The sequence below is a fragment of the Phalacrocorax carbo genome, chromosome Z, assembly GCF_963921805.1.
Source record: "Phalacrocorax carbo chromosome Z, bPhaCar2.1, whole genome shotgun sequence".
Taxonomy (NCBI): domain Eukaryota; kingdom Metazoa; phylum Chordata; class Aves; order Suliformes; family Phalacrocoracidae; genus Phalacrocorax; species Phalacrocorax carbo.
In genome coordinates this window covers 57405266-57477354 of record NC_087548.1, presented here as the reverse complement: position 1 = coordinate 57477354, position 72089 = coordinate 57405266, and the positions used below count along the sequence as shown (strand labels likewise).

The window sequence follows — 72089 nt, the reverse complement described above, 5'->3', positions numbered from 1 at the left end:
AGAGTTTTATGGAACTAGAAGTTGCACTAAGATGAGGACAATAGCAGTTGTGTTTAAAGCCTATTTTAAGTCCTTTTAAAAATCTAGCCCCGAAAAGCGACACAAGTATGTGAGGTAAGAAATAATCCTAAAAGAACATGGTATGATTTGACAAAGAGAAAATCATTTGCGCAGCAGTATAGTGAAAGAGAGTAGGTAATACTAAATATCATTCAAATAAATATGAAAAACCTCTTAATCTTTCGATTTCCTTTTTATGAAGTCTTTCAAAGTGTGTTTTAAGGAAGCAAAATCCTTGCATTCTTTCTAGCAGACTGTCTTTTTCTTTCTACCAAAGAATAAAATGACCACCTTCTCATTATCAGCATGCGAGTCCTGTCTGAAATCTGTTAGGAAAGCTTGGTGTCAGCAATGATGCACCTTGAAAAATCTCCCTACATTAAGTATGTGATCTTACGGGAACTAATGAGACAGAAAATGACTACTCTATGCCTCTTCTAAGAATTCACAGAATACATTGTCTACAGGAATCCTTACCTGATTTGTTTTCCTCTTGGACACTGAACACGTTGCATTTCATGTAACAAAATTTAACCAGTGGTGCTGATCTTTCCTTTAGGGTTCTTTTTGATATTTTCATTTTTCTTCTTCCATTTTTTCTTCCATAGGGTTCCACTCTTCCACTAAATCTTCCACCTTTGCACTTCCCCAGCCTCCTTTGTCTCTGAATTCTACCTCCACAGGTGCTGAAGGATCTGAGAACTTTGCTTTTCTTTACCCAGGCTGACTTCCTGTCTCCTGCCCTCATAATTTTACTCTGTAGCCAAAAAAAGGAGGAAATTAAAGTGCCAGCTGCAGTTATGCTTCATGTACCAGGCAAAAAAAAAAAAAAAAAAAAGGGTAATAGTCTTACAGAAATTATTTCAAGGCTTCCACCTAGATTCAGGCAAAACTCTGTCTCCTACTTACTCAAGAAACAGTCTAACCATGTTTCCTATGGAAACAGAGGCCTAAATTAAGGAGGTTCAAAACTAGGCATGAATCATACGATTACAGTGATTAGTGTAGTCCATTTGGGGTAGAGGATGAAAGAAGGTTCTATTTACAAATAATAAACATTTCAGTTCACATTTTTATTACACTATGGAGTCTATCAATTCAGAGGAATTAACAGAGATTTAACATCTTGCCTTTACATGGTTTCTCATGTGCAACACTGAGTATTACATGGTAGTTTTACAGCCTGCAAAATACCTAAGTTTTCCAGCATTTACTCATGTATATCCTATTTAGATGTTAGCAAAGGATCATGGAAGGCAGTCAAGAATTGATAGGCTAAAAGATAATGGTGATGAAGGAGTAAAAGGAGCTGAAGACCAGCTAAATGTTGACAAGTGAGGGGAAAAGAAAGAAGCATAAATACCAGTTTAGAAATGGATTAACACTGAACGTCAGTGCCAATTAAAAAAAACATTTAGCCTTCTGTAAGTTGCAAGTTCAAAACAATAATGAAACTCAAAATGACGACTGAAAAATGCAATGTGCAATCAGTGATGTTGATATGTTAATTTCATTTTGGTTGTCTTGACACTTCCCAGCTTGCAGAAGAGGAGCCTGAGGGTTGCCCTTGTTCAGTCTGCCCTTTCCTCAAGAGGGGCAGTGGAGGGGGGAGGTGCTGATCCCCTCTCTCTGGTGACCAGTGACAGGACAAAAGGAAATGGAACGAAGCTGCATCAGGGAAAGTTCAGATTGGACATTAGGAAAAGGTTCTTCACTGAGAGGGTGGTCGGTGGTCAGGAGCCTGGAACAAGCTCCACAGGGGTGTGATCATGGCACCAGGCCTGTCAGAGTTCAAGGAGCATCTGCACGATGCTTTTAGTCATGTGTCTTAGTTTTAGGTAGTCCTGTGAGGAGCAGGGAGTTGGACTCGATGATCCTTATGGGTCCCTTCCAGTGTGAGATATTCTAGGATTCTATGATTAATCAGATTTTAATTCTTATCTTTTTGGTGGTTTAGTTGTATTTCTCTTTCCAACTTTTAAAGATGCAAACAAATCAAAGTTTAGTCATTTGAGGACTACAGCGTAACACAGAAGTAGTTATCACCTGCATATCACAATGGTATATTTAGAAATTATATTCTGGTGTGAAATATAACCAAGCACATTATAATGATTGCTAACTTCCTGCATTACAACAATATACTAACTTACACACTATGCAAGAATGCCAGTGTACACTAGTTGTATACAGCACTAGCTGTGCTCATGTTATGATTTTATTTATTAATTATTATTGTGCTCAGTGAATTCCTCTCATTGCCTTTGGTTGCACGGACACCACAACAGCACTGCTTTTATAAAAGCAGTTCACACAAGAAGAGGAATAATAGGAGATTAGGTATACAAACAAACTGACAGCACCTGCAGAAGAAATGGAAGGTATTAATCCTGACTGAAAAAAAGGTACTGGTCACTTGGGGTCTCCCAATTGTAAAAGAAAGACTTTGGTGAAGAAACAGATAGTTCTCAAAGACCTACCTTTTCAGAGCAAACATAAAATGAAGTAAGTTCTTAACAATGAATGTAGATGAGAAGGAAACAGGAAACTAAAAACAATAGCACCTTATTAAAAGATTTTTAAATAGGAGTGCTCTGTTGGAATCTAACTGTAATGACGCGGTCATTCAGATTTGGACACTGCCGAGAAGAAAAGGACTTTGAAAATATGTATTCCATAACTGTGGCTGTAAAACCTTTTTTTTTAAGAGTTGCAGGGCATCAGATGCTGAAATCATGCATGTAAATTTCTTTCCTTATGTACTTACAACAATAAGGCTACAGAAGGCCTAGCCTCATCATGACCCCAATTTAAACTTGATTCTAAGTTTCCTAGCCTCATCTAGGATGTCAGCAAGATTAATTTCATTTTCTTTGCATCCATTTTTAATATAAATGCATTTTTTCTACTTTAACATGAATGAATGACAAAGTACCTGCAACATTATTTCCATTAGTTCAGTTTACTATCACAGTGGAAACAAAATGAATCAGTACAGCTTATTCCAGTCTTTAAAAATACTGATGATATTTATAAATAAAAAGCATTATCATATAATAAAGAATTACAACATAAAAAGTGTTTTCTAAAGCAGCAGACAGTGAAAAATATTTGACTTCAAGGCCATGTTTCTCACACACGTACTGTTGAATTTAACATGTGTTTTTCAAGTTGTTTCACAAGCACAATAATCACCTTGTTGGATGTCCTGTTTTTCAGATGCAATCTGGATGAATAAATAGGTTGATTAAAGTTCCACTGTTGCAACATGTAGAAAGGTTTAACAGCCTGAAAAAGAACACTTAAACCAGAGCGAGACCCCTGCAGTACATATAGTCAGTCGCTTGGAACTCTATTATGGCAAGATTCGGTCATGTCTACCCATCAGTTGGAGAAAGGCCATCACAAAATGTTAGGTTTTAGTACTAACAATCCACTTAAAACTAAGCCCATTATTGACAATTATCTACTAATTTATGTAAAGATTCCAGGTCAAACTCCAAACTGTATTATCTCGTGCAAATTCACAGATCTACATCCATGTCTTCAAAGTGTTTCTTCACCCTCCACTTTCCATTTCAAAACTGTAAGATGAGCTACAGGAACTTCCATGCTGAAATTACTATAAAACTGAAGAATTAATAATATGGAAGATAAATGCATATCCATACTAGTGCAGATAACTTCAGGGAAGAATTGTGAATAGAATTGTTTTGCTAAAAAATTAAATATTTAAATATGTTCATTCACTTAAGTTGTTCAATGTATGCTACAGTCTACTTTGACCTAAGTCTCTATCTCAGAATCCACCATGAGAGATATGCAGTATATTGCCTATTCTCATTTTTCATATGCCACAAAAATAGAATTAAACTGTCCGTCTGCTGAAAAAATGCCAAATTAGGTTTCTTCAGAGATAATTGCCTACCGAACCAATCTCAAAAAACACATCATTCTATTCTACATGTCCCAGTGGGGTTCACACACTTCCTTTTCACCTTCTTTACCTTTATCTGTCTTCTTCTGTCGAAAATTTATTATAGTGATTATATAGAGATATTCCTTAGTGTTTTGAGGGAAACACCTTTGCATACTGTACTTTATCCCATAGTACACTTAACTATTTTTCCTTGGTGTAACACTTACTGTGGAGTAGGGTGCTTGCTTTGAAAAAATAATATCGACACAGACATACGATTCATGTGTCAAGTTAAAAGGATTACATTCATAGACGGACAAAGGATAAAACTGGAGAAAATGACTTCAGGAGAACATGAGTACCAGGGCAGTTTATTTTGCTGTAAAAGTCAGGATGATAGTGTTTAAATAGTTTGTTTGAAAGCATGGTCACTCTGTAAGTTGAAAAACTGCCACTTACAACCTTCATGATGAAAAGCCATTGATATTCTGTGAGAAGAGCTGGATTTCTGAAAAGAATTATGTATTTCATAACTCATAGCCAGGACAGTTTGACTGAGTCTGCTTAAATGAAGGTATCTGAGATAACGTAATAAACAGGATACAGTTCTGCGCATTCTGCACATTGTGGCAGAGTTGTGGCTTTTGGTGTTTCTATTTAGATGCATTAATCTTTCCCTTTATAGGTCAGTTATAAATCACTCCTGCCAGCAGGCACACTACATAAAATAGGATTCAAGTGAATATTTACAGGGCATTTAAGGGGATCTTTAACTTGTTCTCCCCAGGATTCCTCATCATTAGACACTAATAAAATTCAGGATGTAATTCTTGCTAGGATTTTAAAAGAACAGAAGACTCATAATAAATAAAAGCAAACAGCACCATTTTCAGCAGTATTTAAGTTTTCAATAAATGGCACTTGTTATCCTTTAGTTGCCCAAATGCAAACTTAAAAAAAAAAGAAAACCCTGGCTTGTTTGAGGAAAGAGGAAACAAAGAACCATTATATATTTTCCAGTAATTGGTAATACATAAATAATTTGTAGAACAATATTGGCTATATTTTAAAATAAATACTTTCTTTATAATATGAAAGTATTTCTTCAGGGGAAGAGAAGTCAAGTCATACTTTACCGGTCCAAAGAACATCTCACAAATGCCAAAGTTCTCAAAAATTAAAATATATAGTGCATTTGAAGTTTTATCATATATTTTATATTTATAAATATATATAAGGCATGGAGTAGTTTTGTTACCTTTTTAATCATAATTCTAAAATCACTACACTTAAAATACACTATTTTAATACATCACTTAATAAAAATAGCATTACCTCTCAGACAAGGGTAACTTCAGCTGTTCTCAACTGAGAACAATAAGAAAATTTTGTGCATAAAATGTATCTCACCTAAATGTAATGAAAATTAATTTTTTATCTTCTCATCCTTCATACATGAAATATATTTGAAAGACTTGTTCTGGGTATTCACTCATTCACCATTCTGTAGCAAATTCTGGAGCGAATTTGGAGAACTCATCCTCCTGGTCTATTAGTTGCTGCATCGGATTTGATTTCCTCCTCGACAGCTTGAAAAAAGTCCTTTCTTTCACTTGAATACTTATTTCCTGCCACTTTCAGCCAAAGTTAACAACAACATTGTTTTGGGGCGCTAATGTCAAGTCAGAGCAACCTGTCAGAGACTCCATTTATAAACAAACCTGAAACCAGAATTGACACTCTGTTTAAAAACTGAGGCTCCAAACAAAAGAAAAAGGAGCTATTGAGAGTATCTGGGGCTCATCGAAGGGTTTGGTGCTTTCGTTCTTCCCTCCAGGTTCCAGTGAACCGCTTGAAATGGGGAGCCCCGGGCTTGACGCTTGGTGCTGCCACCCTGTGGCCGAGAAAACAACTGAAGACGTTCCCTATATTACACATAAGAATAACAGGAAATCAAGGATTTTTTAAATTTTTTTTTAATAGAGAATTAAATTATGTTTAATTAAAGGAAAGGAAGGAAAGGACTTAGGCAAGGAAACCTTGGATACCAAATAATAAACATAAATCGCTAAACATTGAAGTGACTCAAACTAAGTATTAGCAAACATGCATTGTAATTCTCCCACAAACTTTGATCTGCCAAGTGGAGCACTGTATACACATCCCTTTTTAGGGATTCAACTTCCTTTCGGAAGGATTAAGTCACCGGTGACATTATTTCTTGGCTATCCATTGCTTCCTGTTGCTGCTGTGGCCTGAAAGAGACAAGCAGCACTGAAATTCATGGGGTTTGGTTATCCCTTGTGTGGACGAGGGATCCAAACTCTTTTCAGGTCTTCTGACTGCGGGAAGTCAAATACTGCCTCTTGCTTTGCTGCAAGCACTTTTCACTTGCAGCTGTTCTGATGGCCTCCCTGAAGCATCATGTCTATCCAGATTTAACCCAGCATGACAAATGAGTATTACACTGAGACATGCAAATGGTTATCTGGTGCATTAATTTCTCCTCCTCTTTCCCTCAAACATCAGTAGCTATGTCTAGGACTGATATGTTGGAGCAATCTCTCCCTGGTCAGCAGTTGGTCCCCTAATTTGTCTTTTAGTCCAGTCCAATGATTGCACAATTGTGGGTAGGCTCTGCAGTGTCCTCTGGAATCCACCATCCCTAGACTTCCTGTTAGTTAGGTGTTTAGGCATTAACAGTAAAGTAGTTCCTAATTCAGAACCGAAATGACCCTTTCTTATTCTTATATTTCATTATTTATCTAAATATAACTACACTGGTTAGACATACAACAGAACCTATTTTAGTACGGGAAGACCAAGCCCAGCCATCTAATTTGTGTTACACGATAAGATGAGGCATACCTTTCCCTCGTTCAGAAAAGACACCTAACTTAAAAACTGACCCTTAAATAAAGTTGTTACATCTTTTTAGTAGTCCTTCATAAGAAAAATGAAAGGAAAGCTTCTGCTCTCACTTTTTTTTGAGTGAAAGATCAGAAGTGGTTAGGCTAGCAAAGAGTTTGTGATTTGCCCTATCTGATGCAAAGTTTGTAACAGTCAGTAGTGGATGCTGCATCTCAAAGCCATAAAATGAAGACACTGCTGCTTCTTGTCTATTATCCCTTGTCTGCTTCACCTGCTCAGTTTCTAAGCTCTTGGTCTGTTATTTATGCTGAACCATTTTTATTGAACCATACACAGTAAATCCTTGATTCTACCTAGGACACCTTTATCTTTCTTGTTAGAAACATCTTATAGGTAAAGAATAAAAACAAATATAAGTGGGTGGGAAGAAAAGAAACCAGCTACCTACAAAACAGAGCACATAGCTGTACCACAGCAAGCCAGACTGCTGACATGCGTCTATGACAAACTGGAACACACATATCCTCAGAGAATTTAAATTTTACTCCTGCCAGATAAATGGTTTCTTCAGCTTTTCAGTCTGCCAAGCACTAAGTTACTACCCAGTCATCCTCAAGCAATAACTATTGAATTCTAGATAATTCATGCAGTTCACAGATCCAGCTTTGTAACAAGGTATTCAATGCAAATCAATTCAGAATTAGTTTCTCTTAGAGAATGAAGTAAATTGAAACCTGCGGAAAGAACACTCCAAAGACTGGTATTTCTTCTCAACACGTCACCTCATATCCCCTACCCTCAAAAAAATTCCCCTTCCTTTAGAGAATCTTTAATAAAATACTCCCTTCCAAAACAATAAAATTTAACAGTTCCCAAGTTTGCCCTCCCTTTTTCTCCTAATTACTAGCCCAGTTCTCCAAATACAAGTAACTTTTCTTCAGTCATAGCAGAAGGAAGTTGCTACCTTGTGCACATGCACTGCAATACAGTCCTGAATTACAAAATCAGAAACTATTTTTCCCAAAGGACTCTGCTTCATTCAGCATACCAGATGGAGTACACTTGAGGAATGAACCAGTGATACGTGGTGATTAAAGATCTATGCACTTTATTACAAGGTTAAAAGAAAAAGAAAGGGAAACAAAATTGAACAATACAGAAACAGATTGTACTCCAGGCTCCGAGTTTCCAGGTGACGCTAAAAAAATCTTTTAACTCAAAATTTGTCCAGCTTGTAATTTGTTATGAATTTCTCATTTCCTGATTGATCAAATAAAGATTCTGGCTTTGATCTGTAAAAGTTCTTACACCACAACAATGAATAAAACAACACATACTTAGAACACGTGAAATGCTTTAACAACCTGAAAAATAATTTCCAGCTGTTTTAACTTAAGCAAACTTTCTAAAATTTGTAACACTTTAGTCTCTCACAGTCTCAGTACCCTATCTGCAAAATGGGAATAAGGACTTCTGGTGTTTCTGTGAAAAACAATTTGGTTTTATTCATTTGAAGGTCTAAGCTACTATTGGCATGGCGGTCTTGGAAGAAAGCCAAGAGGAAAGTAATCATTGTTTACAGAGAAAAACATTTGCATTCAGGAATAAGGCCTAAAGCATGCAAATGTGTGAGGAAAACAGTACATTGAAAATTTATTTATCAAATTAGTTTCTTCACCCTGCATTAACTAAGGAAAGTCCTGTGGAAAAACTGTGATATATTCAGTTATAATGATAATATCATTATGTTTATACACATGCAAATTAAATTAAGGTTGCACAAAACAACTGTATGATACTTTCCAATATTTAAGCACTTGATATTTTATTATAAGTGCCACTTTTTCTAACTTCTTTGTATGCAATGTGGACACACACATACACAAGCAGTGAGAGAAGGTAACAAGAGTCAGAGAACTGCTATTTGAAATGCTGTCTAAACAAATATTGACGATCAGTTCTCAGCTAAGAGATTAACTATGTTATTGAAAAGGTTTTAAGATTAAAAAAAATAAAGAAAAAGGTGTGTAAAACCAGGCCATTGTAACTCTAAGCAAATGTAAAACAGCAAAAAAAGGGAAAACAAACTTCTGATCATGAAAAAGGCCAAAAAATCCCCTTCTGGTTACTAACATTATGGAACGGATGTATCGAATGCATGTAAATATTTGTGAAGCTAATGAATTTATTTTTGAAGATATCAAGGAATTTGATTGCCTAGTGAAACCTTATTAAACTTTTACTTTAATACAAAACAAAGATTAATGTTTAACACAGCATGTAGTTGAATTTTCAATATTGCATACTGCCACTAAATATGTAATTGTAATTTTTAAGTTGAATGAGTGCTCCTCTTCTTGGTACACTGAAGCACCTAACCTGCTGAGTATCTGTTGTTGAACACATGTGATGAAAGTGGTTCACAAGTTCTTTGTATGAAAGTGGTTTGCAAGTTCTTCGTATGTTGCAAGTGATCATTTAAATACATCTGCTTCAGAGTGAGCCAAAACTTTATGGTCTGCAAATTTTGCTTAGTACTACTAAGTAACACAATTGATGGACAGGAACAGGTATTTCGTCTGCCTGCATGCTTCCACAAGGAATTACTTCCCAGTAGCCTGGTAGAGTTACCTGATTTTTCCAGACAAACTGGAATTCCATTACTATAATTTACAGTGCCTCAGGATCTCAGCAGGGACATTAGCACTGGTCAAATCCAGTTGACCTCTGTGGGAATTAAGCATATCATTAAGTGCTTTGAAAAGTTTGGGGGTTTTTTTGCTTTAAATAAGTATTAATATTAATGCATAGTAAGAATATTGCAAGGCAGAGCTAGGTGTGAGTAGTGTAGTTATTCAGGAGTTAAATGTAAAGAAACTTTGCTTGTAAAGAAACTGTCTCTCATCTTATTACACTATGTTGAGAATGTAGAAGAATCTGTCTCAATTAGAGCTCCTTAAGAGGGAATTAAGTACATTGTAATTAGATATAAAATCATCATGCCTAGATTGCTCCTTCACATCAAATCTAGATTTGAAATGAGAATGTTATCATCTGCTTCCTGTTTGAGCTTAGGTCTACGTCAAATGAGCTTGGTTGCCCATATGCATTCACCTCCAGAAATATTTCTGTCACAAATATAAGACAATGACTTAAACAACTGTCCTGTTTGCACATGCCTGAGTGACTACATCTAGGTCAGTCTGCCACGTTATTCCCACAGGTTTATTTAGGCTACACAGCTTCACCTATATGCATGTAACATTCCCACATGATATCCCACAAGATACCAATAGATTGCAAGGCACACTTAGGCTAATAAACCACAAAGGGACAGCTACATCAAGATTTAAGACACGAAGAAGGCATGATCTAAGGCAAAACTTACAAGATTTGCTCTAAATTTGGCAAGTCTGTTCTGGAACTCTTCTCACTACCAACTCACCACCTCTCTCATCTATCATGTAGGGCTTTTTAAGCTCTGTCTACCATTTACTTTCAATGTCCACACAAACCTTATTGAGCCAGTATGGTGCACCAACCTATGATCTACCAGGCAGAGGTTGAGAAGACAGAGCTTCTACCAGGTAGAACTTCAAGAGACATCTAGTCAAGCACAAGAGAGGCAACTACTGAACATGCAACAATTGTGTCAGAAAAAAAGAGTAAGTTGTTGTCCAAGTAATTTTGGGTTGTTAATTGGCAGTTTTGGAGCCTACATCTACCATTGTTAAAAAAATACGGGTATATAGGCTGATCCCCTCAACTTCTGTACCCATAAATTTCTGGGTGCAACATTACATTCCTGAGCCAGTTGTTGGAGCTGGTGCTATGTTCTAATTCAGCAACCTGCGTTTTCGGGGCTTTTGTTGCAATCCAGATGCAGGCAACACTAACCTTCAAGGGCTGAGCGTCACAGCAGTTCAGTACTGCACAGTGAACATCATTATACTCAAGGTCTGTGGCACCGCCTGAAATATTTAGTGTAAGGGCCACAGACAGAATTCAGGACACATATCAGCTCCAACACTGCCAGCCCATAGATGAGAAATCCAGTGACTAACACAGGAAGCCTACTGTCACAATCAGAAGAATACAGTGAAATGACAGCAGCGTCTCAGATTCATGCATACTTGCATTAAACCTCCTGGCTGTAAACAACACTGATCAGTATTAGAACTCCAGTAGCTGTCTCTAGTGATAAGCTAGGGCCTGTTTCAAACATGGGACAAAAACTACAATATTGTCAGCAGCACTGCCTTACCCCTGTTGCTCTAGTGTCTAACATTTTTCTACACAATTATCAATGCCATTGGAAATTCAGTGGGTCCTTAACTTCTGCCAGGTGACCAGGAACTAGGCCTTCAGGCATCTCCTTACACACTGGCTTTACTTTCTGCACTGGCAGGATTATCACAATCTGCTGCACATGAGGAATTGGCAAACCCATCCAACCTGGTGGCTTGCAGGTTCATACACTGTTTCTGGACATTGACCCTCCTCAGGAGGGCATCTCACATGAAGGATATATCTCCTTGCCAGAACTTATTACACAATAAAAAAGGGTGGGTTTGTTGAAAGAGGGAGGAAGGCAGAGGAGGAGGGAGGGAGGGAGGGAGAGAGAGGGAAGGCAAGACATGAAATTGTTCGTAGTCCAGCAAAATGCAATCACTTTCTTCATATATCCAGTATGTCCTAATGCCACCTGTGAATGATACCTGTGCAAGGATGTTCACATTTCCCTTCCTTTCTTGGCTCCTCGAAGGCAGGACCCTCCATACCATTTCATATTTTTCCAAGTGATCTGGACACAGCCTCTCTCCCTTGAGAAGCTAACAGCAGGATGAACCACATAGAGGGTAGCATATACATGTCACAGAAATAGAGAAAATTAGGGCCTTCCCAAGACAGAAAACCTCTATGTTGTAATGTGCAACTCTTTTGTTGCTTTGTCAAGTCCAAGAAGTGTAGATAAATTTGTAATAAAAGATGAAGAAATGTTGGTAGTACTGCCTCAGTGTTCCACTGGTAGCTGTTTATCCAGTGAAGGGGAATTCCCTCTTACATTACTAGGATTGGCTCACGGAGATTGCGTGTCACTGCATGACTAGAGGGGTCCACTTGCGGGTTGCACCGGCCAAGTGACCTGGAGAAAACAGCCACAAAGATTCGCAAACCAAATGTGTTTCTTGAGTGCTTGGCTGATAAGGAAGAGAAAGCCTGGCTGATTACAGAACAGCCTGGGAGCTGCTACTGAAGAGAAGTCCATGCTGGCTGGTGACAGGCCACCAGCTAGCTCACTTAAGGAGCTAGTAGTACAGTGTTAGGGAGTATATTTTGGGAAGAATATTTCACTACTATTTGGCAGCAATGCCAACAAGGTGGGCATCTGGCTCTGGCTGGTAATGTCAGTGGACAGATACTCTGCCAGTGTTGATAGGATACCTGCAGCCATGCAACTGTGCCAGATGTATCAATGACATTATCCAGAAGTATCCTTGGGATAAAAGCTTGTGAGCCCTTCTGGTTTTGTCATTGCTGGTAACAGAATACCACTTCTCCCTTTAAGAAGATATAGGCTGAACGTTGGCCTTCCTTCTGTATTTCAGCACTTTCTGCATTAGGCAAGAGAAAGTGCCATCTTCTTCCCACAACCACCAATGCTTGTGAAAGTCTTGCTGTAGTCAGAAGCTCATTTTGTAAACTCCAAGCTGGCACAAGTAATCAGAAAATATGATTTTGCCATGTCAGTAAAGTGCTTATAGCATACATATTTCATCTCTATGACCTCTTCCTGAGATCAAATAACACCTTAGGCACGAGATTCCTGACTGCTAGCTAGGGAGAAGAAAGACATACGTATAACTTGGAGTCCTTGCATATGTTGCAGATTTTTTGAAGGAGATGTTGTATTTCAGTGCATGGTCACAAAGTCCCTGACAAGTCTGCCATGCAGATTTCTAGAATATGTGTCAACAACATACAGTTTTGAAGGGTGTAAAGGACATTATTGGCACACGAAACAGTGGTCAAAATACGTCAGTCTATTGTCAACCTGAAATGGTCTTGTTGGTCAAGGGCTAAGCATGCATGATGCATGTGCTCTCTTCCTTCCACTGTTAAGAGCTGCAGCTTTACTCTGAAGCACAGACAGTTTATACTGCTTTCTCTACACACAAGACTCTAGTCCACTGTCAGTCCAACACTTTAAATTAAAAATATTATCCAAACCAAATATTCAAATTAAATCCTGAAATATCAAACTACTATCACCTTCCCATTTAACTAGAAACTGATTTTAAGAAGCTGTGGATTTAACTTTGTGAAATAAAACACATTCACAGTAGCCTTCTCGTGCTTTTGCTCACTGGAGAATGGCATGTATGCTATCCAAAACTGAACTTGTGTTTGTTGTGAGAAAAGAAACAAAATGACACTCCTAAAAGTTTCAACACAATTTTGCTCTAGAATTTAATGTTCAAGACAAGTCTGACACTCTGGCATAAGTAGCGTTGAGCACAGTTACTTTGCTGTGGAGACCATTAACACCGCTTGCACTCAAAAGCAAAACTGAGGTGACAAAACAGTGAAAACTGCAACATTACCCAGCTAGGTGGCCTGAATCTTCAATCCTATAATTTCCTTTTGCTGGAAGAACTGTTTGGTTAAAGTCCTAGATTATGAATCAGAGAGGAAAAAAATCCCAAACCAAACCTTTGTGACTTGCATTTTTTAATCAGAATTTTGCCCTTTTGTGAATTTAGAAAGAAGACAAAACTGAACCCAACATGGGAATTTTTATTTTAATTTAAAATTTGACATGCTTTGAACAATTTTGTTTGTGGTTTGATTTATGGTATCTAGCCATGCAAATGGGCAGAACAGTATCTACGGTGTTATAAATTGAGGAAAATATTTCAATTTCATAGGTACTGAAGACAGATTTATATGCACCAAGGACAACATAGTTCATATTCAAATAGCAAAATAAAGAACAACTCATTTTATAATTATGAAGTTTTACATATATCCTACTTTAGCTTTCTTTTTCTTGAAACTTACATCAACACTAGTGAATTTAAGGGTTTTTCTTAAGGACAGCTAGAGTTGCTAAGGCAATCAATTAAAATCTTAATCACTCTCTGATATCTATATCCAGAAGAATATAAACATTTTAGTTACATCAATATTGCACACTGGAGCTCAGAAATTTCTTTATTATGTTAGTAGAGACCACGTAACATTGGAGCCAGAAATACCACAGTTGCTCAGGCAAGTAATCCCTACTGTCATAGCACCTCTGTGAAAACGAATGCTGTCATGTCCTAGCTTGGATTGAACAAAACTCTAGAATCTCCATCCTGCTTGCAGATGTAAGGCAGATACATAGTTATTCATATTTAATTTAGAACCCTATTTTCTGCACGTTTACTTTCTAGTATTAAATGTTTCCAATGCTGCTACATAGTCCAAGGCTCTAAATCAATAAAAGTTATTTAGAGCACTAAAATTGAAAATGTGATAACTTCTTCCATTTTGTATGGGTAGGAGGGGAAGGAAAAATGTTTTTATTTCTTATATTTGTAAAATTCAGAAAATTAATTGAATGCAAATCACTGAAGTTACACATAAGCCTCCAATCACTCAGCTAACAGCTAGGGGACTGCAGACTATCCCCTTCCATCTCATACGGGGGAAAACTGTGCCTGGGGGAAACACCAACCATTATTTTGACAGCTGTGAATATTAGCAGAAAACCTCAAACATCCAAGCTGCACTCAGGTAAGATGCATAATTGATTAAGGCCAAGTGTTGCTTCAGCAGGAAAAAGCAGTTGTAACCACTACTGTGTGCGAACAAAATCTACATGGCATAAAACAGCACTTCACAAATACCTGATCCAACCAAATAAGCAGACTTGGATAAGAAATAGATACGTTAAGTAGGCCAGATAGAGACCAAGCTGATGCAGATAAGCTCCTTTCAGAATTCAAGTTGACTTATTCCTGGTTTGTTTTCTTTGCAGAGTCCAGCATTGCCATATACTCAGATAAAACACGCATATAGAAGTTTTAAGATTATATATAATTTAGCATGCTTAAGTACACTTTAATTAAAAACTTTCACTGCAACACTACTGGAGTAGATTGAAAGACTTTTACATTGTGCTAACAACCACACAGACAGACTAGTGTGTAGACAGTTGATTCCGCATTAGACCTTTTAATAAATAAAAAAAAAGCAGAGAACTTTTCATGTATAAGGGTAGGTGGACTATGCAGACCGATGTTGCACACATTCTTTCTGTTGCTGCCGTCTCATAAACAGCATCCACTGTCTTCTCTTTCGGAAACTGCAGTTCATGGAGCGTGTGAACCAGCTCTACACCAAAGAGCGTGTGAACTAGCTCTACACCAAAGAAGTACTAGGAAAGAAATTGAGGGTGCTTTGTTTAGACAAGACTGAGGGGAATACAATGATCTTGAACTATATGGCAGATCTGCAACAGAACAAAGATCTTTCTAACATTCACTGTAGCTTGTGTATTAGGCTTAATTGCTAAAAAGGAGATTTAGATTACACATCAGGAAAAACAAAATTAAAAACCAATCTACTAGAAAGGATTGTTAAGCCTTCAACCAGATTTCTCAACTTACCTAAACAATCTTCATACCTGGAAGTGCAAGACTAACTTTCAGAAACATTGCAACAATGTCGGGTATATTTGTTCCTGCTTTGATCAGTAGGTTGAATGTGTATCTTCACAAAAGTATGTTCTCTGTGTTTAGAAAGATGAGGGACCTTTGGACTCTATCAGAACACAGAATAAGAACCAGAAGATAGAAATCCACCTAGCCATGCATCTTTTCCTGGACACTGGCCAAAGCAAGTTCAAGAGAATAAGATCAGTGTAAACATATTACACTTCGCCTGCTGAACCTCCAGGTTTTAAACTACTCATGGCATATAGGCTTCTGAATGAAGTAATTTCTTGCAGAAGTCTGTGTTAGTCTAAAAAACCTAAAACTACGAGTTTCATAAAGATTCCTCATAACTACCATTTACCTTACTTACAAGCTTTTTTTTTCTGAAGTGTTTTTTTTTAAGAAGCAGCTGTGGAAGGAATAAAGAGTTTGTTCGTTAGAAATGAGAAATTCTTCGTACAATGCATGATCCAGCTGGAGAACTGTTGAACTGACATTGACTTTTCTTTAAAACATGAACAATGAAAAGCTTGGGTGAGAATGTGCATTGTTTCATCTTCTGTCTTTATGGATTAGGTTTTCTGAAGCTGTAATGAATGAATCTTTGTTTCTATTAAACAGAATAGAGGCTTAGGGAAGAAGATCAATAAACAAAGTGTTCTTTTGGAATAACAGTTGAAAAAGATTTCTGACATTACCTTTGGTTTTGACCTCAGACTATGCCCTTGCCATATACAGAATCATAGAACATCTCAAGTTAGAAGGGGCCCATAAGGACCATCAAGTCTAACTCCCTGCTCCCCACAGGACTACCTAAAACTAAATCATATCACTGTAAGAGCATCGTCCAAACACTCCTTGAACTCTGACAGGCTTGGTGCTGGGCAACTTCCCTGGAAAGCCTGTTCCAGTGACCGACCACCCTCTCAGTGAAGAACCTTTTCCTAATGTCCACTCTGAATTTCCTCTGATGCAACTTCATTCCATTTTCTCTTGTCCTGTTGCTGGTCACCAGAGAGGAGATCAGTACCTCCCCCTCCACAGCCCCCCTTGAGGAAAGTATAGATAGGTTGTGATCAGGGAACCCCTCAGGCTTCTCTTCTCCAAGCTGAAAAAACACAAGTGACCTCAGCTGCTCCTTGTAAGTCTTACCCTTGAGGCCTTTCACCATCTTGGTTGCCTTCCTCTGGACACACTCATAATAGTTTGATGTCCTTCTTATACTGAGGTGCCCAAAACCACACACAGTATCTGACGTGCGGCCACACAGCGTAGTGTAGAGTGGGACAATCACCTCCCTCTCCTGGCTAGCTATGCTGTGCTTGATGTACCCCAGGACATGGTTGGTCCTTTTGGCTGCCAGGGCACCTGCTGACTCACATTCAACTTGCCATTAATCCAAACCCCAAGATGTCTTTCCACATGGCTGCTCTCCAGCCTCTCCTCCTCCAGCTTGTATGATAATCAGGATTACCCCATCCCAGGCGGAGAGCCTGGCACTTGCTATTGTTAAATTTCATACAGTTGGTGCTTGCCCAGCTCTCTAGTCTATCCTGATCTGTCTGGAAGGGTGCTCTAGTCTTGACGGAGCCTGCGGCTCTTCCTTTGCCTATTATCAGCAAACTTACTTAATGTACATTTCATTCCTGCACCCATATCATTATAAAACATTATAAATATTGCACATTGTGCAAAGCATATTGTCATAAGCATCCAAAAAGCTTATGCCAAAAGTATAAGCCTTTTGGCTCATGCTCTTCCAACAGAAGAAAGCAGGAAATCACATTCAAAAGATTTCATTATTTAAGAACGTCATTCATCTCTCTTAATAAAATCTTGAACTTATCCATACACCCTGATAATAACTTTAAGAAATCTGTGCTGCGTTTGGCCAGGATAGAGTTAATTTTCTTCATACTAGCTAGTATGGGGCTACGTTTTGGATTTATACGCGAAACAGTGTTGATAATATAGAGAGGTTTTCATTACTGCTGAGCAGTGCCTACATAGAGTCAAGGTCTATTCTGTTCCTCACCCCACGAGCAAGTGGCTCAAGGTGCTCAAGAATTTGGGAGGGGACACAGCTGGAACAGCTGACCCCAACTGACCATCGGGATATTCCATACTATATGATGTCATGCTCAGCATATTAAGTTTGGGAAACATGGGGAGGATGTTCAGAGTTATGGCAATGGCTTCCCAAAAACCGTTACACATGATGGAGCCCTGCTTTCCTGTAGATGGCTGAACAGCTGCCTGCCATTGGGAACTAGAGAATGAATTCCTTGATTTGCTTTACCTATTAAACTGTATTTATCTCAACTGTGAGTTTTCTCACTTTTACTCTTGCAATTCTCTCCCCCATCCCACTGGGTGAGAGTGAGAAAGCAGCCATGTGGTGCTTCATTACTGGCTGGGTTAAACCACAACATCTCATTTTACTGTGTCATAAAATAAGAATGCTTCAAGATGCAAGCTCAACAGAGTGCAAGCCACTTTGAATATATGAACAACTGTGGACAGAGAAAAATCACACAAAAATCTCACAGGACAGCACTCAAGAGAGATCTGGGTCAATTCTGCAGGGGCTGAATAGTTAACAACTTGGAACACCACCATCAGCAGTACCATGAGACAAGAAGTTTGTAGCAAGCAGCAGTCTATCCTAAAACTGGGAAGCAGGCCAGCCACAGGTGGTCTTTTGAGAGCTGGGTCCTCAGGTGCCTTAGATGTTAGAGTTCTTTCCTGGCTCTTACCGGTCAACAAGAAAAATAAAAATGCTGTCTGCCTCTTCTGTCTCATGGATTTCTAATGCTCAGACCCATTCATAGTATCTGGGGGTGTATACTCCATTATCCTATCAATGCACTGATCAGGAACCACATATTCTTCTACATGCTATGTCTTAAACTCCACTAAAGAAGGAAAGAGTTACAAAGCCCTAACAATAGCCATATCATGATAGCTTTAGTACTGTAAAATTTGTAAAGGTATCTTTTAACAACCTTTTTTCCCTTTAAGTCTTCCAAGCTTTTTTTCCACATTCCATTTCTATCTCCAGAAATTCAAGTTATTGAAGAAATCTAGCCTCTTCCAGCTTATTTCCCATTAGACTTGGGCTATCTCATACCTTTAAGGAGCTTTACTTCAGTAGATCAGTTCCATTTCTTTACTGGCTTATTAACATCTTGACCTAAATGGGAATAAAACTTTCTACATATGGCTACTCAGTTACATATTTCATGATTAATTGTCTTCATCTTTTTAACCTTGTCTTTTACATCAAATTGTAAAGTGATAGGTAGACTTGATGTAAACTTTAGTTCCATTTATACACAGTCAGTTACTGGCCTCTGGGGTGGCATACTATTCCCCAAATTTTTGAAAGAATGGTAGGCTACCGCAAGAATAGCTTTTCAGCCACAGCTGCAAATATTACTGATAATGTCACACATATGTGCAGATTTCCAGCTGTGAAGACAGAGACACAACACAGGTGTTTTTGACAAATTTTGCATCTGCAAAAGCAATGTGAGCCAGTTCAGCTACTGAAATTAGATACGGTCTGGAAAAGGTCGAGAAAGTTCACACCATGGGCCACACAGTATCTGGCATACCAGAAAACAAAATTGTCACAACTTATTACCAGTTGTATGACTGCTTTATAGACACTTATCCTGTAGAATAGATTCTCAAGATTTTGGAGGCATGACTCCAGGAAGGCCACATAATTTTTTGAAAATTTCTAGTTTTCCACCCCCACCTGTAGAAATAACCTCAAAGGCAAATAAGGTATTCCTATTTTGTCAAACACCAAGAGGGGACTGAAGAAGCAGGAAAGATAATCCCTCCTTCCCCACAGCCATAACACAGGAACTTTCAGGAAACACAGCCAGTCCCACCAATACTGCTGTAGGACTTTTATGCCTTGATACTAGATATATACAGAATTAGCAATAAATTTACACAGTAATTTTAATGAACTCAAATTTGAACATTTTGTCTGCATTATCAAGCTTCCTGTGGAAACCACAACACATTTTTAAAAAATTGGTCTTCCAGGTCTTAAAGCTGCTTCTATTAATTTTTGTGGCACTACCTAAAAATATAACTGCTGGATGCCAACTACATTCATGTGACTATCACCGCACATTTCATAGTAACAGCCACTTCTGATGTCACTTTTTCGTTTTAGAGTTACAGCAAATTTAGTATTTTAACTAGATTGTTTAAAGAATACAGAAGTAAACAAGGCTTCCCAAATGCTTATCTCTACTTCACCCTAGGTCTGAACACTGACACCACATGGACTACAGCAGCAGCACCCTAAAGTTGGTGAGCAACATTGTTCAAACAAGTTGAAGATGGACCTCTTGAAAAATTGGCTCAGCAGTTGTAATCAGCAGTCTTAACAGCAAAAAGATGTTGCAGTACTGTGTTTTACAAGATCATATTAATATCCTTAAAATATATAAAGTGTTAAGCATCAGACTAAATGCTAGGAAGACTATAAACCGTTTTTATTTGGTCACTAAATTTTACATAAAATGTGTTAATTCAGTTTAAAAAAAGTCAACACAAAATTCAGTAGTTTGGCTTTTTATTTGTAAAGGATAAAGCATCTCCTCAACTAAAACCAAGTTCTAACAATTCTGAGGGGTCCACAAAGGCTACGTTTACTTACAATTTAATATCAGCAAAAAGATCTGTTAACATTCCAGATTACTGTAGAAAAAGTGTATACCACACTTTTGGCATACAAGATTTGTAACAAGCAAAAAATACCTTGGTTTAAAAGTAATCTCCCTTCCAAATAGGTTTTCATGTTAGTGCACTCTATCTCCGTAGGCTTTACATTTAGAATCCTCTATATACAAAAAGGTACAACAAATTGGTACAGTATTTATTGCAACAAATTAAGGATACCATAATATACACAAATTGTATTAGTCCCCCCAACTTGCATACCCTCTTGCTTCTTATTCCTCCCATGAAGCAGTCTCCTTCTCTGGTTCTAAGATTAAGTTCTTTCACTGAAAGGCACGTACTTCTCTACAACAGAAGAAACAGATGCATTAATCTTAAATGCCCTGTTTCAAGGGGAACTTTAGCCTACATTTTTGAAGGCCAAACGTTACAAAAACCCCACAGAGATATAACATTTTATTATTAAATTTGCCTGTAAAAATTCGTAGTTACCATATTACTGCGAAGCAAAGTGCCACAAAACTCCATCCATTTAAACCTCCCAAATAGAGAGACAGATGACTTACAAAGTAACCCTGGGTTTTTACCATGTTGGATATATATGTAAACTTCCAAGGCCTCTGAATTCCTAGTCAAACTCTGGTAACTCTTGTTAGCATTCCATAACTGGAAAGCTATAAAAAAAGAGAGTAAGTGCTTTTCCTTGTGCCTTGCAGTGCAGCAAGTAGCATGTGTGCAAAGTGATTTAATAAGGATCGTAAACTATTACACCTTTGTACACCTTTGGTACACCTTTGAAAAACAAAGATGTGGTATTAGCATACTGTACCTCAGCTGAAATGTAGGCAAAGTTGCATGGTGAGAAACCAAAGGTTAGAACTTCAAACTTTGACATGTACTAGTATGCTACTGAACAAAATGGCTAAAACATCACATTCATGTCAGATGCCCCACAATGAAGAGGCACAGAGTCTAGTCCCATGGGTGATGACAACAGTGGGAGTACACTTAAATTGCACCTACGTTACAACAGAGGACACCATGGACTTTTTTCATATAGCTCTGAAAGAAAACAGCAACAACGCTTGAAGTAATAACCATATCAGCACACCAGTATACTAACACTGCTATGCTGATTTTAGGAAAGCAGCCAGTTTCTCTGCCTAGCCTTGGAAAAAGTCAAGTAGACTTACCAGCTACCCTAAACAAGACAATAGGGATTTCTAACATATGCATACTGTGCTGTAGAGTATGCACCTTAAGATAAGCTCAATTGTTTAGGTAAAGAAAAATGAAAGCTGAGTGGATACTACCGCAGACTATTAACAAGTCATATAGAAAAAAAAGGAAAAAACTATTTTGTATACAGAACAATACTTATATAATCTGTTGTCCATAACAAGTGTATAGGAACCTACCAGAACATGTAGACTAAAATTTCCTGTAACAGCCTTTAGTTTTTTAGTGCCTTCCATTATGAGTTACGAGGATAAGAAACCTACGAACTGAATAAGCTGACTGTTGACTTGTAGTTAAGCGAACTGCAACTGTGAGTTACTTAAAGGACTAAATTCAAAACCCATTAAAAGCCCTTTGATCCATAATTAGTTGCTTGAAGCCTGACTGCATATTTACGCTACCTTAAAAACCAAACTAACCATACCTCTGAATTACTGCAAATGTCAGGACAAAGTGTAATGACATCTCACGAGAATATCTGAGTATCATTATCAAGTTGTCCTCAGTGACTCTTTGATTACTTATGCATTTTGTACTCCCTTTGATCATTCTTCGTTAAGCAGTGATATGAAGACTGATTACTAAGCTTCAATGCAGATTCAAAAGACTTAGCTGAGACAAGGGGAAAGAAGTCAACTGAAAAAAGCATATTCCCAATTATAGAGTTTTTTTTTTAAAAAAGGTACTCTACATTAGTTTTCAAACTTCCCTCCCAGCAATGTCACTGCTTTGCAAAGTTTGGACAGCATTTTATCAATCTGTTCTGTAACTATGTATGAAGCTCAGCACTGTTTTCCTCCTATATACAAACACAAAAACAAGATAAAAAGTAACTTTTAAAATTTTGAGAACTTCTCCCCCCAGAGAACACAGCAAGCTTTCAATAAACATAAATGGAGTATATTCATATTATTGACTAAGCATAACTGAAGTCCTTGTTTTCTCAAGATTCTAGTATCAAAATCATTCTTTTGACAATTTAAGCACTTACTTTCTGAGCTATCTTGACACAACAGTAATATCTTCTTCCTTTATTATCTATAGTTATTACCTTCTGAAGGTATTACTTCTGATCTGCTTACTTTTCCTCAGCAAGTTAACAGAAACATGTTGAAATTAGGTTTGGTTAGATCAGTCGGTTAGTCCAATACAACTACTTTTCTTCCAGTTTGACTGAGAGGTTGATATTTTCATCTCTTCCGTGAGCAAACATCAAATTTGAGGTCATTTTGCAGCCCTAAAGGGCAGAAATAAAGGTACACCTACACCACAAGTTACATCAGTCTATGTATTTACTCCACACGATGGCATGTTCAAACATTACATGTGACTTCTCTCTCGACTTTTTCTGGGCTCTTTAGACTTGGATCAAAACATCGCATATTGCTTTACCAGCTGAACCTAATGCTTTTAAAAATCAAATACTACTTATCCTGCAGAAGTTATTTCATCAACAAGATACCACAGTGTGTGTGGAACTGTATCTATTAAAATAAATACTTGATTTATCTTGCAATAGCTATGCCATCAGCTAAATGAAACACTACTGAAGTATTCAAACTGTTTGTACCATATGTCATCCAAAGGACTGTTTCTAAAATGGTCTGTATCAGTAATCTACTTTCAGATACTTCCAAATTGCCTGGTATAGATGAACAAAATGATTTTTTCTGCAGTACTTCAAGAGGGGCTGAGTATCTGAAAATTAGGACAGAGTTTTTTTGGTGTGGTTTTTTGTTTTGGCCTTCTTTTTTCTAACTACATCACTAATAATGTGAATTTTTTTGTGTTTAGCACAGTTTAGGGCAAGTGCAGTTCAAAGGCTGCTGTCTATAGTTATAAAGAATTTGCTTTAATGCAAGTTAATTTCTTAATCATAAACCAAATTAATTTCCATCACAGAACTACAGAAAGTGTAGTGGCAAACACATTAATTTGGGACATAATTTGACAAAATCCACATTGGGACCAGAGGTAGGGCAATCACTTCATTAAGTATGAGTTTCCAAGATAAATTTTGAAGGGGAATGAATAGATTATGCTCTACCTGATTGAATAACCATGATAGAAATATATAGGATCCTTGGAACAGCCCTGTTTAGATTTTAGAAGTTCTCACGTTTGTCTCTTTAGATTGATAGGCAGTTAACAAGCATATATATAACCCAGCATCACCCTAGCATGTTTGTATGGCAAAAAGGGGAGGTAAAATAAAAATAAGGACATTAGTCTAAAACATACTTTTCTTACTTTTTTTCATTTTTGTTTTGTCCTTAAACATCCTGTCAGGGACAATAATCAAATATCCAAGAACAAAATAACAGATATAAACCAGATAAGAGTAGTATCTATCTGCTTTACATACTTTGGTTACTCCATAAGCGGCTACAAGACTATGATTGCAAAATGGATTTCTAACAATTTAAAATGACTGTGCGTATTAGATACTCCTACAACAAAATAGTAGAATGGAATTTTTTTCTCCCTCATTGAATGACATTGATGTGTTCAGAAATGTACAGGGGGGGAAAAAATCAGAAGTCAGTCCTCTGGAAACCTTTGATATTATTTTAGTGAACTTCCCCTCTCAGGTTTTCATTGCTTCTATTTTAAGGTACACTAAGAAGTTTAAAGAAACAGACACAATCACTTTGACACTTTGGGGTGGTTTTGTAGCTTCAGACTTCAAGAATACAATATTGTTAATCTTAATAAACAGTAATCTTCAAATTAGGAATTTTAGATCTATCTGTAGAATGTGAATTAAGTCTAGACAGCAACCTACTAAGGTGAAAGAGTAGGGTTAAAAGATGTATGCTGCCATTTCAGTGTCTGGAAAGCTTAACATAATCCCCCCAAAATTTCCAAAATAGGTAAATTGGAAGTTATAATAAGCAGTTGAAAAATTCAGAACACCTACTTACATGCATAAGACATTTTTCAATAATACTTATTAACACAGCCTTCTCTGCACTAGAAGACACAGTGCACCTATTTAATATGTTAATGGTATAGTCCCTTTAGATAAAATAGTGCTCAAAGCATTATCAGCTCCTTGAAGCTTAACAACAAATACAGCCATGGTAAATCTCCAAATAAGCATATAAGAGTATGAAGTAAGCTCTATAACACGAATACAACAATAGTGTTTTTAATTGTATAATACTGTTTGTTAATGATGACTAGCCACATTATCATGATACTCCTGTAAATAAACATTTATGGGGAAGTATCATGTTAACCGGTCATCAAATACCTCGAAGTCTAATAAGCATGCTGAGTTACAAGAGAACTTAAGACTAGGAAAGACATCAAGGGAATTCCTGGATATAATATGACAATTACCTTGTGCATAATAGACCTAATTTATACCAGAGCAAGTAGTAACATGGGTAACCATAAGTGCCACAAGACTCTCTAATACAGAGGAGCAGTAAGTGGAGATATTCCAACTAGCTTTTTCTAATGTATGGGGGAGAGAAAAGGGAAAGAGTGACTTTAACTTATGAAAAAAATTTAATCTGAAAGATTCCTCCTAAGAGACAAAGTTAGAAAATATTTAACCTTCCACTTCAAGTTCCCAAACTACACTCAAAGCTGTTTCCTAATAAACAGCAGAACATCTGACTTACTACTCCAATACTTTTAATTCAAGACATCATGTACTTGCATTTGTTGAATTGTTTTGCTTGAGACTTTAATTCAGTTTCACATTAGTGTCGAATCAATTACTTGCTGTGACTGCCAGAATTCATTATTTAATCTCTTCCGATACTTGACAGTAGGCCTCACCATGACAATTCTATTCATTTTTTTTTTACTGTCTTTGCATGTGCAGTGTGATGGCATTAATAGGGAACTGGGGTTTTTTTTAGGTTTGAAGTGCATAAGTTTAAATTTGAATTGACCATAATGTTTAAGTGTAAGGACAATAAGGAAATACAACAAAATTTTCATGTATCTACATAGTTTCAGAGAGCGACTTAAGAATATGAATCTTTCTGTGCAGCAGTACCAACTAACTGCTGACTACTTTAGCAACAAGAAAGCAGAATGAAGCTGCTGGAAACAGGACTCATAGGAGAGAACATACAGGAAAAATTGAGAAGCCTCCAAAAGAAAATAAAATAAAATAAGAGAAAGGTAAAAGCTAGCTGTTGACTTTAACATAAGCTTCAATAATGACACTGTATTTGTAACAAAAATATCCTACCTTCCTCTCCATTTCTCTGGAACTCACATGCTGAAGACAAACGGTGTTTATCTTCTTGCCCACTAAATTCTTGCCCATTTAAAATTCAAGTGATCTTGACATCCCTTCTCCAACTACATGCATATGAAACACAGTAGTGAGCTTTCTCAGTGAAACTGCTTATCACCCATACTCCTTCACTTCTATTTCTAGAAGTACATTCAGCTTCTATATACAAACCTTCGAGGATGATTGGCATCAAACAGTGTTGTATCATCATCATCATCGTCTTGCTCTAATGGAGTCAGCTCCATGTTTTCTATGTTTGTATCCAAAACTCCGTATCTTCGGGTTTTTCTGTTTCGCCTTCTGAGCCTGAAATGTATTTTAAAACATTTAAGTTCCATAAATTTTTCTCTACTTTCTATTCCAACAATGTAAGAGAGCTACCCCTTAAAATACAGCTATATTGATACTTATAATAACTTTTTTAAATTTAGTATATGTAAAATGTACACACTTAGCTCTGTGAAATTCAGGGGTCAGACAATTCTCAGTGTCAAGAGTTTACATGAAATGTAAACTCAAGAATGTCACCTGTAGTTTTGCACAGAATTACGGTAGTGAATACAAAAAGTCTATACAGGCTAAATGCAAGAGCCAGGTAAAAATACATGCAAAAGCATACTTCCTGCAGATCGTACAATGAGAAAAAAAATGTCTTGCAATATACTCTCTATGTGTTTTAAATGTCCAGCAGATTAGAGAGAAATTCAACAAAATTATAGCAGAGATGTAAGACAAGTCATTTGTGTCATTGAAACTTTTTATTATCATTTGTGAAGACACTTATAGCTATCAAATTAAAAACGTTGTTTATAATTACAGTTTGGAATAAGAAAGAATTTGTAGAGTCAACGTCTTGTATGCTTCACAAAATGTGGAAGGAAGAGGCAGTGATTCTTATTTCAGGATTAAGGCACAGTGCTTATCACAGATGAACACACTGTTTGCATCTGCTTTTCTCATTTCCTGTGGCCTTTCTGCATGGGCCTGTGTTCCACATAAGCCCCATGTACATAGAACTGTTCTGGTTGGTTTTGCAGAGCTACTTCTATATGCCTCGAATATGCTTTACTCAAGTCTTTGAGGATCAGGAACTCAGATCACTAGCCACTCAGCAAACACTATGCAAACAAATCTGTTTACAAAATGCTGACAGAGTCACTTTCTGCTACTGTATACTAGCTAACAGCAGTGACATGAAAGCTATTGGACTTAAAAAAGCCCCTGCTTTCTAGATTTAGTGCTAAACTCAAAGGTGATACTAGCTCTTCCTTTTAGAAACTCCAGAATTTACAAACCCGAGCTAGGTGCCTAAGAAAGTTGTTTACAACATTCAGAAACTTCAATACTGGATATTTCAGAGCTTATAATAAAAAAAGATTACGTATAATATACACTGCTACTATAGTGTGTACTAACATACTATGTACAGTATACTATAATTGTACTGAGCGTAATCACCTCTGCCCCACACAGAAGCACCACTTTAACCACCTTGTATGATATATCAAATACAATATTGAGACCATCAGCTTCAGATTCTGTCCTGAATAGATTCTTAAGGAATTTTCTTTTATGCAACTTGGAAAAGCATTCACCTTTTCACACCAGGGCAACTTTGAAAGAACACACAGCAGCATCCAGTCTTGGTTTATACTATACTCCAGTGAATTAGACCTCCATTTGGAATTGCGAAGCAAATGTAACCTTGTTAGGATGGGAAGGGTATAAAATACATACCTTTCTTCAAAGTGCTCCAACTTCTGATGTTATAAAAAGAAATTATCAGCTTGATCATTTCCTCCACCCTCAACTATGATTTGAAATAGCAGCAACTGTTGTGCCAGGGATTTAAGTGCTTTCATACAACTTAAAGTACCTAACTCTATTGTATAACGCTAAGGCTAGTAACAAAGACGCAAATTTCACCTTTCGGTTCAAGACAAAGTTCCTCCCATTTTCTTCCTTCATTTCATTTGGCCTTTAGTCCTCAAGATAGAAAGAGGTTGTATACTCCAAAGCACCAAGCAGAAGAAAACTAAAACTTTAAGACGGAAGTGTGATTAAAAATATGGTTGTTTCATACATATTGTGTTGTTTTGTTTTCACTGAAGTCACTAAGCAACTAGCACTAAGACAAGGACTCCTGGGTGTTCTAACAGACTAGAAATTATTTTGAACACAAATAAAGTAGGAAATGAAGGAGAGGCAGTTCATGCTATTTGTATAGTCAATACTTCTGTCAATCTCACTACACCCTTTACATTTTTTATTCAATGGGGTAAAAAGGAAAGTGTCGCTACTGTGAGTCGAGAATAACCTAGAACAGCAAATGTCCAGATTGCATGTAATGCAAAAAAAATTAAAAAATCTTACCATAATGCTGGCACAAATTTATAGATTTAAATGAATGCTGTTGAAAAAGGGATGAAAGAATTACTTGTGATGTGAGAACTTTCTCTATATGCAGATTAGTCAAAAGACTAAAGCTAAAAGGATACTGGATAGGCTTACACAGCATACATGTATGGACATAACTATAACACTAGACCAGTGTCATTAGTGTTAACAAAAACTAGCTCAAAACCTTTTACCCTGTGACTCTTAGGAAGAAAACCTAGGACAAAATCCCAATTTCATTAAAGTCAGTAGCACTTTCTATGCCTCTTATGAGCTTAACATAATAATAATTATTATGGGATTAAATTTTCATCTTTGTAATTACTACAGATACCTTGGGGTCTAATAAGATAAAGTTATGAAAACAGATTTAGAAGGATATAAAAAGTTAATATTATATTTCACATGTTCAGACCCAATCCTCCCTCAAATACAGCTAGCAGCAGCAGAGGAATCCACATGCAAATATGAATATTATCTGTCTAACATCATAGATGGCATAGATAATAGACCGTTAAACCAAGAGGATAGCGAAGTAAGAGAAACCTAAGAAAAATTAGTGTAAAAAAACCAAAGACAATATGCTAAGAAAATGAGAACTGAAGCAAAACAACAGGTCAAGTTTAAAGAACATCCAGTGACTAGAGAGGCATAAAACTGCAAGGGACCTGGGAGGGTGGGAAGAGTTAGAAAACCCCACAGAGTAAGGTAAAAAACCAGTCACTACATGACATTTGACCTCCTTTGGCGGGGCATATAATTCCAAAACTGACTGCTGACAGAAATCTCAGAATCTGAGTCAACTCATGCAGTTAAATGTTTAGCTTAGATACCAGAACTTCCTTGTACAAAAAGGTACTCTCAATTACATATCCATAAGTTCTTTGAATGCTCATCTAGTATATCAAATACAAACCTCTTCTGAACACATCTGCACCAAAGAATGGCAGAATAATCACTTAAAAGCAAAAAGCAACAGAGCAACGTATATCTACATGAAATATTTTTCATTTTTACACAAAGTTTTGACCACTCATTGATTTAGTTTTGTGTATCAACACATTGGTAAGGTTTATCTTAAGAAACTGTGGTATTTTCAGTGTCAAATACTACTTAGAAGAGGCAAACTTCCTTCAAGCTACAAGACATTTCAAACACAATTCTTACCTGAATCTGATACCAAGTAAAAGGGTTACAGCAATACTTGCCCTTAATTCTAACCAGAAAATTAATTTAGCATAATAATTGTGTAAATTTTTTTTTTCCAAGGACCTTTCCATATATTTTCTATGTAGACCATAATGTTGTAGGATTTGTAGGATATGGGCTGCTTATAAGCTGATACAACTTAAACAGTCTCCAAGTAACAGTTCACCTTCTTTTAGGAAAATCCTAAACAAAGGAAATGTAAACGTAGCCTGAAACAACCTACTCTGTCCTTGACTGCACCAGAAAGAAAAAAAACACTGCATGCTTTGGAGAAAAACCTAGCCAAACAAAAAGAAAGTCGATTTTTGGTTTTCTGCTCAAATGAGATGGCTTTTCAATGCTAATAATCACACAGAGAAGCTAGCTCTATTCATCAAGTCTGTAAATGCTTTCTCAGAATTTCAAGACTTCCTCATTCTACTGTCATATGACTCCACTCCACGCAAATTCAAGAAACTTAAATTAAATTTAAAAGACTGTGATAAAACCATATTGTTTTAGTGCCATGAGTGAAGTCCCACTCTAGGAGCATTATCAGCAATATCTTTCAAGAAAAGATGACTGACGAATACAACGGCACTGGTGTAACAGAATTATTTAGATTAATAAAAGTTTGACCAGGACTTATATATATACAATTTCTATAATGATTAAAAATGTCATATATGGCATATTCATTACAAACTGCAAGCTTACCATAAATATCTCTAAATGCCAAAAAGAAACGTTAGCGCAAAATGATGTTTTCCTGTAGTCTTTTCTACCTACGTAAGAGGAGAACAAGCAAGCTATATCACACTATCCTAATTTGTCTAGGTGTAAAGTACTACCCTTGCTGCAAGCCACAAACACTTTAAACAAGATTAGTTCAATAAAGTAGCAAATGCTAATCACTGTCTTTTTCGGTAAAGTGTCTTTCTACTAGAAAAACTTACTTTTTACTGTTAGTAAGCTCTACAATAAACCAACCTACTCAACTCATCACCCTTCAGCTTCACAATATTTTAGAGGATTCTTAGTAGTATGTGCCAAGGAAATTGCAGTTCTCCCATCACCTCAACCTACAGATAAGTCTTATTTATGGGCCAGTATATGCCTTCTCAAATGTGAAACATGGATTTCTTGCTCAATAGTTCCAAAGACAGACTACTTTGAAATCGGTGGATAAGTTATGGCAAGTATAGTTCAACAAAAGTATCATGGAAGAGTTCAATAACTGTCTGTGTGACAGAACTAAGTTCTATCCACCCCAGAATTGACCCAGTGCTGGGAAAGTTCCAATCTAAAGTTTTCTCATACCTTCTGCTACAATATATGGGCTAGTTAATTCACATTCTCCCTTAAAACATATTTTTAACTAAAAATGAGCTATGTTTGTTACAAAAGTATTCTTACGAAGCTTTTACTTGAAGCTAACTGAGCTTTTCTTCTGTGAAAGGCATGCATGAACTTCAGATTTCACACGTGTGAAGAACATTCAGTAATCACCATTCAAAAGGCTTATAAATAACTTCCTAGAATTTTATTTTAAATTAAAATCATAATATACAATTCGTACTGAAACATAGTTTTGATACCTTACTTAGCACGCCAAATTATGTAGCACACTTTTCTCTAAAAAGAGGAAAAGCTATTTCACCTCATCTGCTACACCCGTTTTCTCATCACCTCAGAAAGACTGACGATCTAAGGGCATGCATTTCTAAGGCATGCATACATAAATATGAAGTTAGACCTTTGCCTGCAACAGGCTTTAAGTTAAAAAAACCATAACTCTCCACAGTTATACAGAGAAAAACCAAATAGATTTATGAATTGTAACCTTAGACTTTCTACGCATCATGAAGGGCAATCACACATGAGAATTTATGTAAGTATCAAAACTAAGACAGAAAAAAGGCAATAAAACTACACCGGTAGACTGAAGAAGGCATTGCTGGATCTCAGTTTTCTTACTCCTAGCTCTGATGGATCTGCTGTATGATCTTGGTGCTATATACTTTGTTCTCTGCAAATCTTCTGTTACAAAAGCATTTTCATATATACCTCAATAAAAACCCATAAAATCCCAAAACTTCTATTGCAGTTGGCAGAATTAGCTATTGCAGCAAAACAAGCTTTTGTAAGCAAGACCTCCACTCCAACGGACTAGAAAAGACTAAGACTTCACTACAATAAAAACTCTTTTCACCAACGTGATTGGAGAAAACCAAAAACCAGTAATAGCAGCAACAGAAAAAAACCCAAAACCTTTCTTACTGTGAGAGTAGTAAAACACAGGAACATGTTGCCCAGAGAGGCTGTGGAATCTGCATCATCAGAGATACTCAAAACTCAACTGGAAAATTGCTGAGCAACCTCTTGTAGGTGACCCTGCTGCGAGCAGGAAATTGGACTAGACAATCTCCAGAGCTACCTGCCAGCCTCTGCCACTCTGATTGTCCATTTCAGTTATCACAACTATCAACAATCCCTCCCAAACTAAGCTTCTTGGTGTACTAGAAGAGCAGCTGCACACAGCCCAACCTTTATAATAAGTAGGTTCAAACAAGTTCCCATACACAGCTATTAATTAAGAAATTAAGATTATTTTTTCCTGACAGAGAAATGTTATCATTAGCAGTATCACTCAAGAAGGTCAATGTGAGATTGCTGCAGTTTACATAACCATTCCCAACCAAAATTCATCTCCTATGTGGACAAAAGATAAATGTTAGCCTCATTAGCAAAGTTATATCAGCTTGCATGAGATTTTCTTGAAAATGTGTTTTCAGGGCACTGTCTTCAAAGAAAGTCATATCGTGCTGAAAACAAAAACTTCATAATTTTATCAGAATGTGTAAAATTTATAGAGGAAGAGATTGCTACTCTCCTGAATCAGGCAAAGCTTTGGCTACATGTATCTCAAGAATGAGTTACTAGATTTTCCAGGTGAAGTCTTTACCAGATCTTGAAATATGTTTTTATTTTAAAATTGCAGATCTTTCCTGTGAATAAATGAAGTTGAAGGGTGTGCATATATTAAGCAGGAATAAAACAGAATATTTCAATTGGGAGGGACGTACAATGATCATCTGGTCCAACTACCTGTCCCCTTCAGGGCTAGCCAAAAGTTAAAGTTAAAGCATGCTATTAAGTCCAAATCCTCTTAAACACCAGCAGGCTTAGGGCATTGACCACTTCTCTAGGAAGCCTTTCCAGTGTCGGTAAAGAAATGTTTCCCAAAGTCATGCCTAAACTTCCCCTGTCACAGCTTGGAGCCATTCCTAGGAATCCTGTCACTGGATCCCTGGGGAGAAGAGACCAGTGCCTCCCTCTCCTCCTCAGGAAGCTATAGAGAGCAATGAAGTCACCCCTTAGTCTCTTTTTCTCCAAACCCAGAGTCCTTCACCACTCCTCACAGGACATGCCTTCCAGCCCTTCCACCAGCTGCGTTGCCCTCCTCTGGATGCATTCAAGGACCTGAACATCGTTTATAAATAATGGGGCCCAGAACTGCACACAACACTCAAGGTGAGGCCGCACCAATGCTAAATATAGCAGGATAATCACCTCTTTTGACTGGCTGGCTGTGCCTGTGTTTGATGCTCCCCACGATGCAGTTTGCCCCTCTCGGCTGCCAGGGCACACTGTTGACTCATGTTGAGCCTGCTGTCAAATAGCACCTACAGGTTGACAGGGCTGCTCTCCAGTCACTTCTCTTTCAAGTTATACTTGTTTCTGGCATTACTCTATCCTAAGGTGCGGAATCCAGCTTTTGCACTTGTTAAATTTCATCCCATTAATCCTTTCCCAATGCTCCAATCTCTCTAGATCCCTCTGCAAGGCTCCTTGCCCCTCAACAGCACCTCCCAGTTTGGTATCATCATCAAACTTACTAATGGTGCATTCAAGTCCTGCATCCAGATCATTGATAACTATATTGAACACGACTGGCCCTAGAATTGAGCCCTAACGAACACCGCTGGTGACTGGTCACCAGACCAGAACTCCAAATCCAACAGGCTTCTGTTAGGACCAACTGGAACACTGAGAAGTTCTCTTGCCAATTTTCACTTACTGAAACAATTACGCCAATTCCTTTAAGACATGGTATCATCAAGATACACATTCTAATGAGAGTAAGATTGAAGGCTGCTCAAAAGTGACCTGTAAGAGCGATGGAACAATTAGGATACTTTGGTTTACTTGGACTGCATGTCTTCGTAAGTGCCCCACACAGACCACTGTCTTTCAACCACCTTTCTGGAATAAATGGTGAAGATACTGGACACACTAACACCAGCAGATTTAACTACAATGAAAAGTACATAAAGAACCCACTGAATAATGAATGTGCTTTATGCTTAATCACACATTTGGGCCTTGCCCAGAAGAGTTCACAGTTTAAGCTTGAGAGAGAGTAAGTAAAACTGCATGGACAAGAGACAGTGGCAAACACTGTAATTAACTAAAAAAGCACACATAGTTATGCAGTCAATAGTTTCTGTGAGAAACTGGTAGTGCAACATTTTTAAGGGCCCTTTTCTTAAGAAAGCATGAAATAGAGAAGCTTCCTGAAAAACAAAGCACAAAAGAAATATGTTTAGACAGACAAATTTGGTAGTTCAGCAAGGCAGAAGTTTGAAAATGGGACAAAAATAACCCACAGAATGCACAAAATTAAATTCAGGTGGACCGATGGATGTCAGTAGCGACAAGTCCACTTGAAGAGAGCAGGAGGGGGCCAGGAACGGCCGGACACCGATGAGCCGCATCACTGCTGCGAGCGGGGCCCGCCCGAGCGCCTTCCCCGCGGCCGCGGCGGGGCGGGCGGCACCAGGCGCTTCCCAGAGGCCTCAGCTAGCGGCGCCCTCCGCAAGCAGCCGAGGCGGGCCCAGGCGGGCGCCGAAGAGAGCCCGGCAGCCAACGCCAGCAGCCAGGCCCGGCGCAGCGCTGGCGGGAGTCGGGCCGGCCCCGGCCCCTCGGCGGCCGCGCTGCCGCTCCACGGCAGCCTAGAGGCGGCGGCAGCGCCTCCCCCGCCCGCCCCCGCTGCAGCGCTCTCGCCGCCGCGGCCCCCGCCCTCACCGCACGGTCCGGATCACGAAGTAGACGATGAGGGCGGCGCTGGCCAGCACCAGCACGGACAGGGCGCGCTGGGTCATGGGCTGGCCCTGCTCGGGCGGCGCCGACACCTCGGCCAGGCGGCTGCTGCTTCGCGTGACGCCGCCGCTGGCCACCTCCGTGGGGCGCGGGGAGGCGGTGGCGGCTCTCCGGGCAGGAAGAGTCGCCGCCGTTGCCTCCCCGCAACGGGCAGCCAACAGCAGCCCCGCCAGGAGCCAGGGCAGCAGCGGCGGCGGCCACATAGCGCCCTCTCCTCCTGCCCGGGTCTGGACCCGGCCCCCGCAGCCGCCCGGCGCGGCCCAAGTGCGGCCGGGCCCTGCCGCCGTGTGGCCGCCGGAAGCGGAAGCGCTCATCGCCCGGCGTTGCCATGGAAGCGCCGGCGAGCAGCGCGCCCCACTCCCGGCTGCGGTCACGTGGTGCGGGGCGGGGTGGCGGTTGCCCAGGCGCGGCGCCGCGGCAGGCAGCTCGCTCTCCTCCCGCCGCCCCGCTGGGCGCCCGCCGGCGGCTGCAGCTGATGCGCGTGTGGCTGAGCCCCCAGCTGCCGGGCCGCGCGGCGCGGGTGGCTGGGCCGCTGGGTGGGTGGTTCGCGCGCGGGGGCGGGGCTGGCTGGCTGGCTGGGTGGGGCGCGCGTGGGGGCGGGGCTGCAGGCGGTGGCACGCGCTGCTGCCTGCTGTACCTTCGGCCTGCCGGGCGGCGCGCGGGCGGTCGGAGCGCGGGGTCGCTGTTGTCGGTCAAGCTCGTGAGGGACGTTGGCTGCCTCGGTTGTGAGGGCCAGGCGACAGGAGTCTGGTGGTGAGGCACCAGATCTGCGATCTGCTGCTCGGCTTTTCCTGCATTAAGCCTTTACGTGAAATGGTTAAGAAAAGGCAAGGAAAAGGAGGCTTTGGAAAATACTAGGGCCTGAACACTTCGACTGCAGTTTTTCCTTCAGTGGAGTTCAAATAGCGGAAAGATCGGGAAAGCGGTTGTGTCTCAGCAGACCACAAAGACAGGCAGTGGAGCAGTCGGTACGCTACGAAGCTGGCGGACGTTCCTGAACCAGGGAGACAGGACCCTGACTTAGGGCAATGCTTTGTACAGGGTGACTCTGCCATGATGTTTATTGTGCTAACGTCACGTGTGCCTTAAGTAAATGCCGTTCCGGTAGGGTAATCCTTTAATCATTAGAGTCCATTATCAGATTATTTTCTTTGGCGTCTTTTCTGTGAACAGTAAACTACAGCAAGGCTCTCAGGAGTCAGATGGGCACATAGAAGAGGGAATCCATGCCGCCAGTGAGCTCTTGTTCATTTGTCGCAGTGTAGGAGGAAATGGATTTATTTGCCAGAGTACCAAAGAAGCCTTGTACGGTAATATTTCTGCAGTTGAAGTAACATGGGTAACAACCAGATTTTGTACATGAGCAGACTTATTTTGATATCCCAGAGGCCTAAAACTTTTCGGTTCGTCACTTGTATTGGGTCATGTAAAATCACATATAGATAATTTCAACAGTGATTAGTTAATAAACTATTAACAAGTTTAGCTGTTAACTGGAAAAACAAGTTCAAGGTCTTGTGTTGCACAACAGTGAGGCAGAATTTGGAAAGGGTGAAACTGATTTAAGTAATATGTGTGCCATTTAACTGCTATCTGCATGCCTTCCCCTTGAAAAATCATGGTCCTTTTCATGGGAATACTGTTTCAGATGCTTTGAACAACAATTTTTGGTGAAACTGCTGAAGGGAGCATGTGAGTAAACTTTCTTGATAGCTTTTTCCACGCTTCATAATTTTGATAGAGTTTGACTGATTCGGGTCCCCCCATCAGACTTCTTCCCCATGAATTCCTCTGCGGTGTATTTCTTCCTGACAAGTCCAAGCAACTGCCTTCCAGCACAGTGGCATATGACTGAGGAAAGTGTTATATTCAAAAGTCAAGGAGGAATAATTTTTAGAATGTCAGTCATTGATGTTAAACTGTCCCAAGGAAATGTCAATGATGCATGGACTGTGTAAGATGTAACAGTGCTGGGATACTCGCTCAGGGGAATACGGCAGCATATTGCATGGCAAACTCTATGTCACATGCAAAGTGTGAGAGGAAAAAAAGTGATTGTCTTGGTCAGTGAAGGCTATGGCATGACTTAATATTCTGATTTTTCAATGTCCATATTTGCAAAACTACCCTCCTTAAAACTGAGGGTTCTAGCGCTGTACGGTCAGGGACAGTTGTTTTTTGAAGTTTTTTTTTTTTTTTCAAAAATGAAAAGCTAGTGCTCTTATTTCAGCAAGGTAAGATAGCCTTTGAATTTTCAGAATAGAAAACAAAAGTACAGCAATTTGTATTCTTTATTCTGAAACAAAAACAATCATTGAAGCCTTTGTAAGTATCTGTTGTTTTGTTTTTCATTGAAATGCATAAATGTGTTGAGTATTCAAGTCAGGTATAAGTAGACTCCAAGTTTGTATGCAAAAATTTGGTTTGAGAGAGCTGTAAGATAATTCTTTGATGAAATGAGATGTAACTTTGAATCTGCATGTGGAAATTGATTTGGCAGTCATATTCAAATTTCTTAAGTGTACCTGTCTGTTAGTAATTGTTGTCTAAGTTATTGCTTGGAGTGAAAGACAGGAAAGAGAATTAAAACCAAATTATGACATTCTGCTATCATCCTGATATACAGCAATTTTTGAAAGACGTGTCTTAGGGTCGTATTCCCCATTCTGTGTATAAACTGTGGAACTTTTGTCACTTATGAAAGACATAAAGAACTTTCATATCTTACACTCAAAAGGTGAAAGAACTTAAGTGCCAGTGAAAGACTGGTAAATTGTCCATTAAAATTAATGGAGCTTACTTGACCTTTACCTTTGAGAAAAACAAAATTGGGCAATTTTTTTGAGTTCCTTAAAATAGGCCTTGTAGATGAATTGAAAGAGCAGAGAAATTACTTTGCAAGATCATGTGAGTGTCAAGGATATCTGGGAAGGGACCTTTTCATCAGGGAGTGAAATGGTAATTCAGAGAAAGGCACTTAGGAGCTCTGTATGCTCTTTCTTTCTCTCATTTTCCTAGTTCAACTAAAATAGTATTGTGTGTTTCCTGATACCTGTAGCGACAAAAGGCAGTACAGAACACATCTATTTCCTTTTCCATCAGCTCTATTGGTCTGTTGATGTCATCCTTTATGAAGCCCTTGTTGAATGAGTTTCAGGTGGTACTGAGAAATGAAGAAACCAAAAGTGATTATGCTTCTCTGCTCTGATAGGGGGCTACCCAGCTGCAAGCTGTCCTCTGCCCCTATAAGTCATATTAAGCTCTTAAAGCCTAGATAGCACTATGCAATTCTACAGGTCTCCAAACCACATTCTAATTATTATTATTTATGCTATCTGAGGACATTATTGCCCAAATATATCTATACTTACCCTTGCACAGATCAGAAAACTTTTTGAGTAATCAACTAAGAAAAACCGGGAGGTTAATCTGTCCCTTTTCTTTTAATGACTCTTTCGCTGATGATATATAAACTAAGTAACTACAAGCTGTGGCAAAGGGTTGGAGAAGAATATACTCTGCAAAGGATTTACAGATCCATTTTGTAAAAAAACACTTTTATAACTTTTCTAAAAAAAATTAAAAGTAATGTGTTTTACATTTATGTATGATCAGCTGGAGATTAGTCCCTGACTGCTTTTTAGAATGGTAGGTGCCTTTAAAATTCCACCTATTTAAGTCTACATAATTGTTATTTTAAATTTCTTCATTAGCTCTGGACTAAACTTAAGCATTCGTATTTAAAGAAAACTTTGTGAAAAAGACCGTATGATTTCCTGCATGTAAAAATGGTACCTAGAACCTGAAGGTAAGGAATCTTTCCAGAGTTTGAAAAATTACTGTCTAAAACCAGCTTTTGAATGGCATTCTGGTGGTTCATGCAGACATACCCCAGAGGAGACATGGAATGGTTCTTCCTGTACATGTGCAATTACAGAGCCAGAGACTACTGTATGTGGTACCATTGAAGTAGGACAATTCTATGGTGTTCTTGTCGTTGTACTCCTGCACAAAATGTTTATCATAATTAAAATAATTGATTGTGTTTCTGTGTGGGTTTTTGACAAAATGCCTTGAAGGGACTGAGGAATCTCATCCATGTTTAGTATTGTATTTCTGTGTTTGTTTACTACCTTTTCTCCTTGTAGTACCAAAAGACTCCAGTAGTGCTAGGATCAATTTCTTGTGCTCAAGAACATGAAGCAATTAAGAGGACAACTGAAAGCTGCAAGAAAAAAAAATCTTTTACACTTTTTATTGTAAGACATGAACATATACTTAGGAATATATCACATAAGTTTAAATTCTTTCTAGTATAGAATATTTGGAGTGATATTTGCTAATAAAATCACAACATTTTATGTACACTGTATTTTGCTTTCTTGTTTTAAGCAACAGTATAATAAGAGTTAAAAATAAATGTTGCTCTTATAATGCTTTTGTAAAATTGGGTTGCCAGATACAGTCTGCTTTTTAGTATAATGGCAAATTGCCGAAGGTAGACAAACTACTTCAATTTCTTTCAAAGAAGAAATAATTTTATATGCAACTATAAAAAATTCAGCAGTTTGTAGCAGAAATAAATTGGCATAAGGATTTTAAAATTACTTCTTATTGCATGTGTAAACAAATGTTTCTTTGGGAAGTTTTCATCTACATCACTGTCTTCTAGTATTCCAGTGAACAGTAGTTTTCTTTCATTACTCTCACATCTATCTTTAGATCCAACAACTTGCTGCAGAATCTAGGCTGTTTAGCTAAAGATCAAAGCTGGAAGGGGTCAAGATTTGTATCATGCCTTGTTATACTTCTATCACAGTCCCTTGCTTATTTTTAATTAACTGAATTGATCTATATCTGTGGTTCCTACACGTTTTGAGCCTATGCAGCCTCTTCCTCTGTCACAGAGATATTGTAAACTTCCTAGAGGCATATTATCTTGGTTGAAGTAAAAAAATGTGTTACTACCAAACACTGTCAGTTACAGTGATTCCTAAAAATCTGCTCTCTTGCCTATAATTCACAGCTATGTCCTGGCCAGGTGATGAGTCGAAGGACAAAAAGGCCCCGATAGAGGGAGCCCCAGTGAGTGCACTATATTAATTGTTCTCATGGCAGCCGTTCATTTATTTTTGGGGCTGCTCCAGGGTACACAGAGACTCACCTGCATAGATGTGCTACTCTTGGCAAAATCTGTCTGCATGATACACGGGCTTGATACACCCATGGTACTCCTGTCCCTTCCTGGAAGCACTGACTATTCTTTAAAAGGATAAGTGGCCTGTGGCTGTTTCCTGATGCTGAAAGCATGTAGGATGTCTGCTGTTGAAAGGAGTTGGAGGTTGAGGCTTCAAAATAAACAGTACTGCTTACCACTTTAATTACTTCTTAAAAATCTAATGTATCCATTTTAGAGATTTATGTTTATGACTGTGCCATTAGATGCCAGAAATTTATCAATAATTTCCACATGCATGAGTACTCTCTTGGCTTGCATGATTATTTACATTTTAAAGTTATATGTTGTCATACACTGTTCCTGGGTTATTATCCGCAGCGTGACAGATTCTTTTTGTTAACATGCTTCACTGATGAGATGCTAGGCGGTTAACATATACAACAATTTATTAAATTTTCCACTGTCCTTAAGCAAGTCACTTTAACCCATATAGTAAGCTTAATACATAATAAGACAAAAAATGGCAGAGCAAGATACATGAAATTGGGGGAAGGATTATACAACCTGTTTGGTGTTCCAGTAGTCTGTGGCAAGGTCAAGGGTGATGGGGGTCTCAGACCAGCTGAGAGGGAGCTCCACCGAGTTACTCCCATGCTCTGATTTTATAGCTGGTGTGAAGCCCCTAGTCCCCACATATCTTTGTACCCAAAGTCTTAATCACTACAGCACACCCTGCTACAACTCTTGCAACTGAACAAGGGCTGTTTGGGTAAATAAATGAGGGGTGAGGAGGGAGGAAGGCCTCGTGGTTCAGTGAAAATATTCACACTTCTATAATTTAAATGACCCACAAAAATAAACCCTCAACCACAAGTTGTGATTAGTCTTTAGCTCCAAGTGGGTGACAGCTTCTTGATTTGGTTTAACTACTTCCCCCAGGGTGTTCTGTTAGAAACTGTCCAGGCTCTTGACATAAGTTTAGGCCTAATTTTCTGGCAGCTGATAAGCAGCGTAGGGAGTGTCAGAGGTACGTTATCAGAGTCTGCACAGCTGGGGCTGTGGGAAAAGGAAGGGGTGACCACCAAGTCTTCACCTAGTTCCACCCTTCACCTTAGCCTCATTGTGGTGTTCCCCTCTTCAGCAGACCCTTGATGTTTGTCTGGTCCCAGGGTCAGGACCCTACATATGTTCACCTGTTTTTGAAACTTTTGTGTTTTGCTTGCTTGCATTCTTCCTTACAAAAGCATCAAGAATTCAGTATGTTGCCTCAGTGGAGAAGTATGCTATTTAGGGCTTTACTGAACTCCCAAAAGATGATTTTCATGAACTGGGGGAGGGGGAAGCAGACCAAAAATAAAGTCTGCAGTTTTTTGTGTGCTGTAAGCATCACCAAAAAAGGCTTGTTTTAGGAACAATAAACATACTAGAATTAAATAAAGCAGTTACAGAAATCCATTTTTTTCCTCTGTGAAACTGAAATGATACCAAGGTTCTCTGCTTATAACTGCATGGACTGCTCACAAATGTGAATTAAATCTCAAAGGCCTAGATTCTCAGTGTTACACACATACCTAATTTACATTAAAACTCATAAGATTAGATGCAACTGTACTTTGAAGGTGCACAAAGTAGAGTTCATTATAAAATTTTGCTGTAATCCTAGAAGAGGTGATGGTGTTAAAAGAATAGCCAGTTTAGTACTGGCAGGTTTTCAACATAAAGAAGAGTTAGAAATGTTTTCAGATACACCCTACACCCATGAATCAGGGTGTCAAAAAGCACAGCTTTACAATTGGACTTTAAGAAATGTTTTTTTCTTTCCTTACTCTGTGTCTTCAAAGACACACTGGGTGAAAGGGGGAAATAAGGACCAGACCATGTGAGGGTAACAGCTGAATTCTATTTAAAGAAAATATGGAGAAAACTTGTTTATTTATAATACTTGTTATTTTCATTATTGCTAAATATTTGGATATTGTTACCTCTCAACAATGAAATACAACACAGACAGAAAAAGAACTCTTAATCGGTAAAATTGTGTTGAGACATCAAAGTTTAGCAAAAGAAAGTATGAAGTGTGTCATATCCAAGCAACATGCAGCCAGACAATAGAGCCCTAAAAAGGGCAGAAAATTTTATTATAGGGTCTGTCTAGACAGCACACCAAGACTCAGATGGACTTTAAATCAGGGGTTTTATGGAGATAAACCAGCAAGAATGTCTTGCACATTTACATTATGTTCTTTCACTAGATGATTGTATTAGAGCAGGAAAGAGAACCTGTAATTGCCATAACTAATACCTACAAAAATTCAGTCTTAAATTGTATGATTAAATGCTGTAATACTATACAAATTTGTTATGGGAAGTAATTTGTTATAGTGAGTTTCCTTTTACATGTTGGCCCTTTTTATCATTAACAGCTTTTCCGATATGAAAGTTTCAAGAGAGGCATTGAGGATTTTTTCTCACCTTCTTTTACATACAGATTCCTTACAGACAAATTTAAGTTGAGGCTGATGACAGATGACATTGCTAAATTAGGTTCTTAGAGTCATAACACCCATCTTTTCCACCTAAAGTAGGTTGGCAGAGTACTTATGAAAAGCAGAAAAAAAGAACACATTCCAAATATAATCTTACGTACAGTTTTATTCCAAGAGTGCCTCATAGAAAGGTTGAAAATGCCTTTAAAATTGTAATGTCCTTTCAATGCCAAGAGAAAATACCGGTCCATGTATTTGAATCTAATACTTTATGACAGAAAATGAAGCTTGCAACCTTTTAACAATTACCTACCACATTTAAATGAAAATTGCAATGCCTAATTCTTCTTATGTAAGAGATCATGATGTATCAGAAGAGATTTAGGAGGAAAGTGAGAGAACCTCTTACGTACATTTTGTCTGTGGCTGGGGGCAATGCAAAATTATGTTGACTGTTAGCGATGCCTGTAGTAGAATTGTTTTTCAGACCATACTTCACGGTCAGAATTTCAATTTTACATCCTTTTTTTGTCAGATGAGTGTCTGCCTCTGAGAAACTTGAGACTGTTTATATATATGTGTATCATTCATGATAAAATTTCAAAATATAATTTTAAAACTTAATTACAAGTCTATATTTCTTAATGAAAGCTTTGACTAATAAAAAAGGGAAAAAAGTAGCATCCTAAAAATAATTTAGTACTATAAGCCAATATAATACACCATCCCCATCAATTCTTGCTAACTTATAGACTTGAAAAGTCTTTTCAGTTGTTATGAGAGGCAAATCCCCACTGCTGTTGCCTCTTTTGCCTGCAGGAAATTTGAGTATGATACTTATGTCTTTCGTCCTTCTTCCTTCTCCTTCACCTCAATTCATCATTTATTCTTCCTTCCTCAACACGGTGTGTATATTGCATGCTTCATTTATCAGCTCTTTTTTCCCTTCTCTGATTGCCTCAGAGGGCTGGGAGCAGGTTCCTTGTGCCTGTCTCTGACAGAGAAGCCACAGAGGTGAATAAACAGCAACCTGCTCCTGAGCTCTGAGAGGCTCTAAAGAGGAAGACACTGGTGGTAGTGCAGGTGGCATCAGTAAAGAAGGGACCTCCAAAGAGAAGAGCTACCTTCTGTGTGTCCCCATCCCATGTGCCTGACATCCTGGGTGAGTGGAGCCAAGTGACAACGGAGAGGAAAAGGGGTGCAGAAGGGTAAGAAAGAGTGTTGAGAGTACAGATTTGCCTGAGCGCTGTAATGCCTGTTATGACACAGTCTGTGTTAGTTGTGTTTCCTCCTTACAAGGCTATTAACTGTTATGCAGTGGTGGCCTGCCACCTTCATGGTTCAGCTTATTTAGAAAAGTGGAGCAAAGCCTTAGACGAAAACCTGTTAAAACTGGCCCACAATCAGCTCTAGAGAAATCTAAAATTTTTGGGATGCTTTGATAGCATTAGGAATGATTTTTCCCCAAATGAGTTGTGGGTTTTTTTTGCTGCACCAGTGTAACTTAAGAAAGAAATCCCAGGTGAGTGAAAATCAGGCTGGATGAAAAAAGGGCCCATTCTGGATAGCTCAGCTCAGTACCCTGCATTATCTCAGTAAGACATTTCTCCTTGCTCCTCTGGCAAAGGACTGTCCATAATGTTTCTGAATATTTAATGTCTCTCAAAAGTATCATGAAGCTTATCTTCTATGAAGGCATGAGGGAATGACTGTAACAGAAGATAAAATGGAAAATAGGTATACAAATATATAGCTATCATCAGTGTGCATTTCATTTGGCTTGACTCCATTTTCCTAACTGTAGTCACAGAAGTTTTTGCATACAGTGGGCATGAGTAGGCTCTAAAAAATGTATCCAGTCAGAATGAAATCCCTACGGAAATTCGATCAAACCTTCCTTCTTTTCTGACCTTCCATTCTTCACTGCCTCCTTGCCTCTGTCTTCCCTCTCTCTCCTGCCCTTAAAACCTCTCCCTCCTGCTGTAGAGCAGAGAGTGCAAGTTTACTTTAGCAAGAAGACAAAGTAACCTTGCTACAGGAGCTGTTAACTGTGTCCAGGCAGAGGATCCCTTAATTGCTGGTAGCACAGAGGGCTTTTTCTTACTGAAGCCCAGTGAGATCACAGGATGTATGATGACTGCACTGAAACCATGGACAAGAGAGAGCTTCCTCTTCACACAGAAGGTTAAGGACTTCCAATTTGAGCAAGCAAGGCACAGATACGGGGAATCAGGAAAGCCATCCTCTGCTGGAGGGAGTCCTTTCAGTTGAGGAGGACAATTAACACAAGATGAAAGAATGGAAGGACATTTTTGAGAGCACTATGACTAAAAGTGGTTACGGAATGTAGGGCAGGACTGAAGGTCTAGGATTTAAGGAAAATGCTTAGTAGGGCAGCGGTGAGGATGGCCTTTCTACATCTTACAGTGCAAGGGTGGTGGAGGTTAGGTATGGACTCCTACAGCTAAAGACTCAGGGGTGCAGTGTGTTGATTTTGGGTAGGTCATTGTATGACTTGTATATGGGAAAGGAAGGAAATTTTGACGTGTATGTCTGATCTCAAAAGTTTGATAACTTCCATTGGACTGTTGTCCATTTAAATTCAGTGCAATATCCAACTGCCAGTAGGTAAGTTAAATGCAAACTCTCTGTAGTTTTCTTGCAGATTAGTTTCCTAAAGTGGCTAATTAATATTTTGTAACCAGAGTTCCTTGTTTGCTATTCTGCTTTTCAGAAGCATTCGATAAATATACAAGAAAAGGCAAAAGCCTTAACAGTTCCCCTAATATATTTCAATCAGTTCCTATCCTTTCTGGCAGTCTGTGTTGGAACATGTGACCTTTTTTTCTGTACAATTCAAAATTTCTGTACAAATTATCATAAACCACAATTTTCAAAGTGTTTTTTTAAGACTGAAAACACGCTGTTTCTAGCTTCTGTTACACAGCTATTATACCATAAAGTTAAATCAAAACAAATTACTAGTTCCTGTACAGTTTCAACTTCCCAGAATTTTAAGACTGAATTCCAGAAATCCAGTTTTGAAAACAAATTTCTCATTCACCAGCCCCAGCTTCAATAAGACTTTTGATGACCTATTGCCCCAGAAAATCTGATCTAACAGTTTATGACTGAGCTAGCATCTGCTAATCCTCTTCTTTTAAAAAATCCCATTGTACTTTAATACCTAAATGCTCCATACTTCTGTGCAAGTGCCCTTGACTAAATAAAGCAGCTGTGTATCCTTATATATCCAGTGGTTTCATCATTCACTTTCAGTTTACTTCCAGTCTTGTAGTTGATCTTTGTGGCTAGATTAAAAATATTTGTGACATTTTTCCATACTGCTGGCATTTAATTGAAATACTTCACTGTTTACTTGTTTCTTGCCGGTTTTCTTTGTTATATAAACTGAATGTGCTATTTTGTGTAGCAGTACTTCATTGTAGCTGTGGAAATTTAATGACATGAATGAGGCTGGTGGTCAAAGGTAAGGATTTTGGCTCAGGCTTATGCAGTTCACATGTACTCTTCTTACTGGATGATGTCAATGTGAACACTTGCTAACTCGGTTAGGAGAGCTTTCAGTTAAATTCGTCAGAGGGGTGGACAGTGTTGCAACTTAATGCCAAATTAGAAGTGTGGAGACTAAGTAGACTTGGATACTTCAGTCACAGGCAGATGCACAGTGCGCCCCTGTCGTATGGGATGGCATGGACTAGGGCATGCTGGAGCAGGCCAGGGAGACAGTTTCAGCCCTGCAGTGCATCTTCTTGGGGCAGGGCTGGGTGCCCCCTCTGTTCTCTCTCAGATGCCTGTGACATCTCCCCATTCTCCATCTGGAGAGGGTGTTGGGGTCTCTTCCAGTTGTCTCTTTGGTGTGACAGACAACTTCAGTCAGGAGATTGGGCAGAAGCTGTGCAATCATGGTCAGCATATTCAGATTCCCGCAGCACCTAACCACTGGCTGGCGCTGGTGCTGGCATTCCCAGCCTACATTCTGAGAGGTTCTCCACATACCACAGTGACAGGTTCACAGCTTTCACAGTGAACAAGAAGTTGCTGTTTAGGAAGGATAGGGAGGGAAGAGGAGAGAGTATCATGCTGTATGTAAAAGAGCTGTCTGTCTTCACATCACTGCTCTTTGAAACTGAGGGCATGTCTGCTTAGGGTGGCTGGGTCAAGCTTAGAGGGGGATGTAGTACCAAAAGCGTGGTTGGGATCTGTAACAGACCACCTAGGAGGAAGTGGACAAATGACTACCCTGGTACTGCTAATCCTCTTTGTTCTTGTGCGGGATTTAGGTATCCAGACATCTGTCAGGTGACAAGACTTTGCACAAGCAATCCAGAAAATTCCTAAACTGCGTTAGTAGCAGTTTCCTAAGGAAAATGCTAGAGGGGCAAAGAATGGGTCACCCTCTTCCTGACCTGTGGCACGAAAAAATGTTAGTGGCAAAAGAAGCTGTAAAAGACAGCTTGGGTTGCCATGACAGGATGATTGAATTTTGGTTTCGGAGGAAGGCAAGTGGTAGACTTAGGCCTTCAGAAGAGCAGACTTTGGGTTGCTTAGGAAATTGCTAGGCAAAGTCCTTCCTTTAGTAAGCTGTCCTAAGAGCCTAAGAGAAAGACAGCTCAGATCAGATTCATTGAAGTTACTGAAGGTTCAAGAAGGAATGACTTGAGTTGTACTGTAAGACTGGAATTTTGACAGAAAGCATGCTTGACTGAGTTAAGAACTTAATTAACTGAACTGCAAAAAAGTCAGCATGCAAGAAGGGAAAACATGGACACCCAACTAAGGAAGATCAAAAAAGCATTCAGGGAAGCAATCATGCAAGCTGACTGAAATGACTGGGAAAGTAGAGAGGATTCTACAAATACACTAATCATGAAAGGTGGTTCGGAAAAAACTGATCTGGTTTTGAACATAGAGACAACTTTATGATGGACAACATAAAAAAATACAGAAATACCCAATGCCATTTTTGCCAAAGACTCCACAGGCAACCTTGCTTCTGATTTCTACATGTAATACCAATGTTTGGAAAGGAGAGTGACAGCTAACAGGGAACAATAGATCTTTTACAGAAGTTAAAGGTATTGGGATCAGGTCGGATGCAGGTGAGGGTGCTGATGGAATAATCTGATGTGTCCATGAGTTCATTGTCTGTCACTGAATAAAAGTCAGGAAAATCACAGGAGGTCCCTGATGAATAGAAAAAAAGCTATTGCTATACCCAGCTTTAGGAAAAATGGAAAAGGAGGATGTGGAGCTTGTAGGTCAATTAGCCTCATCTCAGTTTCTAGAAGGATTATGGAGCATGTCTTCTTGTAATCCATTTCCACACGTGAATACAAGAAGGTAATAATGAACAGTCAACACAGATATGCTAAGGGTAAATCATGCTTGACCAACTTGATTGCCATTGCATATGAAACAGCTGATCAGAAGGCAGTGGATGTAAAACACTTTTTGGTAGGGAAAGATATAATAAAATAGTATAGCAACACCCACCATTCACTGTTTGGACAGTTCAGAGTGAATGTTAGGAAAAACTATTGTACCTAAAGGGTAAGAACTGGAATCAGTGAGCCAAGAATTTATAGAATTTCCATCCGTGGACATTTCCATGACTCAGCTAGACAAAGTCATAACTGACCTGACCTAGTATTGGTGGTAATCCTGCTCTGAATGGGAGAATGGATTAAATGATCTCCATCAGTCCCTTTCAATCAAATTTTCAAAGGTTCTTTAATTCTCAGTGCCTGTTTAGCGGCACAAGATACTATTGATTCACATACCTGGTTACACAACAGAAGTTGATTCATTTTATATGTAACTGATGTGAAAGGCAGTTACACCCAGCAATTTCAAACCTTATTCTGGTGCATAGTAAAGCTAAATAAATAGTAAGATTTCCATTAACAGTTAAAAATTACAAACTGGTATTTGCATGAATTCAGGTCAGTGTGTAATTCACAACTGGGGTTCTTTTTCACTTAACTAATATAGCTCATTCTCTTCCATAAGCTTGTAGAAAAAGATAGGATTTTTTTAAATTCATAGTTGTAAATGCATAGTTTATGTTTGTTGTTTGATAATTAAAACTTTAATAATTACTTTGCAAAGGAGAACATTTAATTATTAATTTATTTGTTCAGTGAAGTTCTATTCAAAAGCCACATCATATCCATTCCTTTTTGTTAAAGTACTTAAGGACCTGCTTGACCCTTAGTACTTTGCTAATTTTTTATAGGCTGCAGAATCAAGGTGAAAGTTTGTATTTGAGCTCTTGGTGAGTGCCTGCAGAGATATTATAAACAATGTTTTTATCTGGTACAGGAGGCTGAAAATAATATTCTTGGCTTCTCCAGAAAGACTGTAAAACAATTTTTACATCTGACTTGAAATAAAATTGTGCCCCAGTGAATTTTGACTGAGAAAATAACTGGTGATGTGCAAAAAGAAAGGGGTTTTTGTTTAGCTAAGTCATATGCTTTATGTGAATTACTCTAAATTAAATTTTAAGTCTGAGTTTCAGTTCTCTTCTGCTCTGGAAAATGCCAAAACCATTTCCTGAAATGTTCTCTGAACTTGGCCCTGTGAGGCAAAGAGAAACCAGCTGTTCCTAGGGAACTCAGACAGGAATCAGACATCCAGCTGTTGGTACGTCCTTCTTACATACAGGGCCAGCAATGTCTCCATATTTGTGTAAGGTGAGCATTTCGGAGTGTGTGCTGAATAAAAATAAGCTTCCAGACTGAGTAAGTAACTTGAATTGCAGGTGATAGATATCAAAGGTCACAATGTAAGGAAAGGAAAGCATCACCTCCTCTCTACCAGGTGATCCCGGGAGATGTGTCCAGCTGCCTGAGGATCTCCTGTACTCCCTCTCGTGTGTACCTGCTCCTTAAGTTTGGCCACTCTTGTAATGAGAATAAGGTTGAAGAAAGGGTGTTGGGCTAGAAAATGAGAGGATTTTGATGCTTCTGAGGAATGTATGTTTCTGTAAGCAGTGATTGTGATCTCAGTGATTTGCCATGAGACCCCTGGTGGTCTAAATGCAGGGGTACCTCAGGATGCTGGTGTAGTTAGCCTTCTTGCCTTCCCAGCACTTCAATGCAACTCCATATACCTGTGGACCCTAACTTTGGAGAACAGAGGCTGAAAAGGGAGAACATACTGCAGATACTTCATCTTTTTCTCCTATTTCTGCTTATTTTCTTGCTCTTATTTCTATGCAGGTGCTTTCTCCTACAAACAAGAAAGTGGAAAGGACTATAATGTCCAAATTTGTAATGTGCTTCATATACAATAATGATATTTTTTGTGCATGAAATTCTAACACCTCTGAAAATTAATCCAGTGCTTTGTGTTGGCTATACAATAGCTACAAGGTTGTTTGGCAGGGGTTTTTTTTGAAGTCAGGACTTGGGTTTTTCTTTAGAGCAAGGCGCTCCTTACTGCATTACCTTAAAGAATGGCACATGTTAAATAAGATGAGCCCTTTAGATGTCATCCAAAGGTATCTTTTTCAAATAGCATCCTTTTCAAAAGCTGCATTCAAATGGAAGAAAACCCAAAACATGAAGCATATTGGAAAGGCACCAAAAAAATCTTTTACCCTAAGTGTTTTATTAAACAAATAGCAAAAAAGCAGAAAACTACAATAGCTCCTGCTGCAGTGCTGCCAGGTGCTTTGTGTTCTCAAGTGCAAAACTTTGCGTAGCTTTTAGTAGAGTAATTTTTTTCTAATTGCTAGCTTTTTTGGGGGGCCCAAATATCTTTTATCTCCACTGCTGCTACTCTGCTAAGAGGCAGGCATATTTCACAGACATGAAACTGCAACTGGAATGGCATACCTGTACCACCAAAGTCTAAGAATCTTATGGGGAAATCTGACTAGCACCAGGTCATCTGCAATATGGATCTTCATATCCTCTGTGATTTCAGTTTCTTTTTCTGGTAAGTGCTTAAAGAAAGGAAAACCAGATGTGTAAATGAGACACCACAGGCAAATGGGTAGGAGGGAATTGTTCATCATGAAGCAAGTGTTCGTGATTAATCTGTTAAATAAATACACAGTGAAGAAATAATAAAAATACTGTTATTTGTTGATGGTGCTGCTGGTGGTTTGACAGAGCTAGAAATGTGGTGTTCTTACTGCCCTTCCTCATAGCACATTCATGTGTTTCTTTGCTAGTATGGTCTGTTGGAGATTCTGCTCAAAGTGAGTTATATTCACAGAGGAGCAGTGGAGGAGATCTTTCTAAAATTGTAGCATCTTTGCTTATCAATCAAAACCAGGAAAGGATTTCCAGTGGAAACTTTCCCCATCATGGCTATTGTATCCAGCTCTCTGCAGCATAAAGGGTCTTAAGAGTTTTGCTTTTTTCCCCCTGAATTATGCATTGTACCAGTCAGAGGAGTAAATACAAAACACAGTACATCCTTTTTCAAATATTTTTTGTTTTACTATTTGCCATTAAACTTTCTGCAAAAAGGTCTTCTAAGTTAACCGATCCAAACCAAGGGAATGCACATGAATTATTTAGAAATTTTCATGCCTATATTTTAGGAAGGTTGTCTAATAAGCCAACATTTTATTTCCTTTCAATTTAGGATACACTAAAACTGTAGTTTTAGCAGGAAGTGAAAAGTGCCACGTACATGTACAATTTGATTACTTGTTGAGGAAGCTTTGAAGCTAAGATGGAACTACTTCCTGGGACTACACAGATCACATGATATCCCTGTATTAAGACAAACTTAAAAAAAAGAGATTTGACAATATAGCAGCTTCTTCAGTCACATTTCCACAGGTTTTAATTAAAAAAAAAACAACGTAAAATTATAGTCATTAAGGGTGGAAAAGACCTCTAGGATCATCAAGTCCAACCATCAACCCAACACTACCATGTCTCCTAAACCATGCCCTGAAGTGCCATGTCTACACATTTTTTGAACACCTCTAGGGACTGTGGCTCCACCACCACTCTGGGCAGCCTGTTCCTGTGCTTAACCACTCTTTCAGTGAAGAACTTTTTCCTAATACCCAGTCTAAACCTCCTGACACAGCTTGAGGCCATTTCCTCTCATTCTGTCTCTAGTAATTTGGGAGAAGAGACCAACAGCCACCTCACTACAACCTCCTTTCAAGTAGTTGTAGAGAGCAATTATGTCTCCCCTCAGCCTCCTCTTTTCTAGACTAAACAACCCCAGTTCCCTCTGCCGCTCCTCATAAGACCTACTCTCCAGGCCCTTCAGCATTTTCATTGCCCTTCTCTGGACACGCTCCAGCACCTCGATGTCCTTCTTGTAGTGAGGGGCTCAAAACTGAACACAGTATTTGAGGTGCAGCCTCCCCAGTGCTGAGTGCAGGGACACAATCACTTCCCTACCTCTGCTGGCCACACTATTCCTGATACAAGATTTCTGCTATTAAAAAGAAAATTATCAGAAAGCCTGGATTATAAAGTGCTTTCTTTTCACTTGGTCAAAAAAAGCATGATTTCTGTGTAAAACTGTCATATTAAACTATACTGTTTAAAACATTCTGGCATGCAATCTTACAAATTGCAAACACTTCATAATTATCACATTCTGTGTTGCCAAGTGTCATTAAAAAGCACTGTCTTCTCCGTACAGATTTTCATGGCTATGCTGATCATAAAAAGATTGTTAGCAAGGACTGCAAATAACACAGTTTTCTCTAGCACATCAGTTTGATAGACATGATCTACTGTCTTTGTAAAAAGAATTAAAATCATTTAGCAGAAAAAAAGAACCGAAGCTTGGTTTTATTGACAAAAGGGGATAGCTAATCATATCAAAAGCATTACACAAATAAACAGCACTATCTTTTTCAAAGTTTAATGTTTGTCATCTCTAAGTTTAAACAAAGCAATATGTGCTTTGTTTAGGAACGAACATAGTTCATAGGAATGAACTATGAATTATGTTTCAGTGTTACTAAAAATCCTTTAAAATTATACCTAGAATTTCAATTTTCTGAGGTTTTAAAATGGGTGGTTTGATACAGTAATATTGGTTGCTCTCCAATATTTTAAACTGAGATGGCTCTCAATGGTTGTTTATCTTGGGTACATTATCAGATTTAAAGTGTCACTAATTACTTTAGTCTCTTACTCTGCAGGTTTTTTTTGGAGTTTACTCTTATGCATGATTCTTTTATTAAATCACTAAGATACAGGCACACAATCTGTGATGCCCAGAGGCCACCTTAACAAATCAATCCTTAAAGCAAGTTTAATTTAATTTAATTTAATTCACAGAAGATCAGAAATATACCAATTTTATCATAACTGTAAAAATTCTCTAGTCACAGCAGCACAGAAAAAAAAAAATGTTCAGAACTGTTTAGAAGTACTAAACTATTCCATATTGCATACAAATTCTTGCCTGGTTGCTGAAGGCAGCAAAGTTACATTGTGGTTATCCCAAATGTTACATTACATGATCATTTATCCTCAAGCCAGTATTCAGGACTGTAGTCTGTTTTTTCCTCCATTCTTAGTCACTTTTGGACCAGCCATGATTGTGTCACCTTGCATGAGGGAGAATTGAAAGGGTTTCAATATTTGACTTTTCTCTCACTCAGCTTCCACCTACAAGCTACATTCATATCTGGTTTTCGCCTTCACAATATCTAGAAATAGATGTGCTATGTGTAATTAAATTGTAGAGCTCATTGCTGCAGTATATTCTGCAAAATATTAATAAGTTCCAAAAACTGTTACACAAATTCATGGCAAATTTGGCTTTCAGTCTCTTTTGTATGCATACATATAGTATGTTTAATAACATAGTCATCAAGCAGCATTCCGTAGTCTCTGGGTCAGGACCTTCTGATACATGAGAACTCGGAAGACACACATAGGAAAAGAATATTTTGTGCTTCTGTCTCATGCAGTTTTTTCTAAGCTACTACCCACTGTTAGAGACAGGCTACTTTACTGACACCATTAGTCTGATTTAAAATCTGGCAAAGAAATACAAAAATAACAGAGATGGCATTAGAGAAGCTAGACCAATTTCTAGAGAACAAGTGTCTTTCTTGCTGAGAACAACTGTTTTGGATTCCATGCCATGCTATGCAATGCAGTTATGCTGCACCATTCAGCTAGCTGTCTTCACTGTACCAGAAATATCTAATATAAGGCCTTTGTTATTTTTCCTTTCTGCTAGCTCAAAGATTTCAGAAATCTGTATTTATACCACCTTACATGCATTATTCCTTTCCAGTTTCTCCCATATTCTCACTGATGCCTTAGTTTGTGAATTAATAGATACAGCCATGAAGCACACCTCCCTCACAGGCTAGATGTAGTCTAAGTCTTGTCCTAACATGGAGTGGGGATGCAGCCTGGCTGCATCCAGACCTGGGTATCTAAGTGCAGCACAGACACACCTATAGACATGTGGGAGACTGAACTGTGGAGCGTTTGTGTCAAGGGATTGCTGGTTTGAGCAGGAAACCCCTCTGGCTGCTGAGTAGGACCGTGGGACTGTGAGACCATTGTCATGGAAACAAACAGAGGTTGAGTAATCGGCACATCTACAAGGAGAATATACTTAGGCACGGGCAATCACCCCTGCCTTCTGGGAGCATGTGGGACAACCGCATGGACTCCATGGGATCAGCACGCTGGGACTGGGGGCGTGTGTGGGAATGCAGTACGTGCCGTCGCCTAAGAAAAGACATCCCTGAATGATCCTTGAATGCCCTATGAAAGGACTGTGCCACCGGACGGCAGGGGGACTCCCACCACTGCGGTACAGGCTACTGGGACACCGCCAGACCCATGGGGGTGACTAAGCTTGCAACTCTATCCCAAATGCTTGCTTGATTTCTGCCTTTTGTTCTATTCTGTCCTATTGCTGTTATTGTTCTCTTTGTGTGATAAACATTGTTTAGGGCGTACGGCATTTGACCTCGTTTGTCTCTTAACCTTGCTCTCAGGGTCGTATCAAACCTCTTCCCAATGTTGGATTGGGACAGAACACCTGGATTTTCAGTCAGCTCTATTATGTGTTCTTGGAATCCCTTGTCTAGAAACACTTTCTTCCTTGCAATACACTCTTCTGATTACCTTCAAAATTGCTGGTACCCGTGTCCACTCTCTACTTACTATTTTTCTCTTTTTTTTTTTTCCTTTCTTTATTATGCCAGTCCTTGTCCACTACACTGGGCCCTGTCATCCTTTTTCGTTTATTTCTGGTAAATTAATCTTTCTATGTTTACCCATACACACTCTAAACTTACTTGTTTTCCTCAGTGAATCCTTCCACAAGGCCCATTTTAATCATGTTACTGGACAGAAAATAATAATTAAAAAAAGACTAGTAATGGTTAAAAATTAAACCCAGAAAAATTAAAATAATTTGTAAAATACAGACAAGCGTTAGGTATATATACATTTTTATTAAGAAAGAGAATAAAAATACCAATGGAAGAATAGTATAGTAGGGTTAATTACAGTGTACAACCCCAATACAGCATCAGAATCTGCAGGCAATTATCACTGGAGCCATGCAATCATTTAAAGGTCAAATAAATTTATGTAAATTAATCTCATTGGAAGTTCTAAAGTTTAAGAGTTAAAGGCAGTAGCTGCTAGAGATAGGTATGGTAATAAAAACGGAAAATTGACATAAGAAAAAAGATAATAGAAACTGAAACGAGCCAACAGAGAGAAAGTTATATCAAACATTAGCTAATAATATTAGCGCTGCAAATGCTTCCATTCTCTAATGCAAAAGGTCAGTCTCTGAGAAGGAATGATGATCCTCTTAAGAAGGAAAAGTTGTCAACTGGAAGACTGATAGAAACCCATCACAAAAGTACATTTGATCTGAGGAAAGGAATTTGGGGACATTCAAAGTACCACCACTGAAACTGTGATCAGCTTTAGCATCTTTTTATCAAATAATGAGGAAAAGGCATTTTAATAGTTAAATTAATTTTAAAAATCGGGTTAATACATGGCTCTGAGTGACAAGCTATCTTGGAAATAAGGCTGGATTTACCAATTAAACTTTTATCTCTGACAAATAAAGGGACAGACTGTTACCTAACTTCAGGAAGAAACCATGAGCTGCCAGAATTAAACGTGAGCATTTGATCTAGAGCACCTTAACTGGCTTATTGTATTTGCTGTACCAGAAGTCTTTTTGTCTCTTCTAGTGTTAGCTTTTGAAAATCATCATTATTAATACAAAGCTTCAGTATTTTATTAAGTTCTCCAAATCATACCCTTGTTTTATATTCTGCAATGCATCAGAACTAAGTTCTGCTGCATGCTGCGGCAGACTGGAGAGACTGGGACAATTTAATACACAATAAAGTAGAAATAGATTGCATTTTTCATTTTATTATTTATTTAATCAGTGAGTTTCTCCTGTGTTATTTTCTTGGAAATTAAATTCAATTTGTCTTAAGCCATCACCACACTTCCAGTTTTTTGTATGCTGGAGGCTTCTGGACTGGTAACACAAAGCTGCAGCAGTAAGAACCACAGATCTGCAGGCTTTAATGGCTATGTACGGGAGAGCTGGGCCACAACAGAGAGCTTCTGGGTTGTAATAAAAATACCTTAGCTGGATGGTTTGACTAGAATACTCACCAACTATAGCATTAAGGCATTGCATTGCAATTTTTATTTTCCCCTTAACACTGCATTGAGAGGATAGGGTATGTAAATCCTCTTCAGACCTCTTGGTTCAGGCTCAGATTTATGAGGAAATGCAGAACTGATTATGAAACAGTGCTGCTCTCCATAACCCCATCAGTATGAAGACCACAGGAAAAACTTTATTTTCTGTACCCATTTTTCAGTCCCTAGGGTTATTGCTTCCCTTAACAAATGCCTTGGGTTTTACACAGTAGCTGTAAAAGGTCCTGATGACAAAATTATTACCCAGCACCACCCTGTATTCAGGGGTAAACCACATCCTAGCGCTGTAATCTTTTTGTCATTCAATGGAGTGCCAAAGACTCTCAGAAATTGGCTTGCACTGTACCAGCACTGCCAGTCTGCCTGGGGACAAACACAAAGTAAGAGACATTGTGGATACTGAACACTGTACCCTAAATGCAGTTTGTAGTCAAAGATCTTTGCCAGTGAGGTATATATATTATATATATATATATATATATATATAATTTAGAGCAATCCTGAAGCTGCTCTGAAGTGTGCTGCAGGTGGGTTGCTATAGCTAAATCCTCAGAGGCCCCGCTGTTCAAGTCATCGCAGAGCACATCTTGAAAGTTGCCAACAGTAACATTTAAATTTTCATACAAATATCCAATTTACACCCATCATCAAGGCCTATTTATGTCTATAAAAGCAACAACAAACATATTTGTTTATTTTAAACGTTACGCTCTGGTGAGTAAAACTAACTGTAAGTCCAAGATAGATTACTATCCTGGAGAATATTTGTATATATGTCATTGGACAGTGGATCATTCTCTGCTAACTGCATGATAATATACTTCCTTGATTTTAGGGATCATTTCAGCATTGATATTTATTGTGATAATACTGTACATTAAAAAAAATGGTTCTGCTACTACTTTCAGTCTGGAAACTAATTAAGGTGTGGCTGATCAGTGGTCTCACTTATATGTAAATATGGCCATTTACACATTTCTTGGAATTCTTCCATCTGTTAAAACCTGATGGAGAAAAAGCACAGGTTCTTTTCTTAGCAATGCTTAGAGACATAGCAAAACACAGGGCATTTGATGGAGCATAAATCAACCACTCTCTCCATCTACATTCTGCTTTACCCATTTTTCAAATTGAGAGGTACTTTAATAAATAGCAGCTCTTGCCACTATACAGACACAGTGATGTTGAAAAATCACCCTAATTCTGGTCAGCTAGATTTGCAGTTTAAAACAATAAAACAAACTGCAGTTAACTGCATCACTGCTGGATATTTGCATTTGAAATCAGTTTTTCAGAAAGGTTTTGTCAATAGGTCTATCAATACCATCCATACAGGATTAATTTAATTATTTTTACTTTATCTTTCCTTCTAGTTATGGTTTTAATATATATTTAATTGTTTCCCAAAGATAACCAGTGTGAAGCAAGTACTAAAAAAAAACCAGAGAAGGAAAAGATAAAAACAGATTCGTGTAAATGAAATAGAAAAAAAAAGTTAAATATAAATCAAGTAAATTAAAAAGACTCAGAATAAGGCAAATCTGGAGAAATAACTAGCACCAGATTTGGAAGCTGATTAACAAAAGTCGATTTTTGATGTATAATGTGAAAATGGACAACATAGTCAGGACAGCAAGAGCCTTCCAAAATCAGGAGATAGGCATGAGGAAGTGTACAGGGAAGAGTGGGAAGGAGTAGCAAAGTGAAAATAATGGGGGCAACGCTGGGCCTAGAAACAGGGCAGTTGTAAGAGTGATTAGATGACCTAGTCTTAGAAATACAGACTAAGATTCCACCACCATACTAGATAGAGAGAGTTGACAGCAGGTTTTCCAGGGTAACTCTTGGATAACCCCCAATCTGCCTAACCTAGAGAACATCTAAATTACATGTAGGCCACAAAAGTTCCTAGGCACCTTATATTTCTGCTTTTCTCACATACAGAACTGTCTATGTCAGAAAGGCATGTCTCAGTGTCTGTCAATGAGTGGGTGCTAGCAGGGTTCAGTCAGGCCAGCCACTCAGGCTAACTCAATAGACCTGTTCATCACATGGTCCAGAAAACAAAGGAGCAGTACACTGAGAAGACTGCTGCTCAAATTCTGTTGTGCAAAAGCTTTTTTAGAAAAGGACAGATCCATTTTGAAAACAAAATGAAACAAATCAAATCAAACTATTTTTTGCCAAGCTGGCGTAGGACTGGAAAAGTGAAGTCTGAGGCACAAACCTTGCTACACATTTCCTATAGCAAGCTTAGGAAATTCACTTTGGAGCTGCCTAGCTTTTATTTTCCTCATGCCTGTTAAGTGTTTCCTGAACTGTGAATTCCAGTAGCTGAGAGAGCATTTTGGCTAGTAACCCAAACTTCAGACTATTCTGTGAAGCCAGTCCAACAGAGGGAATGACACACACCTCATGGGGTCCAGGCCCTCTCAACCATGCAAAGCAGAGGTAACTGTTGTTCAACAGTGGTACAGGTCTCATACTATACCTTTATTACTTGTTTTGTTGTCCGTCAAAAGTGATGCAGTTTTCATACTGTATCCTTATTACTTGTTTTGTTTTTGAATAAATTTATTGATTTAAGAACTTATATGTAATTATCTTTTTCTTTCATTTGATTTCCTCTTGTAATTTGCTTTTCCTCACCTGCTTTGACTCTATTCCAGACACTCTATTGATCTAACAGTGAGAAATTAAGGTATGGGGACAGTGCTGATGGTTTACAATGCAAATGCTGTCTGAGACCACAGTAGTTCTATTTCTGACATGGTGCCTCTTGCTTTCATAACTTTTCTGCTTTACTAGTCTTGTTCAGATGAGGATTTGTCTGAAATGATTATAAATTGCAATACCCATTATTATTTTTGTGTGCTATTAATATATTTTACATACAAAACTGATATCTTTCCATAGAGTTCAAGCTTGTCTTACAGGAAACCACTTTCATGCCTCGTCCAGTAATTTGTAAAAATGTATTCTTCGTTATTCTGAAGGATTGTTAGATGAGCTGAAAAATATTTGAATGAGCTTTTGTTGAAAAGATACAGAGTTATTTGGTGAATGTGTTTGAGCTTCAAGTTCATTACAAACATTTGCCTTTTTCACTACACAAACTTTAGAAATAATCTAATATTTTTTTCTATGGTCTGACTGGGTGATTTATGTGACTAAGCAACAAAAAAAAACACTGGGAACTCAAAATTTTACAACAAAGTATTTGTGCTTTTTGATTGGTTAAATACTAGTGAAATCATAAGTTATTGCTTCTGTGTCTTGTCTACACAGTCAAAGAGCCTCTATTTAACAGCGGAACAGAAACACCTGATTCTAATATCCTGGTGGCACTAGTGTTCATAAGCTGTTTCTTGGTAGCTTTCACCTCCACTGAAAATCAGCTCTAGACACCTAATTTCTGTTAACAGGCAAGCACAGAACTGCCTAAATTTTGAAAATTTCAGCTACTGCAAATACTATTTTGTATCTTAGGCTTTTTACTTATTATGTGTTTCTCCCACTCTTTCCTGAAATAGTTTATCTGGAAAGTAAGTTTTGATACTTCTTGCTCTACCCAAAATGACGACAATACTCAATACTGTTACCATTACAATATCTGAAGTACTCAATAGTTAAACAGATTTTTCTGGCAATGTTTCCATTTTCAAACCAGAGGAATATGTCAATGCAGATGTCTTATCCATTGGGCTGTTGGGCAGCATTCTCTACCTGCTCCATTTCTTTGAGGGGCTGAAAGGAAGAATTGATCTGATATCTGTTTAATTCCAGAGGCAGTTTACAGCTGCAAATGCAGGCTGAGACATCTCCACCAAAGTGTTGCTGTTAAGCCTGTATTTATCATCAGCCTTTCCTACTCATTAGATTAATTTTCTGCTTAACATAGGTGCTTATATGAAGTACATTTTGAGTGTGTAACTCCCTAGTGAACTGCTGATCACCTGACACAGATCGGAGGACTCCTAAATCTCTCTTGTGAGCAAAGGTTTTCATCTATGGGAAGCTGACAAACATGATAACTCTGTGTGATTACAAGGACAACGGAGGGTGTTTAGCACCTTTTGGATAGCCAGCACTTTACTGCACGTAGTCTAAATATAAATTATGAATTTAAAATGTTATAATTAACATAAAAATTGAAAGTCTTATAGGAAAAAGGGTTTAAGAAAGACGCCAGATCTTTTATGAAATCTGTTAATATCTTGGGAAAAAAAAAGGCTTTCTTCTTCTGTGTATTTAAAAATTTGTCTGTTTCTCCTAAGTGAATCAGTTTACCTACAAGGAATATATTACATCTTCATGCAAACCATGTGTTACTGGTATCTTTATCATCGCAGCGCACGTCACTGTTAAACATTTCATATATTTTTGTGCCTCTACATGTAAAGTGGTCAAGCGAACATGAAAACAGGCTAGGAAGGGTCATTAAAAACACTAAATTTACATTCATTTTTTTAATCAATATTCATGGATATTTTTTCTGTTATTTGCTCATCTCGACTTAGATTAATTTGTAATTAAGATGTGAGTCTGCCACCATCCACGTCAACAGATACAAAGAAATGGAGCTGGCTTGGCAGGGGAGCTTAAGCTAACAGGATAAGGAGCTCTATGTCATAGTCTGGCTCATTTAAATGTGGCTATTCTCTCACCAGATTTAACAACTATCACTTTCCCCTTGCTGAAAGGGCTTTAATTGCTTAGACTGAGGAAACACCTGATTTTTCATTAGTTTTGTATTACATGGCTCTTTACTTAGACTTTAACGAAACAGTCTTCTAAAATGCAGGGGCTGTAGAGATTCTTTTAATGAAGAAGATGAGGTTATTACTACGGGGTATAAAAAGTGTTAGAAAACTCAGCAATACTGAGGATGTCATGCATTTTTATAATTGAAGTCAGTCAGACTGTTGAGTTAATGTGCATATTCTGTATAAAATAACTACACATATCCTTTCTCTGTTTGACTTCAAAAATTTTAAAATTTACACTATAGAACTCCTTAAAAGAATACATTATATATAAATGTATAAGAATATTTATGAATATAAATTTTATTTGCATTTCATCTACCAGTCATATAAAGGTATATATCCTTAAAGTCCATTTCATTAGGATCTTAAGTATATGGTTGTTTGCCACATATATGTATTCAATTTGCCTCTGGAAAATGCATTATAAGTTGTAAAGATTAAATCTTTAATTTGATTTTTCTCTAAACAGCTTTTTATTTTTGACATTTCATTGCTTGTAATAAGAAGATTAAGACTTGAAGATTTTATACTTGTATTTCAGATGAAATTATTTAAACATGCTTTTAGCAATTTTTCTTTTGTTAACTCTAAAAGTTGATTGTTAATAAATAAGAGCATGATATTGAGGTGTCTTTTTTTTTCCCAAGGAAATATTTTACATTTAAAGCATGCTGATTTTTAGGGAACTGTCCTGAAAAATGTGGGTTTCTATTTGGAAAACCAAAGAATAGGTGTTATTAAATATATTATATTTGTGATTTTGATTGCATACTCAGAGTTGCTTCAGTTACTGAGAGCTGTCTGTTGCCTTGCAGGTTCTACAGGTCTGAAAGATGACTCTTTCATTCCTTATGACCTGTCTCTGACACCCTCAGGATTTATTAATTACCCCTGCTTGTTCCAAACACCAGGCTAAATCAATCAGGGCTCTAATAAGGTAGGAAGGAAAGTCATCAAAGAAAATTACATGGACCTGCAAATTTTGCCTTTCAGGGAGCCAGTGGCTGCTTGTATTATGCTGCTCATGAAGTCCTAAAGAACTGCAGGAGAGTCTCAGATTTAGCTTTCTACATCATGGTGAGCACAGGTTACTCCATAGACCCTGTCATCTACCCTGCATGGGCTACTCTTAGAAACCCTTGCTATTAAAACTTTTATGCTCCTTTTGATGAAACTTCTACTACTTTGTTTTATAACATCTGACTATCATAAAATCCTTTTTATTTATTTATTTCCCAGTGATTGAGGGGAACAGCCTTACACTGCTCTACAAAAGAAACCACAGCCGGAAGGACTAGATTCACTAAGGAGTTTTGCTTCAGTGTAGCACAACCTTGAATAAGATACCCATCTTGGTAGTATATAATGATCTGCTAAGACTATGTCAGTCTTATCCTGTATAGAAAACATTTGGGAAGAAAAGGAAGAACACTTACAGCAGGTTTCCAGATGTGGAACGGTCCGTCAACACTAGCATGGCAAATGGAATTGAAGGTCAATTAGAGCTGGGAAAATCAAACCCTTACAGGATGTTCAGGCACCTATGAATATAGGTAGCAACTGCATGACGTATAACAACTTGATTTTGGATTAAGTGGTCCGAAGTTGCCCAATTATGGACCTCAATTCACGTGAACCTAGGCCAAAATCACTTGGCTAATGTCACCTACGGTCAGGAAACTTGACCCAAGACCTCTCACTTCCAGGCTAGCTGTTTTATCGGCAGGGTTTTTTTCCTATTCAGAATTAAAAAAAAACCCACTCAATGTGTATGTTTCAGCTTATCATAGCTAAGTAGTCTGCCTTTTTAAACTTCATGACATACCTATTTCTAAACTTATTGAAATTGGTATGGAAACCAGATTACTCCTTTTCTATTTGCAGCAACCTTTTAGTAGATAAGTAATGGAGTCATATTATTTTCTCAGAGGTAAACTACCAGAACTCATGGCAGGAGAATATAAAGAATTGGGCATGCAGACAGCTTCAAGACACAGCTGAGCATAATCACAAGGTTCAAAGATCTGTTGTAAATGATAAAAAAAATTTTTTGTACCCTAAGCAAATGTTTCATAAAATTCACGTAGTGTTATCACAAAACCAGTTTATCCCTTTGCTGCTTTTGGTTGAGAAAGAGTTAATTCTCTCCACTGTAGCACCTGTAGCAGTCAGGGACCTTTCCAGCTTCCCCTGCTCTGCCACATGGGCAGGAGGCCGGGAGGGGTGGGGCCACAGCCAAGGCAGCTGACCCCGACTGGCCAATGGGACATTCATTCCATACCATGTGATGCCACAACCAGTACATTAATGGGGGCAGTTGGCATCTGGGGGGGCAGTTGTGGTTTGGGGACTGGTGGTGTTGGGTTAGTAGGTAGCTGCATCATGTGCTGTTTGTTTCGATTGTTCATTCCCCCTCCCCACCTCACCCCGGGTTTTGCGCCTCTCCGATTGTTTTCCTTTCTATTACATTGTTGTTGCTGTTGTTATTGTTTTATTTGAATTATTAAACTGTTCTTATCTCAACCCATGAACTTCATCCTTCTGATTCTCTCCCCCATCCTGCTGGTGGGGGAGTGAGCGAGCGGCTGTGTGGGGCTGAGTTCCCTGCTAAACCACAAGTAGATTTTGCTAATCTAAGACTAGGGCTTTTCCTTTTCTATTTGCAGCTAATATACATGTGTGAACATTTGGATCAAAGTGCATCTGCCAATATTCTCAAAGCTGAGTAATGTTGGTGTATTATAAAGATGTATCACAACCACTTCAACCTATTACATATCACTACTATCTTCATGGCAGGCTGAAATTTTTTTATGGGCCTCTCTACCATGATTTGACCTGTTGCTGGCAGCACCAGAAATAAAACTGTCTACCACTGAGAGTGCTAGGAGAAAAGACTGAAAAAAAAATGTTGAAAACTTACCACCGTTAGGGGGTGAGTTAAGCTACAGAATCTAATAAAAATGCTGGACAACTGGTTTACCAGTTCATCATCTCTCTTATTTACTCAAAATTTTGATAGGGTCAGAGTTCTGTTCTCCTACACTTTATTATTCTGGCTTCTCCCTCAGTGCTATTCTGGGATTTTTTCCAAACTTCTACCATCTGTGCATCTTTGCACATTGTGAGGAAAAGGGGATGTTCTGTAAGAGAGCAACAGCGGGAAGCCCAAGAGAGATATATACCCAGACAAGCAAGTTTCTGTCAGCTCAATTTGCCTTGCTTGTTAGGATCGTGATTAAAAGACACGGCCTGAATCACTAAAAAATTGCAATTGCTTCAACTCCAAAGTCATCAGCAGAGCTGCCATGTGGTAACTTGCAGTGTATTAGTACCAGCCGCAAACGTAGAACCACCTTGCTTTTTTCAAGCAACTGGACAAGTAGAAGAACTGATTCATACTCTCTCTGCTTGGTATTTTAACTGCTTCTAAAAACTTTCTTGAAAGAGGATTTTATGCTTATTATATTTTAGAACAAAGAATCTGTCAGGGAGAAAAAAGTACAAAGACTTATGTCTTTCTGTTCCTCTCTTCAACCTCAATTCTGGTTAAAAACACATGGATTTTTTTGTTGTTGTTGTTGATGTGGTCCTTGGTCTTCCATTATACCAGGATGTGCATCCTCAGAAAGTTGCATTTACAGTGAAAGCTGGTAAAGGAACAACAGAACATTTTTGGGAAGATTGTCAGAAGTTTTCATGATGCTCTTTGAGGAAGCCAAGAAAAAATTCTGATCAGCATACTCTAGCAACTTCTGAGGGTATATCAGGACTTTGAAGGATAATTATTGCTCTTCATAAATATTACTAGTGTTCCCACTCTTAGACTATTCCTCTGCTGTATGTAAGGCAGATTTTCTTTTTGCTCTTCCAGTATTTACTGAAGGAAGAGACTGAACTGTTAATGTTTAAATTCTTATAACAAGGGTGTTGTCTCATTTCCATTTTTTCCCAACTATGTTGGTTCTTCCACTTTCTGCAACATCTTTATCATAGAGAGCTGATGACAATATTCTGCCGTATAGCCTGAGATAAATTTCATTTTCTGTTTCATCAGAATCTCACAATGGCATGTTTTGGCTAGAAATGCTGCTATCACTTTGCATTATGCTCCCACTGATTAGGGGTGAACTGGAGCCTTAGACAGTCTTGCCTGATGTGCCAACAGCAAAGGGATTTGTGTTTTATCTGTGAAATAGTTTTAATGGACAATGACCTAGACAGACATGGGGATTCTTACTGGTGCTGAAAATGTAGGAAAAGAGTTTTCCTTAGATTTCTTGGTGCAGGAATAATTTTAGTTATTTTTTTTTATTTACATTGAATTGTTGTAAGCGTTGATAAGGGAAGTAACTGAATCTGCAGTGACCTATTTGGCTGTAGTTGCTGGCTTCATTCATCCCCCCTTGCTTTTCCTGTTTATTCACCCTAATTATGGATTTGGCCTTCTGGTGTCTCTAAAGGATTCTGGGCTTCTTACTGCACTGGTATGTATTTGAACAGCCATAGGCAGAGAGCAAGGTCCCCTAATAGTTCATGGCTGACACCGTGCGTTTTACAGTAAATCAATTTACAGTTCACAGGGAAAATGAAGGAAAAGAAAGAAGTGCTTCTGGGTTCTTTTTACCATCCATAGAGAAGAATACCCAGTCAGAGAAGGAGCCAACTGGAAATACCAAATACGAGAAAACACTTGGATTAAGAAATTCCAGTGGCATGGTGTAAAAGTTTCAGTAGGGAGGAAAAGCCAAAGAATTATAATACATATTCTTGCCATGCACATTGTCAGCAGAGAAGTTCATCTACTTGCTGGAGATCACCAAACTATTGGTTATTCATTACTGGTACATGTTTGATAGCAATGAAGAAGAAAACTTTCTATGGCCTCACTGTAAATTTAAGCGCAGTCAGAACACAGATCTCATGGGTTAAGCACAATGGATGAAATACCTGCGAAAGAGAGGATGCACCATCTTGAAATGAAACTTTTATATGAGTCACTGTAAGAATCACCTTGCTTTCTGCATCATCAGCTTTAAAATTCATTCACCATTTTGAGGTTCCCTTAGATGTGCTATAATTGTTCTCCAATGAGCTCTATAATACAGCTCATTTACTGGCATTTTTGCCCAATGGCAGGTTTGTCAGGTTAAATGTAGCCTTGATATTCCAATACTATGCAGTGAGAAGACATTCAGGACCACACAGTGTGCCTCAAAATACTATATGCCTTTTAGTAAGGACAGGTTATATAGCTATATTAACAAATAGTTAAATTAACTATCTATGGTCATGGGCCTACGTTTTAAAAATGGAATATTGTTCTTTGTCAGGATATTTACATTTGGCTGAGGGTCTTCTCATAGTACATTTTGTTCTTCTGAAATTTGAAATGAGATTGTATATGTTGATGGAAGATTGCTGCTTAAATGAATGAGTCTGAATGAGACTTAAATGAATTGCATGCTTAAATGAATGAATCTGCTGATTCAAATATTAAAAGTAAATCACACTTGAAATTCCATGAATCTTTCTTACTATAGATTAGCACAGAAAGATTGCTGAAACTATAGAATAACACATTTTTCAGAAATGGTTTGTTTCCTTATCTTATACAAAAACTCCCTGTGTCCCAGGCACTAAACCAAACCTGTATAAGGACTCTCAGGGAATAACATACCTAATCAATTTTTTCATTTCCTTACAAATGAATCTTAAAGATAACCTTACGTTGAAAATCGTTGCCTGAATTTCTTAGCTGAAATTCCCAAATGTAGTCAAAGTTGTCAATTGCACTTGCATATCAATCATCAATTATAATTTCCTATGTCCATGTTTTGGGAATGTTCGGACATAAAAATGTTTGTTTAATATTAATTACACAAAGTAAAAACTGTGTTCAGAATTAAATTAGTTTAAAGAAATTGGGAAATGTTCACATAAAAAGTATGAAATGTGGACCTGTGGTATTGCTAGATTTCCAGAAGCTAATGTTTGCTGTGACATGTCAAAAAACTCATACCTCAGTCATTATACCATTCTGGCAATCGCTGTCAGTAGATACAAAAACCTATGACTATCAGATTTTTTTCTGCAAAGAATAACTTTCTGCCAATTTGTCTTGGTGGATCCTAATTTAACAAATTACATATTTATTTTTTACAATAGAGGAAAACCAAGTGAAAAAATACATATGTGGTAGAAAAACAAAATAGGTGAAAGGAGAAAGAGCCAGAGAGGGAGAAACAGGAGATAATTCTATGTTAACAATTATTTTAGCTCACTGGCTGCAATACCATTGTGATTTTTTGCTGTTCTCAGCCTTGAGTCATGAAGCTCCAAGATCTACCCATGCGAGAGATTTTGTGCATATGAATAGTCCCATTATCTTTGAAGAGATTATGCCTCAGAGTGTGTGTGCCAATGAAAAGTCAGTGCACAAGTACATAGAATGGCCCCTGAGTAGCAAAAGCTTTCAGGGACTCTTCTTCAACTTGGAAGGAAGTAGTCACCCCACTATGTTAAAAAATGGCAGGGGAATTCAGAGACAGCAAATTGCTTGTGAAAATACTGACTAAGCCTTAGTTGCAGTTGATAGCAATAAATGGATAGTATGCTAGGAAACAGCTAAGTACAAAAGCATTGAAAATGGGAGGAGTTGATTACTATTTCCTTTCCTTTCTTGTTCTGGCAGGGTAGAAATGCCACAGAAGCCTACAAAAAAAGCCTTTCACACCTCTGAGAATGTCATTACTGACCCTTTTCAGAAAATTAATAGGGCGACACCATAGTGTCGTGCATAAATTATTCTGGAGTCTCTGCATAGTTCTTTCATTATGGCAGGAATGATTTTGGATGGGAATGAAAGAAACTTTTGCTTAAACACTGGTTTCTGAACACAATTCAACCTCCGTGGGGTTTTCTTTCAAGTTATTATTACCAGCATACCAGTGCTGTTATTATCACTGAAGAAACATTTTCGTTATAACTCCTTGTTCTCAGGCATTTACAATGTTCTAAAAAAAAATATGGCTGAAATTTCCAATGTTTACTTTTCTCCTTTAGATAACCTAGAGCAATATAAATAAATAATAAATGCTGTAATTATGATTGATCACATTACTGAATTAATCTAGCATGAAGGCATTTTCTTTTTGATGCTTATACAATTGCCCTTCCATGCTTATTGCTTCAAAATTTTTATTTGTGTGTTTTGTTTTAAGTAACTTTAGTTACATCATTTCTGTGTAGAAATACAAAACACATGAAACTCAAAATTTATTAAGAACTAGGAGTTGCCAGTTAAAAATGGTTGTATATCCTTGTGCTAGAAGACTACGTGTTGCTTTAAACATGTGCATAGAGTAGCAGTTATAACAGTGAGGATCACTGTTAAGTTCTCCTCAGTGTAGTTTCTTTGCACAAGACAGAGAAGAAAAACATCTGCACACTCTGAATTAGTTTTTGCACATGGAAAGTTACCATGGTATGAACACATACTGAGAGTGTATCCCAGCATTGCACTCCAGGGTCCATGTTTGTGAAATCCACACCGTTTGAACATAAATAGAAGAGAGGGAAAGCACTGTTGAATGAAGAGTTGGGGGATAAAAAAAAAAAATATCATAGGGCATCTAGAAGCAGAGCCAAAGATATAAAAGGAGCCTAAACAGATATCAGAAATAAAGGATTCTATGATGGAGTTGGAAAAAGACACAGAAGACTTGGTAGAGCATCAGGAAAAGACATAACTTTTTTTTTTGGACAGTGGATGGTTTTGCTTTCTTCAAGCAGTAATGGAAGAAGGGAAGTCCTATGACTAGCATTTACCATGCAGATGTGAGAGCTTTCTATAAAACCTGTTGATGAATGGCACACCTTTCCTCCAGGTACTTTATTTTCTGGCAAAAGGAAAAGTGAATGAACTTCACACAATGCTTTTATGTGTCAGGTAAGTCCCAGCAAAGAGCCAAACCCCTGTCCAGCCCCTTGCTCCCTTCTTACCCTGTCCCCTTCCCTCCATGCCCTGTCTTCATCCCAGCAGGACAGCAGAAGAGAACAGAAGGAAGAGGTGCAAGAAGGCCGATGAGTTGAGACAGAGACAGGGACATCAAATACAAATTACCACCATGTGCAAACCAGACTAGATTTGGAGAAACTTAATTTACCACCAATTTATACACCTATATATCTATGTACCTAGATCCATAGATACATAGGTATATTACTGATTCAGATACGTGGAAGTAAAAAGGCAAACATCAAAACACACCCTTTTCCTCCACCCTTTCCTAGGCTCACCTTCACTCCTTCTCTCCAGACTCCTCTACTCCCTACTTTTTATTGCTGCAGGCTACACTGAGTCCCTCCAGTGATGCAAGGAGCAGTGCAGCAGGGGGTCAGTACACAGTAGTTTCTCTCTGCTGCTCCTTCCTTCTCCCACTTTTCCTGTGCTCTCGTTTCGGCTCTCCAGAGGGCTACACTTCCTGTCAGGAATACCCATCTGCTCCACCATGGGCCCTCCATGGGCTCTGAGGGAATAACTGCCCTGGCACTTGGAAAACCTCCTCCTCTGTCCTTGGTGTTTTCTGCCCTTTTTTGAGTATGTTTTCACAGAGATGCCACCGTCTTGGCTGGGGAGTTCAGCTGTCCTCTGCAGTGGGTTTGTTGGAGCTGGCTGGGATGGCTGCATCTGGCACAGAGCAGCCCCTGACCACACAAGCCACTCATGCAGCCCCCACGTTACCAAAGTCTTTGGGACCTAGACCCAATACAGATACACTCCACAGTACACTTAATGCTAAAAAAATCCCCAAAACCAAAACCAAAACCAAACCCAAACCCAAGAAAAAAAGACCACAAAACCAAAAAAATCCTTCAATGGAATAGTACCTTGCCAAAGAAAACCATTTTCTCTAAACTCTTCAGTTTTGGTAGTATTACGCCAGAGACAAGGCCGGCAGAATCTGAGTCTGACTGCTGTCAGGCAGATTTCCAAATCTTCCTCAGCAGCCATCTCAGCAGGCTGACACATGGTTCACTGCCCACAAGCCCTTGGAACATCCCTCACCAGCTCATGGTGCTGTCACTATATGTGGTGCTCTGGGAGCTACCACATAGCCAGGGTCTGTTCCCCGCATTTTCCTTTGGAAAAGCATTCCAAAGGCTTGCTTTTCATTGCTGATCAGAGGAAAAACAAGTTTTAATGTATAAACACCTCCACAAAACTGAATCACTGTTCTTCACACTGTTTTAGTCATGTTTTTTTTCAGAGGCAATTCTATCCATTAAAAAATAATTCAGTGCTTTAAGATTAGACAATTATATTTGAATTTTTAATCCCCTTACTCTCCAGATGTTGTCATACTATGACTTTCTGTGGAACAGAGGCTTTTTTTTTTCAGGTTCTTATACCAATATTACATATTTCATAGCCTGTATGTGTCTGCCATTGGAGAAAATAGATTTCAGTGCTATTACTGGCAGTTTTATTTCTGATCTATTTTTCAAATATTAAGTGCATGAGTGAGACAAAATCCAGATTCACACAGAACAGTAGGAAAAGGAATGAGCAAAAGATAAGTAGAGTATGATAGACATCTCCCCTTAAAGTGAAATGAGAGAACAAGAAATAGGTGAAAAATCAGATTTTCGGGGGGGATCTGGATTGCTATGATATATGTTGACTTAAAATTAATTCGGACAGAGAATCTCTAAAGTGATCTGGCCTTTGAAAAAAATCAGCTGCCTGGCACTCACAGCATGTGCTACTATTAACAGCACGTAACAAAATACTGCAGAAGGAGCACAGAGTAATGCTGGAGCAGGCAAAGAAATTCAGTAAAGAAAGTTTATAAATCAGTGTCATGAATGCATACTTGAATTCACAATCAGAGTACTGCAGAACAAGAGAAGGATAGTTAGGCACTGGAAAGAAAAGTAAGAGGTAGGAAACTCTTTTTACTGCACTCCTACTCTGGGCTTCAGAAGCAAAGCATTTCCAAATTCCCCATGTTTTGTGGTACCACAAAAGTAGGAAAAAAGACTGGAAGCAGGCCTAAGTTCAAAGGTAAGATGAGGAGATGTATTTCACTTCCTGACAGGATTTAGTAGAGTCACACTATTGTTTCCCAGCGACAAGTTTTTGGCTGTGGGGTTTTGTTTTGTTTTTTCTTTTAGCGGGTCCATCTCTGCTCTTCCTCATCATGAGCCACAGAATGTAAAGCATGACTGGTTTCTTCATAGTATAGTAAGATGGTCTTTTCCCAACCTGTCTTACAGCTTGTTCAGTCACCTGACAGTGACTGATAGTCACTGATAGTATCTGTTTTGGTAAAGAAAAAAAACCTTCATTCTATTGGAATCCTAAAGGATAACTGATACCTTGTCTTTATATGAAATCTGGTGACATAACTGCAACTGGAAGACAACTCTGCCCTGAAGGTCTGCAGCACCACCTGGGTAGCTAGTTCACTGCTTGCTTACCCTGCTGTTGGAATCAGTGAGGGAGTGACAGTAGTTCTGCTAGTTTCTGAGTTACTGTTAAATAAGATCTTATAAAATTTAAACTGCTCTGGACATTTAGGGTAGTCAGGAATAACCTAAGTAAAGGGATTGTATATTTTAATTTCTTAAAACTAGGAATGTTTGCTAAAGACTTTGCACTTTTGCACTGTAACGTGTGTGTCTATGTTTTCCACTGTATGTTTTTTCAGCCATGAGCCATTATTTTTAATTACTTGTTTGTTTTATTTTTTTTACAACTTTTATTTTAGCTTCCCATAAGATGGAATTAAAAATCATGGAATTCTAGTTAATATGATAATTTAAATGCCCTACTGGGACTCATTATGGGTAGTCTGCACTGCACTGGAAGGAAGGATAAAAATAAAAAAAAGTGCAATGTCCTGGGGCCTCTTCACAAATGATTACCCCAAATTGCAACTTTTTCTAAAAGACCTGTTTCTGCCCAGGATGGCCTTGCTTGCCTATCTACTTAGTTCTGTCAAGCAAACAGTTCAGCAAGTGATTGACAACAGAAGAATCTGCTGCTCATATCTGTTCCCACCAAAGAAGAGTCAACATCTCCACTCTTCAGCTGTTAGTTAAAAAGCAACAAGTCAGGCTCTTTTGCCGGATGCCATTGGAGCCTGTGTTTTTAAAGCCCTGTAAAATCAGCCCTAAATATCTGAAATGCTTGAACTCTGGACAGACAGTTTTAAACCTTTGTCCTTGCTGAACATCATAAGGTTCCTGTTGGCCCACTCTTCCAGCCTATCCAGATCTCCCTGCAGAGCAGCTCTCCCTTCTGGAGTGTCTAATTCTCCGCTCAACGTGGTGTCATCAGCAAACTTCATCAGGCTACACTTGATGCCGTTATCCAGATCACTTAAAAGATGTTGAATAACATTGGGCCCAATATCGATCCCTGGGGGATCTGACTTG

At 38.5% G+C, this 72089-nt stretch overlaps 1 protein-coding gene across 1 annotated transcript; it reads right to left on the bottom strand.

The window, feature by feature from the left end:
* Positions 1–20138: 20138 nt before the first annotated feature.
* FAM174A (family with sequence similarity 174 member A) lies at positions 20139–34935 on the bottom strand. Its single transcript, XM_064437785.1, has 3 exons — positions 34436–34935; positions 25934–26068; positions 20139–20607 (listed from the first exon to the last, which is right to left on the bottom strand). Exons 1-3 carry the CDS (start codon positions 34822–34824, stop codon positions 20586–20588), a joined length of 546 nt encoding a protein of 181 aa, XP_064293855.1. The 5' UTR covers positions 34825–34935; the 3' UTR covers positions 20139–20585.
* Positions 34936–72089: the final 37154 nt, after the last annotated feature.

Excerpts from the sequence above, each read along its gene's own strand:
- FAM174A (XM_064437785.1), bottom strand. The coding sequence starts at position 34,824 with ATGAGCGCTTCCGCTTCCGGCGGCCACACGGCGGCAGGGCCCGGCCGC. Across the intron at positions 26,069-34,435 it reads TTCGTGATCCGGACCGTGCG|GCTCAGAAGGCGAAACAGAA; the intron begins GTGAGGGCGGGG and ends AATACATTTCAG. Across the intron at positions 20,608-25,933 it reads GATGCCAATCATCCTCGAAG|AGAAGTACGTGCCTTTCAGT; the intron begins GTTTGTATATAG and ends CTTCTGTTGTAG.